The 72,089-nt window shown below is 38.2% G+C and overlaps 1 protein-coding gene and 1 pseudogene across 1 annotated transcript; one reads left to right on the forward strand and one right to left on the reverse strand.

Annotated features, from left to right (window-relative positions):
• The first annotated feature begins 276 nt into the window (after window positions 1-276).
• Window positions 277-40,629, forward strand: CD200R1 (CD200 receptor 1). The gene is made up of 8 exons (XM_040224624.1): window positions 277-579; window positions 20,437-20,517; window positions 30,219-30,275; window positions 33,499-33,813; window positions 33,933-34,184; window positions 37,691-37,796; window positions 38,344-38,389; window positions 39,564-40,629. The coding sequence occupies exons 1-8, from the start codon at window positions 513-515 to the stop codon at window positions 39,702-39,704; spliced, it is 1,065 nt and encodes a 354-aa protein (XP_040080558.1). The 5' UTR covers window positions 277-512; the 3' UTR covers window positions 39,705-40,629.
• Window positions 40,630-51,708: 11,079 nt separating this feature from the next.
• On the reverse strand, window positions 51,709-52,269 carry LOC120859138 (annotated as a pseudogene).
• Window positions 52,270-72,089: the final 19,820 nt, after the last annotated feature.

Raw genomic sequence — 72,089 nt, forward strand, 5'->3', positions numbered from 1 at the left:
TTATTTCAAGCTTGGTTACTAAGACTGTACACCTCTTCAACCTGGAGATAACTTAAAAGTTACGATGACTGGGAAATTTACAGGGATGGGCCAAATATAGATAAATATCTTGTTTTACCTTTTAAACCAAGTTTAGACAAATCAGCTTGTCTTGGGCACATTCAGTGCCTTACTGTAGAGTTTATCTGTGTATAGCAGAAGTGAGAGGAGGACCAATGAGCTGAAAGATAACTCAATCAATCCGCTTCCTCTGTCTTTGCTTCAGTTCATACAGGAAATCTATTGCTGTGTCAAGTTCCAGAGAAGTTTCTTCTGTTCCAAGTTACTAATCTGGCTGAAACACACAGAGTTGAAGGAAGGGGCTAGGAGGAAAGGAGTGCTGTGCTGCTAATGGGCTAAGAAGACCCAGTACGGAAGAGTCAATCAGACAGAGCCTCACCATGTCCACAGCTCCTTTTACACCTGTGTGGATGAAAAGTGCTGAGTGAAGGGCCGAAAATAAGGAAACAGAAATGCCCTGCACTTGGATAACTTCTGATCTTCAGCTACGACTAATTTTGACTCTCTTCTTAGTTGCAGGTGAGTTTGAATTTTCTTTGGGAGGGTGACAGGAGAATGACAGGTGAGAAACCTGGTCACAGCTTTTCCTGAGCTTTCTTTGCCTTTCTTATGGGGGCAGAGCACAGCAAATACAATCAGAGTTATGGGGGAGGGGAGACTTTCCTCCTAGATTTACTTCACTTTATTATTCTTTTTTTCCCCTTTGTCTTGCTTATTTTATTTTTTATCCTACTACACTATACGTATATCTATACTTTACCCCACTGCCTACTTTCTCATCCCTCCCCCCATTTGTAGGGTGAGGCAGAATAAATTACTTTCTAGTAGCAATCCAAGTCATCTGATGAAAGCAGAATTATTTTCGTCTCTTCTTAAACAACTTAAATAATCATCCCAATCTATTTATGTCTGTATTGTTAACAGTATAAATGAGGAAAGTTTATTGTTCTCTTGTCACTTTCGATGACCAGGCATTTTTAAAAATATAACACGTTCAGAAGTTTGGTGTTGTGTCTGTGATGTAGGTCTGTATTTAATACGTGTGGGCTGTCAGAGACTCTTTCTGGCTTAGAAGACACACTCTTCAACATCTAGGTTCCTGCAAGAGTTGTGGAGAAATTGGGGCTGTTGTGGGGGTGTCCTGGTTTCACTACAGAGGGTTGGTAGGAGTTGATGTAGGAGGGAGTTTTCAGGTTTCACTTTTAGTTGATGGAAGCAGTTGCAAGGAAACATTTGGTTTTAAAATTTATAGTTTAGTAATTCAAAGAAAAAAATTATTTTTTCTCATATAAATGATTTTAAAATACTACCCATCTTCCAGGAAAACATCTGCTTTTCCTCATGTAGCTGAGCACACGTAAAGTAACGATGCTGTATCACTGAGCTCTTCTGTGCAGTGCTTTCACATAATTTTTTCCCTTTGATCTGCACAGCAACCCAGCGAAGTAGGCACAGAAGACATTTTTCCACCTCACAAAGAAACTGAGGTATAGAGAGTTGAAATTTGTCCAAGTTTATACTACTGGTATACCTAGTACTAATATACATTTGTAAGCAACACTAAACATCTGAATAGGCAGTTTTCCTCAATACTTAGTCTTTATGCTTCTCGCTAACAAGCACCATTAAGTCAATACTTAGTTATAAACTGAATGGAGTATTTATTCATTAAAAAAAAAATCAAATGATCTGAATCTTTCAGTAGTTGAGATCTTGTTGTAGAAAGTTTTTATAGAAACCTGTACAGGACCCAGTTTGGCAGGGAATGTCAGCTAGACAATGAGTTATTTATGTTAAGCTGCAATGTGACTTTGGGGTAAAAGAAAAAAATCATGATTAAAACATAATCAATAATTTTGAATTTGATGGTTTAAAGGTTTGGATTTTAAAACTATTTCTAACCACAGCTAGGATATACTACCAATATCAAATCCCGGAATTTTTGCTTCTATAATTATAATGTTATCAGAATATTTAAGAGAAAGATATCGAAAAGCAAATTATATTTTGTGCAGTGATTTGACATGATAAATTCACCATGAAATAATTCAGAATAATGATATGCAAAGCCCTTGGGGCATGAGTTTATATTTTTATTACTAATACTGCTTTGTTATTAATACAGCTAAACAGAAATAACTCACTTTATTAGATAAGACAAACTCACAAAGAAGAATGAGAAATAATGACTTCACTGTAAAACATGCCATTAAAAAAATTATTTACTTTTTTTTTTACTTATTTGCTTGTAAATTAATGTAGCAGTTGATGGATAAGATTTATTAAGAAACTGTCTGAGAGGGAAAAATAAAAACAATGCTAATCATCCATTGCGGAGAAAAGCTCTCTAGTCCTGTATCTAGTCTCCTTCCCTCAAACTCCCCTTTTTCCACGCCACGTCTTTCTTTTTATTTTATACTATTGTCTTCTAGATTTTTTTCTTGTGTTCAAATTATATTTTGATGTCCCCATCAAAATGACTCTTTTCTTTTATAAAAGTCGCTAATATTTAGATTAAGAGTTACTGGAAGAAATCCTCCTTTTTTTTTTTTTCTTCTTTGGGCTAATTTTAACCATTTATTATTATCTTCCAGTAGGGGGCAGGCAGTCACAAGAGGAGATAAAAATCAAGGGAGGGTTGATTGGCAGCTTTGGCAGGTTTGCAAAAATGGAAAAAGAGATTAAAGGCAATGTGAAAAAGAAGGTGTTTGTCCTCATTGATTTCAGTCTTGTCTTCCTTTTCTAATTTGTAATAGCTATGAATTAACACATTATAGTAATTTTTAGGTGTGGTATCCTCTAAACATCCATGCTTAAGCAGTTAATAAATGGTCAATACTGAAATCAGATTGGTTGTATTCTTTGCAGCCAAAGATGGGAAAGCTCTGTACAGTCAGCAAAAACAAGACCTGGAGCTGACTATGGCTCTGAACATCAGCTCCTTATTGCAAAATTCAGGCTTAAATTGAAGACAGTAGGGAAAAACACTAGGTCATTCAGGTATGACCTAAATCAAATCCCTTATGATTATACAGTGGAGGGGATGAATAGATTCAAGGGATTATGTCTGGTGGACAGTGCCTGAAGAACTATGGACAGAGGTTCCTAACATTGTACAGTAGTCAGTAACTGAAACCATTCTAAAGAAAAAAGAAATGCAAAAAAAGGCAAAGTGGTTGTCTGAGGAGGCTTTACAAATAGCTGAGAAAAAAAGAGAAATGAAAAGCAAGGGAGAAAGGAAAGAAATATAATTAACTGAATGCAGAGTTCCAGAGTATATCAAGGAGAGATAAGAAGACCTTCTTATGTGAACAATGCAAAGAAATAGAGGAAAACAATAGAATGGGAAAGACTAGAGATCTCTTCAAGAAAATTGGAGACATCAAGGGATCATTTCATGCAATGATGGGCACAATGAAGGACAGAAACAGTAAGGACCTAACAGAAGTAGAAGAGATTAAAAAGAGGTGGCAAGAATACACACAAAAAAGAACTGCACAAAAAGGTCTTAATGACCCAGATAACCATGATGGTGTGGTCACTCACCTAGACCCAGACATCCTGAGTGTGCAGAAGTCAAGTGGCCTTAGGAAGCATTACTATGAACAAAGATAGTGGAGGTGATAGAATTCCAGTTGAGCTATTTCAAATCCTAAAAGATGATGCTGTTAAAGTGCTGCTCTCAATATGTCAGCAAATTTGAAAAACTCAGCAGTGGCTACAGGAAAAGGTCAGTTTTCATTTCAATCCCAAAGAAAGGCAGTGCCAAAGAATGTTCAAACTACCTTGCAGTTGAGGTCATTTTGCATGTTAATAAGGTTATGCTCAAAATACTGCAAGCTAGGCTTTGGTAGTACGTGGCCTGAGAACTTCCAGATGGACAAGTTGGGTTTAGAAAAGGCAGAGGAAACAAAGACCAAATTGCCAATATTTGTTGGACCATAGAGAAAGCAAGGGAATTCCAGAAAAACATCTGCTTCATTGACTATGCTAAAGCCTTTGACTGTGTGGATCAGAACAAACTGGAAAATTCTTAAAGAGATGGGAATTTCAGACCACCTTACCTGCCTCCTGAGAAACCTGGATACTTTGGCCACCTGACTCATTAGAAAAGACCCTGAGGCTGTGAAAAGTTGAAGGCAGAAGGGGAGGCTGATAGAGGGTGAGATGGTTGGCATCATCAATTCAATGGACATGAGTTTGGGCAAACTCTGGGATACAGTGAAGGAGGGGAAGCCTGGCATGCTGCAGTCCATGGGGTCGCAAAGAGTTGGACATGACTGAGCCACTGAACAACATCAACAAATCCTTTTGGCATCTGCAGATTTTGGTGTCTGCAGAATCTCTTATTTTGCCCCTCATACTGATAATGTGTGTCTTCTCTTTGTTTATCAATCTGGTTAGAGGTTATTGATTGCATATATAATGTGTATGTGTGTGTGTGTGAGAGAGAGAGAGAGAGAGAGAGAGAGAGAGAGAATAGGGCCTAAAAATTATTTGCCACCTACATTAGAGAGATCAAGCTAAAGTGAAACACATGGAGAACATTTTAAATCAGTCAGTCTTGAAATGGTGTTGGAGTTATTGAAGGCTTTCTGGAGGAGAAGGGTCTTGAATGATAGGTTTGGATAGATGGGGAAAGAAAGATAGGAATTGGGAGGAGCAGGTGTGCGGCATGATTAAAGGCAGGTGATTCAGGGATAGAAGGAACTGTAGCTTGATGTAACAGAGATTGTTATATGATCTCAGGAAATAAGGCTGCATTTCAGGCATCCTTAATCAGTAAACAAAGGAACTTGGAAACTGTAACTTTTGGAGGAAATAATATAATAAAATAATATTTTGGAAAGAATGTGGCAGCAGTATCTCATTGAGTAGGAGTGGCACTTGGTAAAGCTTTATTTTGAAGCAGGGGCAAGGGTTCTTACCCTTGAGTTTCCATTTTAGGAAGGTCCATGGTATCACTGAGAGTCATTGGTGGCTAAGAAAGGAAGTTTCTTTGCAGAGGAAGATAAATTCAATCTAGAGATGGCAAACACACAGGATGAAAATCTCTATTGGTACTTGGAAGTATAGCACAATCCAGGCTTCGTGAATTATTCATGGTGGAGGATCCCACAAAAAAGTACCCATTGAGATAAAAATAACAGAATAAGCTCTAGAGATTTTTGGATTTGGGTCCTAGGAATTATAATTATTTCTTCTTTATAACAGAGAATAAGATCTGAGAAGATGTGGGGAAAGAGACACTCTGTAGTATAGATGGAATGCTTCACTTTAAAAAAGAGGAAAGAAGCTCTTCTGAAATTGCAGACTAAGATGAGAAGTTATATGTAGAGATGCTAATAGGTTGAGGATAGAAATAAGGAAATGGGAACAAATCAGAGAATTCCACAGTAGGTAAATTCCCTTCCAACAGTCATGAGTATTTCAGTTAATGGTGCTAGTTAATAAAATAACCTGGTTGTCATTTGGTTTTCTGCTGTATCTGAAAAATCAGTCTGTACAGTGATTAAGATGCAGTAACCATGGATATACTTTTGCCTCTTCCCCTTGTTGTCATCAATACAGATTTGAAAATTCCTAAATAGGATTAGGGAGCAGATCTGTGGTTACAAAATGACTTGGGACTGTGTGATGCTAATTGCTTCTAAGAATCAAACCATTACTTTTTTTTTCTTAATAGTTATAAACTTTAAAAGTTGGGTTTTAAGCAGAGAAAGTTTATTAGTTAGGACTCTTGGAAGCAGCAGCTGGAAAATAGGGCAAGGCATCAGAGGGAGAAGTCCAGCAATCCCAACCATGACACCCTCATCTGACTACATGTGAATTTCTGGAGTTAGAGGGGCTCCAGAGAAGCTCTGCATTGAATCAGAACGTCTTATGGGTCTTATTCCTCCAAATTAGTCAACAGATATGGACTGCTCTGGGAAAAGTCTGACTTTGCTTGGGACAACTGAGATGATTTCTGAAGGTGTGGGAACTGAAGGCCATCTGCTGACAGTGCTCCTAAGAGCAGGAGCAAAAAAGTCTTTCCTAGAATAGGATTCTGGGCACACGTACTATCTCCACCATAGGTGCTATTTCAAATATTCTTCATTCCTTCCTGAATTTCTGAGTTTCTGTGTGGTGCTATTTCCCTTCAACCTAAATAACTTCTATTATCCTCACTAGTAGTGTAGTCCTGCTGGCGAGGAGTTCTCTTAGTCTCCTTTTATATGAATATGCTTCATTCTTGCATATTTACTCTTGCATATTTTTGCTGGATATAGAATTCTGGTTGACTTTTTTTTCTTTCACCACTTTAAAAATGTTGTTTTACCATTTCTGATGAAAAGTTGGCAGACGCTCAAAACACTATTTCTCTTACTGTAATGTGTCATTTTTTTCTGGCCACTTTCAAGATTTTTTCTTTATTGTCAGTCCTCACCACTTATAATGTGTCTATGTATGGTTATTTTTATATTTATCCTGCTTGAGGATTACTGAAATTGTTGACTCTATAAATTTATGCTTCTTGGTAAATTTAGGGAAATTTTTAATTGCTATTTTCTCCAAATATTTACCAGCTTTCTATGTTAGAAGTTCTGCTACTTCATTGAAGGCCTTTGTGGCTAATATAGGTTTTTTTTTTTTCTTCCAGTTATTTTTTTTTTCTCTCTGCTCTTCAGATTGGATAATTTCTATTGATATATTTTTAAGTTTGCTAACAATTTCTTCTCTCATTTCTAGTCTTCTGTTAAGGTCATCTTACATTTTTCTATTTTATAGTTTCCATTTATTTTGTAACTTGTTTCTTTTCTTTCTGTTGAGGTTTTTCTGTTTCTTCCTTCATCGTGAGCCTATTTTCTTTCATATCACTGCAAATAGTTTAATCTCTACTTTATGGTACTTGTCTGATAATTGCAATATCTGGGTCAATTTGAGGTTGATCTCCCTGTAATGTTTCTTTTTTTCCTTCTAAAAATGGGTCACAATTTCCTGGTTCTCTGCACAGTGGGTATATTTATTTATATTGTGACTATTACATCTTAGAGACTATATTCTGTTACATTACTTTGTTGATTTTTTTCTTTTTCAGAAAACATTTAACTTGGTGGAACTCAAACTAAAAACTCTCTTTTGGACAATATTTTAAATCTCAGTGCTTTTACCTTTAGTTGGTTGGTTTAAGTGTGCCCTGCCATGTGGGGCTTGGGATTAGCCAGAGATGTGCATACAGTTTATATAAGGAATTTGAACTCTTGCTTTCTGCCTCCCTCAATTTCAAGAGCCTAAGGTTGCCCAAAATCTATCTTTCTGTTCTTCAGAAAACTGTGGATTTTTTTTTTTTCTCTCTCAGAATTTTAGCTGTCCAGTGTCCTGCCAACTACAGCATTTCCTGGGACTAGAAGTGGTAAATATGGAAACCTTTCCTTCTTTCAAGGATTGATACCCCTCAAGAATCTTGCTTTTTCTACTTTCCAGTGGCTTCAGATAGCTTTTATATTTTGTCAGAATTTGCGGTTGTTACTGTGTTGAAGCTTACAGGGGCCATAAACCAACTGGAACTTTCTTCGTCTGTCTTTTTAATATCATTGTGATTTTTAAAATATCATTGTGTTTTTATGAACTGATATTGATTTGGTTGGCTATATTGTCTTAGATGTTGAAATTGAATGTTCAGTTCAGTTCAGTTTAGTTGCTCAGTTGTGTCTGGCTCTTTGTGACCCCATGTACTGCAGCGCGCCAGCTTCCCTGTCTATCACCAACTCTCAGAGTTTAATCAAACCCATGTCCATCGAGTTGGTGATGCCATCTAGCCATCTCATCCTCGGTCATCCCCTTCTCCTCTTGCCCCCAATCCCTCCCAGCATCAGAGTCTTTTCCAATGAGTCAGTTCTTTGCATCAGGTGGCCTTTTTGCTTTCTAAATTTCATCCATGCATTGACTATTTTGCTACCTTTCATTTTTCTCAAAAAAATCTCACTCCCCTTCCCCCCATTTTCTAGATTCTTATGAATTTCTGTATTCAATTTGAGGATCTATAATAAGATATAATTTAAATCACTAGCTATGTCATCTTTAAGAACTTACTTGCCCCCCCCATCCTGCCTTAAACCATAATTTCCTTATTTGTGGAATAAAAGGGATGCCTGACAGTATTAAGAAGTATTGAACTTTCAGACAGGAAGGATTTTAGAAACCTTCAAATTAAATCCTTTCACTTTATACATGAGCAAATAAAGCCCAGAAATGTTTAAGGACATTACTCAGCTTTTTAGTGCATGAGCTGAGCTTGGAACTCCTCCATAGCAACAAAAAATAAAGCGGAAAACAGATGTGGCAAGTATATGTGGGAAAATCCATGATTTTTTGATGTGATATACTTGAAATAACAGCAAGAATTTGAGTGGTGAGAAACAGTGGCATAAGGACTGAGATTCTTGTTTAGGAAAAATAAGTCAAGGCTCACAACACGGACTAGCTTTTTCTGTCAATTAATAAGTAAGGAGGTGTCTGCCATGTGTCAGACACAATGTTCTGTTGCAGATACATAGATCTTGCTCTCACAGAGCTTAGAATCTGTTAGGAAAGGTAGATATTAAATTAATCATCACAAATAATTTCATAAAATGAACTGAGTAAAGAGAAGTATAGGGTGACATGGCAATGTGTAATTGGTAAGCTTGATCTGTTCTGGAGGTCAGGGAAAACTGCTCTTTGGAAGTGAGGTTTAAAATGAAGAAGAGCATAAAACAGCCAGGCAAGGAAAGTTAAGGGGATGAATATTCCAGAAAGTCAAACAGCCTATATGAAGGCCGAGGGAGCTAAACTGTGACTGAAGTGATAAAACGAGAAATCAACTGTGCCGAGGCCCAATTCAAGTTCTGGAGGTGGGGGTGGATGGTGAAAGAGGAGCAGGTGAGACCTGGGGAAATACCTTTACAAAGGTGCCTGAGGATACAGGCAGGCTTGTGGAGAAGGAGACAGATAAGGAGAAGCATACGGTGGTGACAGAGTGAAGGAAGGAAGGGGTTTTAGTTGTTCAGTTGCTCAGTTGTGTCTGACTCTTTGTGACCCCATGGACTGCAGCACATCAGGCTTCCCTGTCCTCCACCATCTCCCAGAGCTTGCTCAAACTCATGTCCATTGAGTTGGTGATGCCATCCAACCATCTTGTCCTCTGTCGTCCCCTTCTCCTCCTGCCTTCTATCTTTCCCAGCATCAGGGTCTTTTCTAATGAGTTAGCTCTTCATATCATGTGGCCAAAGTATTGGAGCTTCAGCCTTAGTCCTTCCAATGAATACTCAGGATTGCTTTCCTTTATGACTGACTGGTTTGATCTCTTTGCTATCCAAGGGAGTCTCAAAAGTCTTCTCCAACACCACAGTTCAAAAGCATCAATTCTTTGGTGCTAAGCCTTCTTTATGGACCAACTCTCATGTCCATACATGACTATGGGAGAAACCATAGCTTTGACTATACAGACATTTGTTGGCAAAGTAATGTCTCTGCTTTTTAATATGCTGTTTAGATTTGTCACGGCTTTTCTTCCAAAGAGCAAACGTCTTTTGATTTCATGGCTGCAGGAGAGGAAAATGGTTAATAGCATCAAAATATGTCAAGCGGTCCAGGAGCATAAGCACCGAAGAAAGGCCTAAAGGTTGACTGTAAAGGGCCTGGTGACCTTCAAAATTGTGCCCCAAATGGAAGGACGTAGGAGCCATAAGATTGCTAACCTTGAGAAGGGTGTAGGTGGACAGGAAATGGAGGCTGTGGGCTCACACCACTAATTCTAGAAGTTTGGCAGCAGAGAAAGGAGACAGGATCACAGGTAAATGGAGAAAGCAGAATCTGATTTTTTTTTTTTCTGTCAACAGAGAGGAGCCTAAGTGTATTCAAAGGGTTTTCTCACGTAAAGTTTTAAGTTGCTTAGTGATTTGTTTTCTTTGTTCTTGCCATTTTGTTACTTTGCCATGGAATACTATGTCATCTTTCCCTATGGTTTATGAATCTGCCTGCAGTGCAGGAAATGCAGGTTCGATCCCTGGGTTGGGAAGATCTCCTGGAGGAGGAAATGGCAACCCACTCTAGTATTCTTGTCTGGAAAATCCCATGGACAGAGGAGCTTGGTAAGCTATAGTCCATGGGGTCGAAAAGAGTGGAACACGGCTGAGCACACATGAGCTGTCTATTACATAATTTGAGAATATTTGGTCTTATGATTTATTTTTGTGATATTGACACTTTTGGAAAAAAAATGTTTATGTAGTAAGTAGTGAGTGGTAGATTCCAAATAATTAAATCTAGTTGTTTTCATTCTCCAAAAAAAATCATTGTATCTGCCCTTTACTGACTCTCTCTCAGACGTTACTCAGAGGTTGTTCTGAGCCAATAATTTGAAGTTAGTTTCCAGACAGAGTCACCCACAGGGCCTAAAATATTAAAGATGCAATGATGCTATCTGAAGCCTACTTAAACGCAACTTTCAGGGCATCTGGACTTTCACAAATCCTTGCAGGTGATTCTGATGGGAGCCATGATTAAGAACACCATTTCAGGTCTTTCTTCATCACCTAAACTATCCCCGTTGTCCCAGCTCTACAGGATGCTCACCTTCAGATTTACCCATCATCCACCGTGGAATTTAACTTCCCCAAATGTTAAGGTTTCTGAGAGCCAACCCCTTGCCTTATTCATTCTACTATTCCTAAAGCTCTGCACAGCTACCTGACACTGAGTAGGTATTCTCAGAAAGTGTTTGTAAACCTGCGTGTCTGTGTCTGCTCAGTTTCCCCGTCGGATCTGACTCTTTGTTATGCCATGGACTGTAGCCCACCAGGCTCCTCTGTCCATGGTATTTCCCAAGCAAGAATACTGGAGCGGGTTGCCATTTCCTCCACCAGGGGATCTTCCTGACCCAGGAATCAAACCTGCATCTCTTGTGTCTCCTGCATTGGCAGGTGGATTCTTTACCACTGCACCACTCGGGAGGCCCAGGTATACTCAGAAAATGTTTGTCAGCCTAAACTTCTTCAAAATGTCTCTGGTATCTGTAACCACGCTTGCCCTTTATGCTTCTCTCTGAGGAACCAAGTGTCAGTCTCTTCAAAAGCAAACCTTCATTTTGCATTTGTCTCGTCTCCTCCCACAACCTCTAGGATCCTGCATGCCAGTTAGCCTCCTTCATTCTTGTAACTGCTAGTGCTCCCTCTGTCTACAAATATGCTGTACGGCTCAAATACCCACTCAGCCCTTCTAGTTTCAGACATTGCCCCATCTCTCCCTTTCAGATTTGACATGAAAGGATAAAGCTACTGTCTCATTCTCTGATACTTTCAGGATAAAAATTCTTGAAAGAGCAAGTCTACAGTTGTTGACAATTGCTTCTGCTTGGGCCCTTGCAATTGTTCTCTATTCCCTCTATACTAACACCACTCTCTTACAGCTCTTAATGGTCTCTGTGAATTTTGTTAGCAAATCATAATGTCTCTTACTCCTTACTTAAAAATTTTTCATATATGAGTTGGCCTTGATTATTTGTGTCTTGAAAACTTCTCTTTCCTTGGCTTCAAGATCCCGCATTTACCTTCTACTTTTCTTCATTGTTTCTGCTAACTTTACTTCCTTCATTAATTCCCTAATTTTAAATGTTTCAAGACTCTCATTTTGGCCTTGTCTTTAATTTCCACAACAAATACAGTGATGTGGCAGTCCATGGGCTGGATCTGGCTTAGAGACACTTTTGACTGGCTCATGTAATATTTTTAAAATTTTGAATTAGCTGCCAATATTTTTAAATTGGTAGATTTTACCCAAACCCCCTGAGATGGTATCTAGGGTTGCTGTGAGGATTGAGTTAAATTATATATATATATATATATATATATATATATATATATATATATAAAGCACTTAATACTATATCTGAATTTGACAGACATTCAAAAAATTATATCATAATTATCATTTTACAGTTTCCAAAGCTCTTTCATAGATATTACTTCATAACTTATTTAATTGGCCCCTACAGACCAACTTTTTGTTTTTTTTTCTAAGAATTAAAAACTATACCAGCATTAATATCCTAGAATATAAGGCATATTTTGGAGATATTGTGGGTTTGGTTCCAGACTACCACAATAAAGTGAATATCACAATAAACTGAGACACACAAATTTTTGGTTTCCCAGTGCATGTAAAAGTTTTGTCTAAAGAAAACAGTTATGTCTCCACTATACTGTGACTTCCCTGCTGGCTTATCAGTAAAGAATCTACCGGTAATACAGGAGACATAAGCATTGTGGGTTTGATCCCTGGGTTAGAAAGATCTCCTGAAGAAGGGAATGGCACCCTACTCCAACATTCTTGCCTGGGAAATCCCATGGACTGAGGAGCCTGGCAGGCTACAGTCCATAGAGGTCACAGAAGAGTTGGACACAACTGAGAGGCTAAATAACAACACTATACTGTAGTGTGTAAGTGTACAATAGCATTATGTATAAAAAACAATGTATGCACCTTAATTAAAAAATACTTTACTACTAAAAGATGTTAACCATCATCTCACAACACAGGGTTGCCATAAACCTGCAATTTGTAAAAAACATAGTAAAGTGAAGTGCAGTAAAATGTGGTATGCCTGTATCTTTGTATATCTGATATGTGTATATATTCACTATCTGTTCACCAAAAACACTGACCCTTGTGATCACTGATACACATTTGTACAACATCTACCATGAGTAGGGAACAAATTTGTTTTCATTACCTAGTTTTGGACTGTGTGATGGTAACTGCCTGAAAAAAAGTTAACCCAACAATATGACTTTTATTAATACTGTGTCCTACTAAAATGATGCAGACTTTGTGACTATTGTCACAAACACAAAAATTAGTCCCAGCAATATGGTTTTTATTAGCACTGTTTCCTATCCATATTTTTTCCTAAGTGGCTAGTTAGTTCCCCCAGTATCATTTACCAATGATATAATCATTCTTCCCCTTATGAATTTGAATGCCTATTCCTATCAGATATTAAATTCCCATAAATGTAGATAGAGCAACTGTTTCAGAGAGTAATCTGTGCAATATTACAGAGGTAATAAATGGAAATTTATTTATTTTAACATTAGCCAAAAGGCTAGTTGATTTTGTTACTCTAATTGTGGTGCTTTTTTCTATTTTTGTCTCTGCTAAAACTTTGGGTTTCTACTCAGTTTTGTTTACTGAACAGTTAATTAGGTGTTGTGTGCTACTAAGTTAATGTATTTTAAAATATAAATAATGTTCATAAATTAAGTATAAGAACACAAAATAGATGTATTGTGTTACTAGTTCATTCGGTCTTGTATCAATTACTTCTTGCTGCATAATAAACTACCCACAGACAAATACTTATTCTCTCACAGTGACCCAAGAATGAGTGATAGAGAAACCATGAGGGTAAGCCATAGTCTTTTATCATTTCTGCTGTATCGTATTTGTTAGAAGTGAGTTACTAAATCCAGCCCACATGCAAGAGGAGGGGATTTTATAAAGACACAATTACCAAGAAAGTAGGGACCATCTTAGAGGCTGCCTATCACCTCAGTACTAGTATAAGTTACTCAAGGTACATTTTATATACTTTTCACTTATTGCTGTTACAGTTTCATATACTTGTTTGATTATTTGGTTACTGTGTATTATTCCTATCAGATTGAAAGCTCCATGATACAGGCATTTATTAAGGCCTAGCTATTGTAACTAACTAACTAAATATTATTAATGCAGCTTCCAGCTTCCCTCCACCAGTCCGAAAGCTCTAATACATGTGATAGGTGATCACTCAGATACCATCTCAGTGAAAACTACTAGCGAAAGACTGATCATCATCTTAGGAGGCAGAAAAAAAAAGCTCATTTCCTTTACTTCCAATATTTCTCATAAAATTACTGCATTACTTTTCAGGTAGCTTTAGTAGAGAAAAAAATCACATGAGTCTGTTATTCCAACTGTTGTTTTTTTAGTCTCTAAGTCATATCTGACTCTTGTGACTCCATGGCCTGTAGACTGCCAGGCTCTTCTGTCTATGGAATTCTCCAGGCAAGAATACTGGAGTGGGTTGCCATTTCCTACTCCAGGAGAACTTCCCAACCCAGAGACGAAACCCACATCTCTTGTGCCTTCTGCACCGCAGGCAGACTCTTTACCATTGAGCCACTTGGAAAGCCCATTCCGACCATTACTGTTTGCTATTTAGACAATAACAAAATCCAGGGGAATATTGGCTATGCTTTCAATTATTCCTATAGGGTGGTAGTACTTTTAAATTATATATCAGAAATAAAATTGTACATTAGTGTAAAACTTCTCCCAAAATTACAAAGTTTATGGATTTTCTGGCTGACTATCATGGATTTCCACTAGTTCCCAATGTGAAAATTATTGCATTAGAGAAAGAAATATAATTAGACTATTTGGCTGACAATTCATCTTATTTTCAGAACCTCTAAAAAAAAGGAGACAATTCAAGGTCTCTTCTTGTTTGAATCCATTCATAACTCTAAAAACTGTTGGGAAATAATACTTGTATGTCTAACCAATATCCACAACATACAGTTTTATAAAACACAGTACAAACATACTAACTAAAATGTTAAGGTTGATATTTTAAGCTTTCTGAAGCCAGAGAGTTATGATAAAGCTTTCTGTACTGTATTGACTTTACCATACTGGTGATTAGAAAAAGCTATGTGCTCAGTATAGCTAAATAAGGTTGTTCTGACAGTGTGATTTTGATTTCCGGGTCTTTATGTGATTAAGATCTCGGTCTCAGAGTTGCATTTATTTAAAATGAAGCTTGAATCTTTAGGAGAAATGTAGTTTCCTTTTTACTGGCTTTAAAACCTCAGTTTGTAATGCTCTTCAGATACCTTTCACTAGTTATTCCTTACTTATTAAGAATGACAGTGTGCCTTTTGCAGAGGGGAGAACTAGAGTATATAAATTTAGTTATTTTAAGTAATTTGGGAAAGAAGCAGAGTGAAGTAAAACTCAAATCTCTCATATTTTCCACCATTGCTTTATTCAAAATGATCCAGTTCTAAATTTGTTATAATAATTTGCAGAGTTTTGAAGTCAGAAGCTTGAAACACCAAATGAAAAATGCAGTAATTCTATTATTTGGTCTTCCTTGTGTAAATATCAGAATATTCACACAGATTTAAGTGTATTGACATATACTGAATATATTTTAATGTATTCTATGTTCCTCTTTTAAAAAAGTATTTTGATAATAAGTTCATTAAATGTTAAATTTAACAACAAAGATGACAAGTAAAGATGTAAATACCACAATAAACCATAAAAATGACTGTTATTTAGGTCAATACTAGCATAGAAGTCTCAAGTTCTGGAGAGAAATATTAAAAGAAATATAAAAGTAAAGTTCTTCTACATTATTCTCTTTTATAGCTATATGGTCATTTTGTTAAAGCATAGCCAAATATTTTAGGCTACAGTTTTGCTTCAATTTTAAGATTCTTTCAGCTTAAATTCATTTGCTCAGGCTCCTTACTGCTTGTTTGTTTTCTCCCAAAACCTTACAAATGAATGAAAGAGCAGAAAATCTTTAAGTTTTGTTTCTCATCTGCATATATTAGAAATAATAATTTGAGCCAGTATATCAACTAATTATGGCATAATATATGTTCTACTTTGGTTAATAAACAGTTACTAAATCAGGGATTTTACTAGGAATTGTGAAATATTAGAAATGCCTATTTCTAACTTTTTTAGTCAGTACAGCCCAGCAAAGCACAGGATTTTGCATAGATAAAATCTGTTAGATCACACAAGAAAACCATGTGCTGTTTCTGAGAGCCTTTTCCACTTGCTGGAGGAAGGCTTTGGAGTATGTGTTTGCATAGTCATGCCTATACGGTGTCTACTGTGGGGGTGGTATATACTTGCTCAGGCATATGACAATGATGATTTGGGAAAGGAAACTCAAAGCGAGTGCTCAAAGTGACTAAGAGGTTTCATTAATAGTCAAATCACAAAACAATCTTACTTCTGATGATTTTGACTTAGATGGAAAAGGTTTTTTTAAACATTATTTCCAGTGCTAAGGGGTTTTCATTTGTATTTTCTTTTATGTTTATTTGTGTAGATGCATGTTCTAATATTACGTGTGTTAAAACCTGATGTTTCTGACATTGTTTTTAATTAAAATGAGGGATAATTTATATATAATTAACTGGGCACATGTAAAAGTTACAATTTGATGAGGTTTGACAGTAGTATATTTCTGTAATTACTATCACAAACAAGATAAAAAACATTTCCACTGTTCCCAAAATATTCCTTCATGTATACTAGTAGTCCTCCCTTGTCTTTACACCCATCATCTGTGGGCAACCAATGATCTGCCATTTGTCACCATAGATTAGTTAGCATTTTTATATTAGCATTGTGGTGTCTAATATGTACTCTTTTGTGTCTACCTTATTGCACTCAAAGGAATGACTTTTGAGATTCATCAATTTGTGTGTATTCCTTTTCACTGCTGAATAGTATTCCATTATACAGATAACTTAGCTATCTGCTGATTGGCATTTGGGTTATTTCTAGCTTTTGGTTATTGTGAATAAAACTTCTATGAACATTCATACACAAGTCTTTGTGTGGACATATATTTTTATTTCTCTTGGGTAAATACTTAAGATTGAAATGGTAAGGTTATATGTGGGCATGTGTTTGACTTTTAGAAAAAACTACTATAAATTTTCTAGTGCAGTTACACTTTTTTATATTCCCACTAATAATGTGTGAAAGTTTTAGTTGTTTTACATTTGTGCCAATATATGTTATCAGTCTTTTTAACTTTAGCCATAGTAATAGGTGCATAATCATCATCTCACTGTGATTTAAATCTGCATTTCCTCTACAATTACTAATATTAAACATCTTTTTTGTGTATTTATTGGTAATCTGAATTTTTTTTTTTGGTAAATTGTCTGTTCAAGTCACTTGCCTGTTTTTTTTTTAATTGATTTTTAAAATAATTGAATTATAAAAGTTCTTCACATACTATTGTTTTTTTAGCTGTGCTGTGGCTTGTAGAATATTAGTTCCCTGACCAGAAATTGAATCTGAACTTCTCTAGTCAAAGTGCTGAGTTCTAACCATTGGACCAGCAGGAAACTCCTGAAGAACCAGCTTTTAATTTTGTTAATTTTTGCATTACTTGTTTTCTGTTTTGTTGATTTCTGCTCTTCCTTTTATTATTTTCATCTTTCTATTTTGTTTTGAACTTTTTAAGGCGGATTTTAGGTAATTCCTGCTTTGTTATTAGTATTTAAAGCTATTAATTTTTCTGTAAGCATTGCCTTAGTGTAGCTGCATATCACAAAATTTGATACTATATACACTTTTATCTGTCCTACTTCTTTTATGTAACAATATGTCCTGGAGATCACTCCATATCTGGTTTATAAAGATATTCCTCATTCTTTTTAAGGGTTTCATTGTACTTCATTTTGGGGATGTTCTATAATTTAGAAAACTAGTTCCCTATGATTTGCATTATTTCTAGAAGTCTTGCTATTATAGTGTAGTAATGACCTGTCTTCTGTATATACATTAATATATTTCAACTGTTGCCTATATAGCTTTGGGATAGTTTCTGGGAAACTGATATGGCTGGGTCAAAAGGAAAATGCTTATGTAACTGCTATTGTCAAATTTTCCATTACTGAAGTGGCAACATTTTACATTCCCACCAGCAGTATATTGACATGCCTATTTCTCTACCGTTTTGCAGAGTATATTCTCCAATTTTTTGGTTTTGACGATCTTATAAATGAGAAATAGCATTTCTGAGTAGTTTTATTTTGTATTTCTTTTACCATAAATGATGTTGAGCTTCTTTCTAAATGACTAGGAGACATGTGTACTTCTTTTTCTGTGAACTGTCCATAACTATAGGGTTGTGTGACCTTAATTTTTAACCCAGCTTGAGCCAGCTGCGTGCCAGCAAACTGTGCAAACCACTCTTTTAAGCACTGAGGACGAAGAATGAAAAACCTAGATGAAAATCCCTGCCCCACCCCTGGAGTTTACAATCTAGTGAGGGAGTGGTGTGTTTGGCCCATGAATTTTGGCAAATGTCTCAAATCTTCTTCCCTAGCTTGGCTATTCCTATTCAGATCCAGAATTCATAATGCTTGTGCCCATATGCCTTTATAATAATCCTGATTCTATGGACTTGCTGTTGATGTGCTCTTTTAGACTTTTGTCTCTCGTTGTTTCTACAGAAACATGGCTGGGACTTGCTTCTCCAGCTCTCTTAATTTGGTTAATTTTGGGCTTCCCAGGTGAGGCTAGTGGTAAAGAACCCTCCTGCCAATACAGGAGACTTGAGAGATACAGGTTTGATCCCTGGATTGAGAGACCCCCTGGAGAAAGGCGAGATGATCCACATCAGTATTCTTGCCTGGAGAATTCCCATGGACAGAGGAGCCTTGCGGGCTACAGCCCATGGTGTCACAAAGATTCAGACACGACTGAAGTGACTTAACATGCCACGTATAGGTAGTGTATTTATTCTAGTGTATTTCTTAGGAACCAACCCTTGGTTTCTACCCACTGTGCCAAGAACTATTCGCACAAGAAAAATCTGACAGTTGGAGCAGCTTACAAACTGGGGTGAAAGTGTAAGTTACTCAGTTGTATCTGACTCTTTGTGACCCCCATGGACTGTAGCCCACCAGGCTTCTCTGTCCATGGGATCCTCCAGGCAAGAATACTGGAGTGGGTAGCCATTCCCTTCTCCAGGCAATCTTCCCAACCTAGGGATCGAACCCAGGTCTCCCACATTGCAGGCGGATTCTTTACCATCTGAGCCACCAGCTAAACCCAAGCTGGGTTACTGTGGCCAAATTGCTTTATCAAGGTGAGTCTAAATTTTTTTATCTGTAAAATGAGGATGATATCACCTGTCGACATGGAGAGACTGAAATAAATAACATGCAAATTAGCAAAAGTCTATTCTTAATATAAGTGTTCAAAAATTATTTTAAAACAATGTTTTATTAAAGTAAATAGTAGTTAAAAGGGAGTGGGTAGTGTATTCAAAATTTCTCCAAAAAACTCACTGTGCATTGAATTTTATCCTAAAATGTTTCTCTTTGTTGTTCAGATACTGTAGATGCACTAGAAGTGTATTATTTCCTTGTAAATACTTCGAGTTTTATGCCTTCCATAATTAGAGCCTACCACAGTTAGAGCCTGCCAGTATCCAGCCTCAGTTCGAATCATATATCCAGTTTTTCTCATATAATGGCAATACCCAACCATGTGTAGTTCTTCGAAACCTCCAAATGGCTTCATGCCTTCTAAATGCCATTCTTTGTGTGCAATTTTCTTCTTCTTTTTATTTTCCTAGAAAACTCCTCATCTAAGATCCAGCTCAAATATCATTTATTGTAGCAAGTCTTCCCTAATCCTTTACCCTTGCTGTTTTAGAGTTAAAAACATCTTCTTTTAAACTTCTGGACATTATGTATGTATTTATCATCACACTAAAACTTTATGTTATCATTGCTTATACAGTTAATTTCTTGCCTGGACCTCAGGCTCATAGAGAGAAAAGGGTATTGTTCATTATGATGTTTCTGTGCTTAGCGGGTACTTTGCCAGGAGTTGCTACTCAAAAAATGCTTACTAACAATTTTCATTTGGAGCTTGCCTTGTAAAATTTGAACTTAATAGACACTTGTCTATGTGATGTGATTTCAACAGTGTTTAGGATACCCCTTTGTTGCTATGGCTCAGCTGGTAAAGAATCCTCCTGCAATGTGGGTGGGAAATTTGAACCCCGGGCTGGGAAGATCCTCTGAGAAGGGAAAGGCTACTCATTCCAGTATTCTGGCCTGGAGAATTCCATGGACTGTATAGTCCATGGGGTTGCAAAGAGTTGGACACAACTGAGCGGCTTTCACTTGTTGTTATATATCAGCATCCAGTCAACACATCAGTACTAAACTCCTTCCTCACTGGTGCCTGAAATGTCTGTAAACATAGTAAAACACCTTGTCACAACTGGAGATAGACTAAGTGCATTTAAGTCTAGAAGAAGAAATATTTTGACTTGAATATAAGACAGGAGGGTGGTGAGTGGTCCTGTGGGCCTAAAATAGGGATATGCCAAATAGGAAGGAAGATCAAGTGAAAAGTTCATACCAGGATAAATTTTTCTGAGATGTTTGCTTTCCTGTCATAATTCATGTTTTTATTGGCAACTGCAATCCCAAAATGGCCCACAGAATGTGAAAAAAAAATGTGATTTTCTCCAGGAGTGACAAATGCTAATGTATATTTCTTTCTTTACCCCATGTGTCTTTTCAGAATGCTTAAGTGCAGAAATGGAAGGTCCTAAAACATCAAACAACTCAACGCAGCAGATGGACAATGGCAATCACAGTTCAGGTAATGCTCATCTTTTAATAATAATTCTAAGAAAAGTGCTGGATGTTTTTACAGTTTTTACACTTTGAGATCTTGAATTGTCTTAAGCTATTTATAGATTATTTTATCTAAAATTGTCAAAATGAAATACTGCTTATGTTTTAAAATGTTGGTAAATTTTTCATTCTGAAATTATTTTCTGTGCTTATTTAGTACTTATTTCAAGACTGTGATCATGAAGTAAATCAAGGGCACAGCACCAATTTTTTTCATTCTATTTTAAAATCATAGTTTTACTAGGTTTACTCTAGAGAACTTAAAAATATTGGCCTTAGCAGATGTTACTAATTTACTTTCTGTGTGCCCTTGCCCAGCTCTACTGACTCCCAAATTTTTGTTTCTCATTATAGTTAACTTTTTCTTTATATTTTAAAATATTATTTTTGTAATACATTTTACATTGAGCACTTCATGGAAAAATGATTCTAGTGATTTCAAAATGTATTCTTGGACTCAATAAATATCCTTTTTAATTATACTTACTTATTTACTATTTAGAAAAATTAGATTTCAGGTCAACTGCAGACTCAAATAAGTAAAATGACTATATAAATTATTAATCTGAGGGGTGGGAATAGTGCTTGAGTTTAGTGAGTTAAATGGTGCCTCCACCTCAAGATCTGTCCACCAGGAACCTACAAATATGGGTACATTTGGACAAAGGGCCTTTGAAAATGTATTTAAGCTAAAGTTTTCAGATGAGATCATCCTGGATTAGCATGGGCCCTATGTCCAATGACATAGAAAAGAAAAGGAGAAGACACAAGGGAAAATACAATGTAAAGATGGAGGCAAAGGTTGAAATGATACATCTACAAACTAAGGAATACATAGGATTTCTGGTAGTCACTCAAACCTGGAAGAAACAAAAAAAGGATTCTTTACTAGAGACTTTGGAAGGAATATGGTTGTGCTAACACTTTGGTATATTTCTGACTTCCAGAAATGTGAGAGAATAAATATCTATTGTTTTAAGGGATCAAGTTTGTAGATACATTTTAAGACAGTTCTAGGAAACGTAATATAATGAATAACTAAATTACTTTTCTACTGTAAATATGTCTTTAAACACAGTCCACATATGATTCAGTCTATATACAGATCTTCCATCACTTATGATGGCATTATGCCTCAATAAATTTATCCTAAGTTGAAAATATCATAAGTCAAAATACACCCACCCTACCTAACAGGAGGAAAAGAGGGCGACAGAGGATGAGATAGTTGGATGGCATCACCCACTCAATGGACATGAATTTGAGCAAACTCCGGGAGATAGTGAAGGACAAGGAAGCCTGGCATGCTGCAATCCATGGGGCTGCAAAGAACTGAACACGACTTAGCGACTGAACAACAACGATAACCTAACATCAAAGCTTAGCTGAGCCTTCTTTAAACAGTTGAGCAAAATCATCTAACACAAAGCCTATCTCATACTAACATGTTGGATAACTCATGTAATTTATTGAACACTGTACCTTTTGAAAGTGAAAAAAATAGTTGTATGGGTACAGAATAGTTGTATCAGTTATTTGCCCTTGTGATTGTGTAGGTGATTAGGAGCTGTGGCTTACTGCAGCTGCCCAGCATCACAAGAGAATACCATACTGTATTATTGCTATCCTAGAAAGCAGTCAAAATCAAAAATTCAAAATACAGTTTCTACTGAATGCATATGGCTTTTGCACCATTGTACAGTAAAAAAAAAAAAAAAAAAAAAAGAAGTCCTAAATCACACTATCCCAAGTTGGGGACTGTCTGTATACGTACATACTGAAAGAGTTAGACGTCTTATGTTAATGTAAAACTATAATCTTTCTAAACTTAAAAGAAAATTTGGTTTCATATGAAGAAATTGAAGACAGAAATCATAGAACCATTAATCAGAAGCTTTAAATGATTATTGTACTGCTTTGGTATATACAAAGCTTCAACAAAGACTGAGTAAGAAAGATGCTTTCTTTTAACATTGAAGACATGATACTTGACGTGAAATTGGCATTCTATAGGAACTAGATACCAAATGGAGATAATAAAACTGAATGACTCATATTAGCAGTTAACTAAGTTTAAAAGATGTATTCAGTGTTATAAAAATGATCATAGGACTACTTCTGAAAACAAGCATAATATTTTTCTTTTCTGAAAAATATAATTTTAGCACACTTAAGAGTACGCTACAACTTGTGGGTTTTATCTCTGGTATGAGAAATTGCAGGAATAATTGACTGATTTTCTTCCCAAGGTATTTTTCTTTAGACAGTGAATGTTGCTTAGTTGTAGGAGAATTTTGCGTCTGCTTTAAGAGGCAGAATTCTCCATGGGCCTCCAGTTCAGTTCAGTTCAGTCGCTCAGTCGTGTCCGACTCTTTGCCACCCCATGAATCGCAGCACGCCCGGCGTCCCTGTCCATCACCAACTCCCGCAGTTCACTCAAACTCAGGTCCATCGAGTCAGTGATGCCATCCAGCCATCTCATTCTCTGTCATCCCCTTCTCCTCCTGCCCCCAATCCCTCCCAGCATCAGAGTCTTTTCCAATGAGTCAACCCTTTGCATAAAGTGGCCAAAGTATTGGAGTTTCAGCTTTAGCATCATTCCTTCCAAAGAACACCCAGGACTGATCTCCTTTAGAATGGACTGGATGGATCCCCTTGCAGACCAAGGGACTCTCAAGAGTCTTCTCCAACACCACAGTTCAAAAGTATCAATTCTTTGGCACTCAGCTTTCTTCACAGTCCAACTCTCACATCCATACATGACTACTGGAAGAACCATAGCCTTGACTAGATGGACCTTTGTTGGGAAAGTATTGTCTCTGCTTTTGAATATGCTATCTAGGTTGGTCATAACTTTCCTTCAAAGGAGTAAGCGTCTTTTAATTTCATGGCTGCAATCACCATCTGCAGTGATTTTGGAGCCCCCCCAAATAAAATCTGACACTGTTTCCATTGTTTCCCCATCTATTTGCCATGAAGTGATGGGACCAGATGCCATGATCTTAATTTTCTGAATGTTGAACTTTAAGCCAACTTTTTCACTCTCCTCTTTTGCTTTCATCAAGAGGCTTTTTAGTTCCTCATCACTTTTTGCCATAAGGGTGGTGTCATTTGCATATCTGAGGTTGTTGATATTTCTCCCGGCAATCTTGATTCCAGCTTGTGCTTCATCCAGCCCAGTGTTTCTCATGATGTTCTCTGCATTTAAGTTAAATAAGCAGGGTGACAATATACAGCCTTGACGTACTCCTTTTCCTATTTGGAACCAGTCTGTTGTTCCATGTCCAGTTCTAACTGTTGCTTCCTGACCTGCATACAGGTTTCTCAAGAGGCAGGTCAGGTGGTCTGGTATTTCCATCTATTTCAGAATTTTCCAGTTTCTTGTGATTCACACAGTCAAAGGCTTTGGCATAGTCAATCAAGCAGAAATAGATGTTTTTCTGGAACTCTCTTGCTTTTTTGATGATCCAACAGATGTTGGTAATTTGATCTCTGGTTCCTCTGCCTTTTCTAAAACCAGCTTGAACATCTGGAAGTTCACGGTTCACATATTGCTGAAGCCTGGCTTGGAGAATTTTGAGCATTACTTTACTAGCATGTGAGATGAGTGCAATTGTGTGGTAGTTTGAAGATTCTTTAGCATTGCCTTTCTTTGGGATTGGAATGAAAACTGACCTTTTCCATTCCTGTGGCCACTGCTGAGTTTTCCAAATTTGCTGGCATATTGAGTGCAGCACTTTCACAGCATCATCTTTCAGGATTTGAAACAGCTCAACTGGAATTCCATCACCTCCACTAGCTTTGTTCGTAGTGATGCTAAGGCCCACTTGACTTCACATTCCAGGATGTCTGGCTCTAGGTGAGTGATCACACCATCGTGATTATCTGGGTCATGAAGATCTTTTTTGTACAGTTCTTCTGTGTATTCTTGCCACTTCTTCTTAATATCTTCTGCTTCTATTAGGTCTATACCATTTCTGTCCTTTATCAAGCCCATCTTTGCATGAAATGTTCCCTTGGTATCTCTAATTTTCTTGAAGAGATCTCTAGTCTTTCCCATTCTATTGTTTTCCTCTATTTCTTTGCATTGATTGCTGAGGAAGGCTTTCTTTTTTCTCCTTGCTATTCTTGGGAACTCTGCATTCAGATGCTTATATCTTTCCTTTTCTCCTTTGCTTTTCACTTCTTTTCTTTTCACAGCTATTTGTAAGGCCTCCCCAGACAGCCATTTTGCTTTTTTGCATTTCTTTTCCATGGGGATTGTCTTGATCCCTGTCTCCTGTTCAATGTCACCAATCTCCGTCCATAGTTCATCAGGCACTCTATCAGATCTAGTCCCTTAAATCTCTTTCTCACTTCCACTCTATAATCATAAGGGATTTGATTTAGGTCATACCTAAATGGTCTAGTGGTTTTCCCTACTTTCTTGTAATAAGGAGTTCATGATGTGAGCCACAGTCAGCTCCTGGTCTTGTTTTTGCTGACTGTATAGAGCTTCTTCATCTTTGGCTGCAAAGAATATAATCAATCTGATTTCGGTGTTGACCACCTGGTGATGTCCATGTGTAGAGTCTTCTCTTGTGTTGTTGGAAGAGGGTGTTTGCTATGACCAGTGTGTTCTCTTTGCAAAACTCTATTAGCCTTTGCCCTGCTTCATTCTGCATTCCAAGGCCAAATTTGCCTGTTACTCCAGGTGTTTCTTGACTTCCTACTTTTGCATTCCAGTCGCCTATAATGAAAAGGACATCTTTTGGGGTGTTAGTTCTAAAAGTTCTTGTAGGTTCATAGACCCATTCAACTTCAGCTTCTTCAGCATTACTGGTTGGGGCATAGACTTGGATAACTGTGATACTGAATGGTTTGCCTTGGAAATGAACAGAGATCATTCTGTCGTTTTTGAGATTGCATCCAAGTACTGCATTTTGGACTCTTGTTGACCGTGATGGCTACTCCATTTCTTCTAAGGGATTCCTGCCCACAGTAGTAGATATAATGATCATCTGAGTTAAATTCACCCATTCCAGTCCATTTTAGTTCGCTGATTCCTAGAATGTCGACATTCTCTCTTACCATCTCCTGTTTGACCTCTTCCAATTTGCCTTGATTCACGGACCTGACATTCCAGGTTCCTATGCAATATTGCTCTTTACAGCATCAGACCTTGCTTCTGTCAACATTCACATCCACAGCTGGGTATTGTTTTTGCTTTGGCTCTGTCCCTTTATTCCTTCTGGAGTTATTTCTCCACTGATCTCTCCAGTAGCATACTGGGCACCTACAGACCTGGGGAGTTCCTCTTTCAGTATCCCATCATATTGCCTTTTCATACTGTTCATGGGGTTCTCAAGGCAAGAATACTGAAGTGGTTTGCCATTCCCTTCTCCAGTGGACCACATTCTGTCAGACCTCTCCACCATGACCTGCCCACAGGACATGACTTCGTTTCATTGAGTTAGACAAGTCTGTGGTCCGTGTGATTAGATTGACTAGTTTTCTGTGATTATGGTTTCAGTGTGTCTGCCCTCTGATGCCCTCTTGCAACACCTACTGTCTTACTTGTGTTTCTCTTACCTTGGACATGGGGTATCTCTTCATGGCTTTCCTGCACTCACTGGAATACCTTTATTAAGCATAAAGTCTCTTCTACACACTAGTCCACTGAGAACACTGAAACTCAAAATGCTTGAAGACCTTATTCAATTAGGAAGACACCAGTTAATGTAAGACCAAGCTTCTCTAACAGAATCCCCTGGTACTCACACTGATTTTGTTATATCTCATAAAAACTAATGTGTCAAACTGACAATATTCCCAGATAAGATGAATAACATGAGAATTCACTGAAATGGCAACAGCTTAGTTCAGAGCATGAAAATCATTTGCTCTGTTATTAAAAGTAACAATATCTATGGGGCATATGAAGTTAAATCCAAAGGATAAGAAGAAAAGTCTTTAAATATCCCCTAGAAGACATCAATCATGGCTAGGTTCTTTGAACTTTCCACTGATAACAAACAACCTATATCTTTAAAATAAGGAGCATGGGACTTCCTTGGCAGTCTAGTGGTTAAGACTCCTCACTTCCACTGCAAGGGGTGTGGGTTTGATCCATGGTGGGGGAATAAGATTCTGATTGCCATGCACTGAGGCAAAAAAAAAAAAAAAAAAATTAGGGAGAATGATTGGTGACAGCCAAACATGTGAAGAACTGTTGCTGAAGAAGAATTCTGTAACCAGAACCAGGGAATATTATGGTTGTGACACTTTCTTCCAGAAAGAGCAGGTCTCAGGGCTGCAAAGGCCAAAATGCTCACAAGAGAAGGCCTTCATAGGTTTCAGTAAACTTTGTCTATTATGGTAGCCATCTTGTGACCACCATACAGCTCCCTTTTAGCTGGGAACGGGCAGGGTTCATTGTCGTTTTCTTATTTATCAGAATCCTATTGGATGTCCTCAGTATTGCCACTCTTCACTCAAAGTAAGGAAAGAAAAAATGGAAGGAAGAAAGGAAGGAGTTGCAACATGTTGAAAACAGAATGACTCAGCTGGTAGAGGATCTGTCTGCAATGCAGGAGACCCAGGTTCAATCCCTGGGTGGGGAAGGGCCCCTGGAGAAGGAACTGGCAACCCACTCCAGTATTCTTGCCTGGGAAATCCTAGGACAGAGGACCCTATCAGGCTATAGTCCATGGTGTCACAAAGAGTCATACATGACTTAGCAACTAAACCACCAACACAGAAATAGAATAGGAAATTTATTTAATTTGAAAGAGAACTTGGGGTTGTCCCTGGAGATTTAGTTCATCTTTAAAAGGCAGTTCAGTTCAGTTCAGTCACTCAGTCATGTCTGACTCTTTGCGACCCCATGAATCGCAGCATGCCAGGCCTTCCTGTCCATCACCAACTCCCAGAGTTCACTCAGACTCACATCCATCGAGTCCGTGATGCCATCCAGCCATCTCATCCTCTATCTTCCCCTTCTCCTCCTGCCCCCAATCCCTCCCAGCATCAGAGTCTTTTCCAATGAGTCAACTCTTTACATGAGGTGGCCAAAGTACTGGAGTTTCAGCTTTAGCATCATTCCTTCCAAAGAAATCCCAGGGTTGATCTCCTTCAGAGTGGACTGGTTGGATCTCCTTGCAGTCCAAGGGACTCTCAAGAGTCTTCTCCAACACCACAGTTGAAAAGCATCAATTCTTTGGCACTCAGCCTTCTTCACAGTCCAACTCTCACACCCATACATGACTACTGGAAAAACCATAGCCTTGACTAGATGGACCTTAGTCGGCAAAGTAATGTCTCTGCTTTTGAATATGCTATCTAGGTTGGTCATAACTTTTCTTCCAAGGAGTAAGCGTCTTTTAATTTCATGGCTGCAGTCACCATCTACAGTGATTTTGGAGCCCCCCAAAATAAAGTCTGACACTGTTTCCACTGTTTCCCCATCTATTTCCTATGAAGTGATGAGACCAGATGCCATGATCTTCGTTTTCTGAATGTTGAGCTTTAAGCCAACTTTTTCAGTCTCCTCTTTTGCTTTCATCAAGAGGCTTTTTAGTTCCTCTTCACTTTCTGCCATAAGGGTGGTGTCATCTGCATATCTGAGGTTATTGATATTTCTCCTGGCAGTCTTGATTCCAGCTTGTGTTTCTTGCAGTCCAGTGTTTCTTATGATGTATTCTGCATATAAGTTAAATAAGCAGAGTGACAATATACAGCCTTGAGGTACTCCTTTTCCTATTTGGAACCAGTCTGTTGTTCCAAATCCAGTTCTAACTGTTGCTTCCTGACCTGCATACAGGGTTCTCAAAAGGCAGGTCAGGTGGTCTGGTATTCCCATCTCTCTCAGAATTTTCAACATCCACTGAATATTCTATGTTATTAACATAGAATATTCAGTGGATGTTTATTGTTTGTATTTATAAATGTTGTCACTTTAAGAAATTACAACAAGCAAAATACTGTACTTTAAGTCAAGAGTTAGCAAACTATAGCCCATGGGCAAAATCAGCTGGCTGTATATATTTATAGATAAAATTGTATTGGACAAAGCCATGGACATTTGTTCCCTTATTATATGTGTGTGCTTTCTTGCTGCAACAGCAGTGTTGAATACTTGCAACAGACACTATATGGAATGCAAAGCTCCAGATGTTTCCTTTTTAGTCCTTTGGCAAAGCTATACTGTGTGCGATGATAGAGCTTCAGAATCTAGAACACCTAAGACATAACTTGATTTCAGTAATCCCTCTGAGGTTAACTTTGGTTTCTTATCTGTTTCTGGAATAGATACTTAATCCCAGTATGAACTAAATTTAATAGTTAGACTCTCATTCTTTGCCTTCTTTCCAACCCAGTCTAATGATACTTAGCTACCTAGAAAAGCCAAATTATTTTAGAAGCCTATTCACTGCTGGCTTCCAAGTCCTTTAATTTAGTTTCTCTGTTTATTATGTGGTAGAACTGAGTGGAAAATTAGAATGGGGAGCATAAAGAATATTTTTAAAAGCAGGAGAGCACATGGAATGGTGGTCTTATAAACTCAGAGGAAGATATTTTTCAGGTTTTTAAGTCATAAAAAGCATTCTGAAAGTCATTGTTCTTTAAAAAAATAGTACTACAAACATATTTTTCAGAAAGCAAATTTGAAGTATATTGGGACTATCTTCAGAAACTCTATAGAACTCAAGAGAAGGAATGCATGTAGATCTTAAGAACAAGGAATTGGGAACTCGAGTTAAGTCTGCCACCTCTCTCTGCTTCTGCTTCATTCTTCCCAAGGTTTATTAGTCAGGGTTCCTCAGAGAAACAGAACAGGATGTATGTGTGTGTTGGAAATCCTGGAGAGAGGGAGAACGAGAGAAAGAGGAAGAGATTGATTTACTTTATGGGACTGGTCCAAAATCTGCAGGATCTTTGGAGACCCAGGGAAGAGATGCAAATCAAGTCTGAATGCAATGTGCCGGCAGAGTTGCCTTTCCCATGATGTCAGTCTTTTCTGTTAAAGCCTCCAACTGATCGGATGAGGCCCACTCACATTATGGAGGGTAATTTACTTATTCAGATTCTACCGATTAAAAAATATCTTTGTAGAAACATCTAGATTAGTGTTTGACCAAATATTTGGGTACCATGGACTAGCTAGGCTGACACATAAAATTAACCATCATAGTAGGAAAATGGGGAAGAAAGAGGGATGAACTATTCTTCTCAGTGTTGGTTCTTGAGAAAGTACTCGATTTGTCCAGCTGTTTGAGATGCCCAGCACTGGTCTAAACAATTTTAACAACAGTAGTGGCATCTGTAAAAAAAGACCACATCATCAGCCCAGCTCATGTGAGGTGTGCGTGATGGACCAACGCATTATGGCTAGGGAAGGATAGAGCAGTGTTACCTTGTACAAAATAGTTTTAAGTATAAAATGAGATATTGTGTAAATGGGGAATCATTGATTAATAGCTTACAATGTAATTTCCAAATGTTAACATGTTTTTCCATATAATGATGCAACAGCTTCTAATTTCTGTATTTCAAGGATTTTTGTGTAATTTTAGCTATGGTTCATTGATTTTCTATTATGTTGTATACAAGCTCTTGTGGAGAAAATGGTTTTTACTCTAAGTTTCTAAAACTGATTTCATCTATTTCTCTCTGAATATTTTCTAGTTTCAACAACTTCATCTACGGAAAGAAAGCAGAACACTGGAACACTTTATGCAGAAGGTAGTATGCCTGTATTTTTTTGTTTTCATTTTTTTACTTTGAGGCCAGTACTGAAGCATAGATTGTTGAGCTTCCTTAGAAACATAGTCAGTGGTCTGGACTCTGTTCTAATCTTGTACCCAGTTAAAGAATATGGTGATCCGAATGCTGTAGGATAAGTGACTTGAATGACTCCACCCCCTCCTCCCCCAAAGCAGTTCAATTCCACTGAAAGATTATGGAGTTTTCTCTGTCATGCACTGTGCTGGGCTTTGTGGGGAACATAAAGATGAGCAAGATGAAGAAGACTATCAGAGAGCCCTCCAGGGAGCTCTATTCTGTGGGGGAACCCAGACAGAAGCCCAGATATCACACAAGCAGAAGAGGTAAGCACTCACATCAAGTGTACCAGGAGTGTAGAAAGGGATTGGTTAAACACCAAGGCTTAGACAAGGCTTCACAGAGGATGTAGCATGTGAATCAGGTCTTAAAGAAAGAGTTATTTTAATAGAAAAATAGCATTATGTTGGGCACCTTAGAGAGTGAAAACAGTGTGAGAGATGACATGCAGGTGGAATTGTGCTTTTTTTTCTTTTCCTGCAGTGAGGGGACAATGTAGTGGGTGATGAGATTGCAAAGTGAGTCAGTATGACAGAGGGCTTTTGAAGCCAATAGGAAGACATTCAAACTTATTCTTCAGGCAGTGAAAGATGTCTGGAGGGTTTTAGAGTTGAAGGAATCGCATTATGTTGTGGAATGAGGCATTTTAAGGTACGAACTGAAGGGAGAAGAGTTTTGAGACAGAAACAGAAGTTAGGTGCCTGGTGAAGGGGGCTCAATCTAGGGTAGTGAAAGCCACTCAGTCATGTCCAACTCTGCGACCCATGGACTATGCAGTCCATGGAATTCTCCAGGCCAGAATACTGGAGTGCATAGCCTTTCCCTTCTCGCAGCCCAGGGATCTTCCCAACCCAGGGATCGAACCCAGGTCTCCCGCATAACAAACAGATTCTTTACCAGCTGAGCCACAAGGAAGGCCCAAGAATACTGGAGTGGGTACCCTATCCCTCCTCCAGGGGATCTTCTCTACCCAGAAAGTGAACCGGGGTCTTCTGCACTGCAGGCAGATTTTTTACCAACTGAGCTATCAGGGAAGCACTAGGGTAAGGTTGTGAGAAAAGAAGGGAAATGCCTCAAAGCCAATAAGAATTTGTGTGCAAAACACTGAATGAGACTGGGAGAGATTTATAGGCAAAGGATGCAGAGGAGATGGGATGTTTCTGCTGGTTTGGGAGCAAAGGAGAGACTCTATTGTTTTCTCAGGAAGTAGGAAGTGCAATCACCCTAGCTGACCTTATATGGAGAATATATTTGTTAAGTGCCAAACCCACTGAGTGTTGTGGAGGTACTGGCCATTGGTAAATTATCATTTACCAATGATAATTTATCATTTTAATCCTGATAATTTATGAAAAAGTATGAAAAAGGAACTGTATGGAAAAGGAGAGAAGAGGATGAAGAAAGGGGGGAAAATACCAATAACATTAGAACTATCGATGTATGTGAAGAGTGATTGACTTGAAGGTCACAGAATGGAGGAAAATGAAAGAACCCAGAATATCTGCTGTGCTTGGAATCCTCACTGATGGAGTTATTTCTTGATACTGTGCCCCTGTTCAAATGTGGGCTTATTTGAATACGAAATACTTCCCTTTAAAAAACAGTCAGATCTTGAGGATATATATTAGCAAAAACATTAAACCTTATACTGTTAACCAAGGTAAAGTTCGAACATATGAGAACACAAAAGAGCGCTCACAGCTTGCTATCTCACTGGTCTCTTGTTTTTCTGGGTTTATTTTAAGCATCATTCCTTTATGCACATATATGCTTCCCACATCCAACCTCTAGCAGATTTCTAACAAGCCGTATTCTTGCTTGTCTCCAAGCCTTTGCCAAGCTGGAGGTTCTCACTATGAGCTGATGTCGCTTGGAGTGATGGAAACAGCATGGGTTTAACTGCCCTCTTGGCTGGCTGGCTGGCTGGCTAAATCGCTTCAGTCGTGTCCGACTCTGTGCGACCCCATAGACGGCAGCCCACCAGGCTCCCCCGTCCCTGGGATTCTCCAGGCAAGAACAGTGGAGTGGGTTGCCATTTCCTTCTCCAGTGCATGAAAGGGAAAAGTCATAGTGAAGTCGCTCAGTCGTGTCTGACTCTTGGCAACCTCATGGACTGCAGCCTACCAGGCTCCTCCCTGCATGGGATTTTCCAGGCGAGAGTACTGGAGTAGGGTGCCAATGCCTTATCCAATCTCTTTCTAAATGTGGTAGTTTTCAAGCAATAGAATAGAAAGGAAGGGGAACTCATTTGAAAGACTATATATTATACTATCACACATTTGCAATAAAATACTTTTATAGAAAATTTACAGAGGAAAATAATCCTTGTTTTTCATTTGATTTGTATTTATATACTACTTTTTTTTCCTCTAGAAAAATACTTCTAAGCATCTCTTACAGCTTGGCATCGTCATTTTTCATTTATGTGAGATGGTCCAACTAATTGGAGATTACAGATTATTTTAAAATCTGTTGATTTAACTGATTTTGTGATTCTCTGAATAAAAATTAAATAAAAAATTCCAACTTCTTCAGCCTGAATGTCATAGCTATTTTTAATGGAAGTACCGTATCTTTCCAGATTTATGTTTGTCTGAAGTGCTACCCTTAAGACTAGGTGTTTAGTTCTGATGTTACTGATTTTTTTACTTTCATCAAAACTTGGGAGGAGAAAACCACATTATTAATAATTCCATTTTTCCCCCTTAGAGCATGAGTTGTATGGTAAATCTGACAGTCTCTTTGTCCAAAAGATTAGATTTAGAACACTGTCTTTGTCTTTTACTTCAGATTCTCTTTTCTCATCAGTTTGTTTCATAGATATCAAATCTTCTGATTTAATTTCATAACACTTAAAAATCATCATACATATAATACATGTTATTTTCCTAATGATACAGGAAGAAGTTGGTTAATCATTGGATGGATTTAATATTATACTTTATATATATTTCATCAATGTTATTTCTTATGTAAGTCTAATATTTCTGGAAAAAGACCACCTGCAAAGTAAATTTCAAGTACAATTTCATGTAACATGTTGTGAATAAATTTTGACACATCGAGCATCATAAAGCTTTTCCCTTATTATTCTCTGTTTGTGTGTTTATGTATGTGTTTCCAGTTAAAACTTCACCATCAGTACTAGTAGATACAAAAGCTGTGCTCACTTGCCCTCCTGTGCAGTGGCCAAGTGTGTTGGTAACATGGGAAATAGTCCTCAGAGACAAGCCGCCCTGCTTCAGAGCCTACCGACGTGATACAAATCAGACCACAGAAGGAAACTGTACTGACAAGAGAATAACCTGGGCCTCTGGACCTGACGAGAATCCTACCCTTCAGATTGATCCAGTGGCCATCACTCATGATGGGAATTACACGTGTCAAATAGCAACAAGTGATGGGAATTTCCAGCATGAGTATCACCTCCAAGTGTTAGGTAAGGAACATCATATATTGAGGTATTTCAGATAACCAGATTTTGGGCCAAAACAAATCTCTGTCTAAATTCAGTGTCCCATGTGTTAAGACTGAAGCATTTCCCTTACAATTCTGCAGTGCCCCCGAAGGTGACCCTGACCCAAACTGAGAAGGGAACTGCAGTGTGCAAGGCTGCTGCAGGGAAGCCGGCTGCACAGATCTCCTGGACCCCAGAGGGGGATTGCGTCACAGAGCAAGAGCCTTACTGGGGCGACGGCACAGGGACTGTCCAGAGCACTTGCCGCTGGGAGGGCCGCCACGTGCTGAACGTGTCCTGCTCTGTCTCCCACTTGACTGGCAACAAGAGTCTGTCCATAGAGCTGAGTCAAGGTTAGTAATTTTTCTAGTCTTATTTTTGATTTTTCCATTCTTTCAGAGGAATTACCTTAAGAAAGAAAAAGGAATATGCAAAGAAATTTCATTCAAGGATGTCTTTTCCACCCTCCACTTTGTCTCCTCCTCAAAGTAAAGGATTATCTAGAAGAATAATACAAAAATTTGTTGTAAAAAGCCATATTATAGAATGAATTTTATTCTACTTTTTTTTTTTTTTAGTTGTGTAGAGTAGCTTCCAGGATTTCAGTTGCCCTACGAGGAACTGAACCTGGGCAAGGCAGTGAAAGCCAGAATCCTAACCACTAGGCTACCAGGGAACTCCCAATCTATTCTTCCTTTAATGTTCTCTTCTGTACTAACAAATTGACTTGTATAGTGTACTTTTACACAAATACTTAAATGGTTTTAATAGAAGGATAAAGGATAATTTTAAACAACTAATTATAATTTTATTAGAAGAATAAAGTTGCTCATAAATTGCCTTCATAAATTTTCAGTCTGGTAGAGTTTTCTCATGGTTTTTCCAATGAAAATTTTTTAATGTCTTATAATAACATCTATGATTCAGTTCATTACAGTTTAGCTTCTCTGCTCTCTGCACCCATTCTACACTAATTTCTTGTTATAAAAATATTGTCCTAATCAGCCTAACTCATATAGTTTAAAATCTATGTTGTCTGTTGTGTCTATACAAGTATATCATGTAAAATGTTAGCCCTCTCTGATTCTCCATCGCCCCCTGCTCCATTCTTATAAACAACTCTCCAGAGACAAGTACTTTCAGATCTTAAAGTGTTTCTTCTAGTATTTGACTCAGTTTTTATTAACAACATGGTTACGGTGCTATTTCTTAATATAGCCAATTTAAACCTACTGTGCATGTGTGCGTGCCAAGTCGTTTCAGTTGTGTTGACTCTGTGTGACCCTATGGACTATTAGCCCCTCAGCTCCTCTGTCCACGGGATTCTCCAGGCAGGAATACTGGAGTGGGTTGCCATGCCATGCTCTCCTCCAGGGGAACCTTCCCAACCCAGGGATCGAACCCGTGTCTCTTATGTCTCCTACATTGGCAGGCAGGCTCTTTACATCTGAGCTACCAGGGAAGATCTTTTCTCTGAGGCTACTCAGACTCTGTAGAAAATACCTCTCCAATCTCTTCCCTTGGAGGAATAATCCTATCTGAGAGTGTTCTGAGAGAAGGGAGGAGAGGGGTGTGTGTAAGTGTGTGTGTGAGTGTGTGACTATTCAGAACTCAAACTTTCCTTTAAAGACACTTCATCACCACCCTACATTATGTCTGAATCTTTGACTCTGGAATTTCTCCAGTTCATCTTCTTTGGGCCAAACTTCCTGTTTTCTGCTGGTCGGGGAGGTGTGGTGACCTGGTTGAATGGGGTGGGAGGAGAGTTGGCAGCCTATCTGTTCTTCATACAGAACTTCAAGGAAGCTTCCTTCCAACTTTTAGCTCCACACTTCACTCCTGACATTCCCCTTTCTCCATATTTTTTCCGTCCTACTCTAGAGTCTTCTTGGATTCACTAAAGTTTATACTTATTTCACTTGGAATTATTGGCCATTCTTCAGTTGATCTTTCATGTTAAAACAAGTTGAAATCTTTCATCTGCTCTTATCTTCATCCATAATCTCTTTGTCTTTGCAAGTCTATACTTAAAAAAAAAAATTCTGCACTCAGGGCTGGTGCACTGGGATGACCCTGAGGGATGGGATGGGGAGGGAGGTGGGAGGGGGGTTCAGGATGGGGGACACAGGTATACCCATGGCTGATTCATGTCAATGTATGGCAAAAACCACTACAATATTGTAAAGTAATTAGCCTGCAATTAAAATAAATTAATTAATTTAAAAAATTCTCTACTGACATTTTAGTGTTAAGAAAGGAGAAGAGGAAAGTGTTGGGTTTAAAGCATGATTTTCTAAAGTCCATTCTTAAAGTTTATATATATGTGTATATATATATATATATAGTTTGGTAGTGTTTAACGAGAAGTGTGATGCTCCCGGTTATGTATAAAGTCTGACTACTCGGTATTACAATATGACATCATATTTATAGATTCTCAGAATTGGAGGAAGTCTCTAGTCCAGTCCCACCCAATGCAGGTATGTCTCCCACATAGGGTGGACCTTTACCTCTGCTAGTACACTTCCAACAAAAGACAGCTCATTAGTTTGAAAGAGAGGGCTTCAAAACACTATTGTAGTTTTTAACTGTAAAACAAAAATGTTCTTTAAATAAAAATCCAGTGTTTAAAAACAAAGTATTGAAAGAAGGTGGATTGCAGCTTCCACTTAGCTCTCTCTGCTGTCCCAGCCACATTCACGAAACTTCAGGAGCACAGTCTTAAAACCTCCCAGAGTCGGCCAGGTCCTTTGCTGACTTCTCTTGTCAGATTGAGCTTATATTGCTGCCAGCAGTTAGTGAATAGTTTAAAGTTGCTGACATGCATTCAGTTCAGTTTCAATGCCTTGGAATAGAGGTGACTTCAGAATTAGGGTTATTTTTCCAAATACTTTTCTTACAATTCCCTGTTCATTTCTGAATATTGGAGATGACCAATACTCTGTTACTGTAACAGAGAGATCTAAATTTCACATCTCTCTTACAGGAATTCACTACATGAATCCTTAAGGAAACAAAATCCTGATACAAGATAATGTCTGCTGAAAACTCAAGAGTCTGAAGTGATAAAGCAATTTTATTATAACAATTATTTGAACTATTAATGGGGCAAAAGTTTTAAAAATTAAATCACAGAAATAAATTTCATGTACTCTAAGATATTCTTGTAGATGTAAATATATATACATATAATTTAAAGTAGACTTTTATTTTTAAAATAGAATGATAGCAATATTGAATAGGAAGTACAGAGAGTTCCAATAAAACCCTTGTCCCTACACACACATGGTCTTCCTGTCTATCTATTGATCATCCCCCACACTGCCGTGGTACATTTGTTATAATCAATGACCCTACCTTAACATACTATTATCACCCAAAGTCCATAGTTTACATTAAGATTCACTCTAGGTACATGTTCTATGAATTTTGAGAAATGCATAAATGACACACATTCACAATTATTGTATGGTATAGAGTAGTTTCACTGCCATAAAATCCTCTATGCTCCACCTATTCATGCCTCCATCCACCCTAACCTTTAACAATCCCTGATCGTCTTACTGCATAGGTTTACCTTTTCCAGAATGTCATATGGTTGGAATCATGCAGCATTTAGCCTTTTCAGACTGGCTCCTTTCATTTAGTAATATGCTTTTAATAGTCCTACATGATTTCATGGCTTGATAGCTCATTGGTTTTTACTGCTGAATAATGTTAAATTATTTTATTATGCCAGGGAATTATGGCAGGGAAGCCTAGCATGGTGCTGTCCATGGGGTCACAAAGAGTCAGACATGGCTGAGTGACTGAACTGAACTGACTGTTAAATTATATATTCTTTTGTCTATATTTACAGGTGCTGAAATACCAGCACACTTAAAAATTTTATATATCATTGCCCCTATTTTTATTATCTTGATCATCGTGGGATCCATTTGGCTTTTGAAAATCAGTGGCTGCAGGTACTGACTGATGCCTTCTCTTCTCCAGCTTTATTGGGTTAAAAAGAAGTCAGAAATATGGAATTGACTAAGTAAAATTAAGATTTTAACATCAATTCTCCCATAATCAAGAAGTATACCCTGAAAATAAAATACATGGTCTACTCTGAATGACATGGGGGATTTTTCTAGGTTATTTAGATATGCAAGCATAGTGAATTAGGCTGTCTGGGGCAGGATCTTGGGAGAGACAGTGCATGCTATTTTGTATTTGGGAAAAGAATTACAATAATTAATTTCATATACCAAAGATGAGGTGTTGCATATATTCCATTACACAAGGTTCTTTGCATAATTTTACTTATCTTTCCAAAATTCAGAATTATCTTATTTGGATGTGTTAACTGCAAGCAGCATTCTTTACTCATATCTGATAGTTCATTTCTGACTTATTATAGTTTCTATCAAAATGAACCATAATTGTCAACAGCATACTCTTTTGTTTTCTCATTTTCAATCTGAATAATCGTGGTTTGACATTTATTCTAGCTTATTTTTATTTTTGCAGAAAATGTAAATTGAAAAAAACAGAGCATACTCCAGTTGTTGAGGAGGTAAGATTAAAAAGAATATTTGCAAACTTTTAAGCCATGTACTCTGAAAAATCTAGTCAGTTAGTTCAGTTTAGCCGCTCAGTTGTGTCCAACTCTCTGTGACCCCATGAACTGCAGCACGCCAGGCCTCACTGTCCATCACCAACTACCGGAGTCCACCCAAACCTATGTCCATTGAGTCAGTGATGCCATCCAACCATCTCACCCTCTGTCGTCCCCTTCTCCTCCTGCTCTCCTCTTTCCCAGCATCTAGTCACATAATTTGTAATTTGCATCAATATTAGTATTTTAATTAAAAAGAAAAAATTCTTATTCTACAGTACTGTCAGATGTACTTATTTTGTTAATTATCCACCAAGCACTATTTAAACACACCCCAAATCCATATTTTTAAGAACTGCATCCTACAAAAGACATCATGTTAGCCTCGTTTGGACTGTAATCTTTGGAGAAATTGAGTTAGTATTTCCTCCTCCATTAAACCATCTCTAATTCTTGATTTCCTTTTTTCAATACCATCATCATTTCCGTCTTACCTAAAGTGAAAGTGAAAGTCGCTCAGTCGTGTCCAGCTCTTTGAGACCCCATAGACTATACAGTCCATGGACTTCTCCAGGCCAGAATACTGGAGTGGGTAGCCTTTCCCTTCTCCAAGGGATCTTTCCAACCCAGGGATCAAACTCAGGTCTCCCGCTTTGCAGGCGATTCTTTACCTGCTGAGCCACAAGGGAGGCCCAAGAATACTGGAGTGGGTAGCCTATCCCCTCTCCAGTGGATCTTCCTGACCCAGGAATCGAACCAGGGTCTCCTGCATTGCAGGTGGATTCTTTACCAACTGAGCTATCAGGGAAGCCCTTTTAACCTAAGTTTAATACCTATCCAGCTCTAGGATCTATTATAACAAGTAGTTTACTAAATCTTTGACATTCTCTTCTGAAATACTCACATCACTTCGTTCTTCTACATTCCTACTTTCAGGCAACTGTTATCATCCGACACTGAGAGTTAATAGCCAAAAATTTTTTGATAGTGTATTAGAAAAGTCTTGCTTTTATGTTCATGCAGACTCAGAGACCACTATTGGTAGACACTAAAGTTGTGAGCACTTGTTAGAAAAGCACAGGTAGTTAGGATTTTTTTTTTCAATTGAATTTAATGTTGGGTTATATTTTAGGATGAAATGGAGCCCTATGCCAGCTACACAGAGAAGAACAATCCACTTTATGATATTACAAACAGGGCGAAGATGTCTCAGGTGTTACAAAGTGAAGCCGATGGGATGAATCTCCATACTGTTTATGTCCCTAGAGTGTAGCACCAGGACAAATGAATCAAGGTGCAGTTACAGATACTGTTCTGATTTTCTTAGACTTCTGGAATGGAAAGCCTATTTTGAAACTAGCTTTTCAAAGATTCTTAGAAGACAGAGACATTATAGAGGATTTGCATTTATATCTTTATACAATTGAGCTTTTAGAATTTTAGCTGTTACTGGCTAGTTCTTTAAACTGATATTATTACAAAGAAAGCACATGCTCGTGATAAAATATTAAAATTGTTCAGTACAGTAGATGATGAAAATTGAGTTACCTCAAATAACTTCACAGAAGGAATAATTACCAACAGTTTTATGTAATATTTGAGGAAATTTCTATGTGCACATGTCATACCTATATGTGCATTGTATATGTATACACTTGTATGTCCACTTACATATTCATACACGTATATCCTTGTTAAGACAGAAATAGAAACGTAGCATAATTTGTTCTGTACTTATAGAAAGTTAGTACTATAATATATCTTAAAGATTTTTTGTTTCAACACAAGCAGAGCTACCTCATTCTTCTTAATGGTTACATATAATTCCATTGTGTGTAATGGAATTTAATTTAATTAACCCTGTGGTGGACATTTAGATTGTTTTGTTTTGCTATTATAAACAATACTACATAGAATGTTTCTTGTGGATTTATCTCTTTGAATGTGTTTGAACATATTTGTAAGATAATTTCCTTGAGTGAAATTGCGAGGCCAAAGGTTTTGTGCATCTTTATTACTGACTGATATGTCAATATTATTGACTGCTATGTCAAATTGTATCAATTTATATTCCCTCCAATCCTGTTTGAATGTACCTTTTCTATTATTTTAATATCTGTAAATTGTCAACCTTCTGTTAGCAAATATAGGATTATAATAAGAATTTCACTATTTAATAAAACTGAATTTATATTTTCCTTCTGTGTGTGCATGTGTGCATATGTGAATGTGAGAGAGAGGAAGAACACACATGAGGACATTAACTTCTTCTGAACTTATTAAATCTCTAGAGAGGTATTGCTATCTAATGCCTAATAATGTGATAAATTGGAAAAGTGTATTTTTATGGTATACATTTTATTGTGATATATTTATCAAATAACAAATGTTGATTGACTATATAATCAGCTAAATATGCATTTTTGAGGACTGGGGATATTTACTAAGTATGATCTTATATGCTAAAGGAATAACCACGGGATGACATGACTCTTTTCTCTATTTTTCTACGGAATAAAATATTGGGAATATATTAATAATTTTTAATATATGAAAATATATTTTATTATAAAAATAAATCTGTTTACTTCATAGCAGGAAAAATGATACTGAAAATTAAATTTTTTAACATGGTAGAAATTAAAAACAAAATACATTCATGCTTTAATTGTGCCATTAGAAACATTTGACAGCTATTTTGTTTTATTAATATGTCTGTCTCCCTGAAGACATTTTGGTTACTCTAAACTTTATCCTTAAAAGGACTGTTAATCTATTTTGGGTATAAAACTACTATATGGCACTTGACACATGAAATTTTAACCAAAGCATTTTTGACGAGGTCAAGAAAACAGTCCATTAACTTTCTGCACATAAATAGTACCAAGAAGTGCACACAGTAGACATTATAACACTGGTTTTTAATTTTTTTTACTTTATTTTACTTTACAATACTGTATTGGTTTTGTTATACATCAACATGAATCCGCCATGGGTGTACACATGTTCCCAATCCTGAACCCCCCTCCCACCTCCCTCCCCATAGCATCTCTCTGGGTCATCCCAGTGCACCAGCCCCAAGCATCCTGTATCCTGCATCAAACCTAGACTGACGATTCATTTCTTATATGATATTATACATGTTTCAATGCCATTGTCCCAAATCATCCCACCCTCTCCCTCTCCCACAGAGTCCAAAAGACTGTTCTATACATCTGTGTCTCTTTTGCTGTCTTGCATACAGGGCTATTGTTACCATCTTTCTAAATTCCATATATATGCACTAGTATACTGTATTGGTGTTTTTCTTTCTGGCTTACTTCACTCTGTATAATCGGCTCCAGTTTCATCCACCTCATTAGAACTGATTCAAATGTATTCTTTTTAATGGCTGAGTAATACTCCATTGTGTATATGTACCACAGATTTCTTATCCATTCATCTGCTGATGGACATCTAGGTTGCTATAACCCTGTCTTGACATTTTCTTAATTCTTCATCCATCCCTTTATTGGGATGAGGTTCACTATTAGGTTCAGTATCTGTTTAAATATTTTACATTTTAACTTGAGAATGTCAAAACAATCATGTCAAATAACATCATAGTAAAGATGTTAAGATCATTTATAATGTCAAATTACACTTTTTAGGAAATAAATGTATTGAAATCTTCTACTACAAGGGTGTTAAAGATAGTTGAAAATCAGAATTATGTGGGGAAATACAAAATAATACAGATTCCCCAAACCCTCTCTAGATCTGCTGAATCAGAAAATCTAGTGATTGGACTTAGTGTGTCAGATTTTCCAAGAAGCAGAAGGTAATATGGAGTTCAGTTCAGTTCAGTTCAGTCGCTCAGTCATGTCCGACTCTTTGCGACCCCATGAATCGCAGCATGCCAGGCCTCCCTGTCCATCACCATCTCCTGGAGTTCACTCAGACTCACGTCCATTGAGTCCGTGATGCCATCCAGCCATCTCATCCTGGGTCGTCCCCTTCTCCTCCTGCCCCCAATCCCGCCCAGCATCAGAGTCTTTTCCAATGAGTCAACTCTTCGCATGAGGTGGCCAAAGTCCTGGAGCTTCAGCTTTAGCATCATTCCTTCCAAAGAAATCCCAGGGCTGATCTCTTTCAGAATGGACTCGTTGGATCTCCTTGCAGTCCAAGGGACCCTCAAGAGTCTTCTCCAACACCACAGTTCAAAAGCATCAATTCTTTGGCGCTCAGCCTTCTTCACAGTCCAACTCTCACATCCATCCATGACCACAGGAAAAACCATAGCCTTGACTAGATGGACCTTAGTCGGCAAAGTAATGTCTCTGCATTTGAATATGCTATCTAGGTTGGTCATCACTTTTCTTCCAAGGTGTAAGTGTCTTTTAATTTCATGGCGGCAGTCATCATCTGCAGTGATTTTGGCACCCCCCAAAATAAAGTGTGACACTGTTTCCACTGTTTTCCCATCTATTTCCCATGAAGTGATGGGACTGGATGCCATGATCTTAATTTTCTGAATGTTGAGCTTTAAGCCAACTTTTTCGCTCTCCTCTTTTACTTTCATCAAGTGGCTTTTTAGTTCCTCTTCACTTTCTGCCATAAGGGTGGTGTCATCTGCATATCTGAGGTTATTGATATTTCTCCTGGCAATCTTGATTCCAGCTTGTGTTTCTTCCAGTCCAGCGTTTCTCATGATGTACTCTGCATATAAGTTAAATAAGCAGGGTGACAATATACAGCCTTGACGTACTCCTTTTCCTATTTGGAACCAGTCTATTGTTCCATGTCCAGTTCTAACTGTTGCTTCCTGACCTGCATACAGATTTCTCAAGAGGCAGGTCAGGTGGTCTGGTATTCCCATCTCTTTCAGAATTTTCCACAGTTTCTTGTGATCCACACAGTCAAAGGCTTTGGCATAGTCAATAAAGCAGAAATAGATGTTTTTCTGGAACTCTCTTGCTTTTTTCCATGATCCAGCAGATGTTGGCAATTCAATCTCTGGTTCCTCTCCCTTTTCTAAAACCAGCTTGAACATCAGGGAGTTCATGGTTCACGTATTGCTGAAGCCTGGCTTGGAGAATTTTGAGCATTACTTTACTAGCATGTGAGATGAGTGCAATTGTGCAGTAGTTTGAGCATTCTTTGGCATTGCCTTTCTTTGGGATTGGAATGAAAACTGACCTTTTCCATTCCTGTGGCCACTGCTGAGTTTTCCAAATTTGCTGGCATATTGAGTGCAGCACTTTCACAGCATCATCTTTCAGGATTTGAAACATCTCAACTGGAATTCCATCACCTCCACTAGCTTTGTTCGTAGTGATGCTTTCTAAGGCCCACTTGACTTCATGAGATGTCTGGCTTTAGATTAGCGATCACATCATCATGATTATCTGGGTCGTGAAGATCTTTTTTGTACAGTTCTTCTGTGTATTCTTGCCACTTCTTCTTAATATCTTCTGCTTCTGTTAGGTCCATACCATTTCTGTTCTTTATCAAGCTGATCTTTGCATGAAATGTTCCCTTGGTATCTCTAATTTTCTTGAAGAGATCTCTAGTCTTTCCCATTCTGTTGTTTTCTTCTATTTCTTTGCATTGATCACCGAAGAAGGCTTTCTTATCTCTTCTTGCTATTCTTGGGAACTCTTCATTCAGATGCTTATATCTTTCCTTTTCTCCTTTGCTTTTCACTTCTCTTCTTTTCACAGGTATTTGTAAGGCCTCCCCAGACAGCCATTTTGCTTTTTTGCATTTCTTTTCCTTGGGGATGGTCTTGATCCCTGTCTCTTGTACAATGTCACAAACCTCATTCCATAGTTCATCAGGCACTCTATCTATCAGATCTAGGCCCTTAAATCTCTTTCTCACTTCCACTGTATAATCATAAGGGATTTGATTTAGGTCATACCTGAATGGTCTAGCGGTTTTCCCTATTTTCTTCAATTTGAGTCTGAATTTGGTAATAAGGAGTTCATGATGTGAGCCACAGTCAGCTCCTGGTCTCGTTTTTGCTTACTGTATAGAGCTTCTCCATCTTTGGCTGCAAAGAATATAATCAATCTGATTTCGGTGTTGACCATCTGGTGATGTCCATGTGTAGAGTCTTCTCTAGCTTCAAAGGCAGAATCAAAATTCACCCATTCCAGTCCATTTTAGTTCGCTGATTCCTAGAATGTCGACATTCACCCTTGCCATCTCTCGTTTGACCACTTCCAATTTGCCTTGATTCACAGACCTGACATTCCAGGTTCCTATGCAATATTGCTATTTACAGCATCGGATCTTACTTCTATCACCAGTCACATCTACAACTGGGTATTGCTTTTGCTTTGGCTCCATCCCTTCATTCTTTCTGGAGTTATTTCTCCACTGATCTCCAGTAGCATATTGGGCACCTAATGACCTGGGGAGTTCCTCTTTTGGTATCCTATCATTTTGCCTTTTCATACTGTTCATGGGTTTCTCAAGGCAAGAATACTGAAGTGGCTTGCCGTTCCCTTCTCCAGTGGACCACATTCTGTCAAACCTCTCCACCATGACCTCCCCATCTTGGGTTGCCCCGCAGGCGTGACTTGGTTTCATTGAGTTAGACAAGGCTGTGGTCCTAGTGTGATTAGATTGACTAGTTTTCTGTGAGTATGGTTTCAGTGTGTCTGCTCTCTGATGCCCTCTTGCAACACCTACCATCTTACTTGGGTTTCTCTTACCTTGGGCGTGGGGTATCTCTTCACGGCTGCTCCAGCAAAGCACAGCAGCTGCTCCTTACCTTGGACGAGGGGTATCTCCTTACCGCCGCCATTCCTGACCTTCAACGTGGGATGGCTCCTCTAGGCCCTCCTGTGCCTGTGCAGCCACCGCTCCTCGGGTTGCTCCTCCTGGCAGCTGGCCCTGGCCTCGGGCGTGGGTGGCTCCCCTCAGCTGCTGCCCCTGACCTCGGACGCAGTGTGGCTCTTCAGGGTCACTGCCCCTGGCCTCCGGCGCAAGGTGGCTTCTCCCAGCCGCCCCTGACCTCGGACGCCGTGTGTCTCCTCCCTGCCACCCTGACCTCGGACGTGGGGTAGCTTCTCCTGACCGCCACTCACCTCGTACCCAGGGTAGCTCCTCCCAGCCGCCGCTGGCCTCGGATGCGGGGTGTCTCCTCCCGGCCGCTACTGACCTCGGAGGCAGGGTAGCTCCTCTTGGCGGTTCCTGTGCAGTCGCAACCTTGCACTCTAGGCTGCTGCCCCTGACCTCGGACGTGGGGTAGCTCCTTTCGGGCGCTTTAGTGCAGGTCGCCGCCATAATTAGTCAAGGTCAATTAGAGGAGAAAGGTTACACCTTTGAAAGGCTAAAGGGGTTGGAAACAGGATAGAGGAAGGTAAGTCTTTAGACTATCATGATGATCTGAAAGAAACTTGTGAAGGGAAAGAAGGGAGGAGCAGGCTAGAAGACAGGGAGCCTCAAATAGCAATTTAGACCTGTTAAAATCATGGCCAAACCAAAGAGAAGCGCGACGAGAAGAGCAAGGATTGCTTTTAAAAGGAGTCTTCAATGTGCAGAGATGGTCAGACTCTGCTGCCCCTTTACGGTTAGTCACTGACTGGGAAGAGTATGACTTCAGCTGAAAGTTGAAATGATGCTTGAGGGTCTTAGCAGTAATTGCACTCCTTGGAGCTGAATAGTAAGTTCTTTTTGATAGGAATCCTAATAGCTCCCTTGTTGATTGCCCAGTCCATCCTTTCATTGGTTAGTATCTACCTGGTGAGTCACTGTCATTTTCAACTTTTCTGTGAAGTTTTATTTTAGGCATACCTATTACAAAGAATTATAGCTTTTTTGGAAAAAAGACATAACTTTTTATTACCTCATTTAAGAATTTAATAAGAGAATTTAAATTATTCACCTTTGTTGTGATTAGTTATATATTTGGTGACATTTCTACAATCTTACTTTATGTGTCTCATTTACTATGTTTCCTCCACCAACTCTGTTTAATTTTTTTCTTTTACTCTGCTTTGCTGAATGGGTTATTTACAATAGCCAAGACAAAGGAAAAAATCCAAGTGTCCACTGATGGATGCATGGATAAAGAAAATGTGTCAAACACCTATAATGGAATATAATTCAGGCATAAAAGAGTGAAATCTTGCCATTTATGACAACATGGGTGGACTTTGATGGCACTATGCTGAGTGGAATAAGTCAGACAAACAAAGATACATATATGATTCACTTATGTAAAATCTTAAAAAAAAACAAAAACAAAAACCAAATTAACAGGTTACCAGAGGTAGGGGGTAGGGTATGGGTGAAATGGGTAAAGGTTGTCCAAAGGTACAAACTTCCAGTTTTAAAATAAAATAAATAAGTCATCAGGCTATAATGTATACAGCAAGGAGACTATAGTTAACGATACAGTACTGAACATTTGAAAGTTGCTAATAGAGTAAATCTTAAAGGTCTCATCACAAGATAAAAAATTTGTGTTAATAACTATGTATGGTGATGTGTGTTAACTAGACTTACTGTGATGATCATTTTATAATATATTCAAGTAAAAAATATTGTGCTGTACAGCTGAAAGTAATATAACATTATATGAGTTAATTATACCTCAATGATAATGAAAAGTTCAGTTTAGTTCAGCTCAGTCATTTAGTCGTGTCCAACTCTTTGTGACCCCATAGACTGCTGCATGCCAGGCCTCCCTGTCCATCACCAACTCCCAGAGATAACTCAAACTCATGTCCATTGAGTCGGTGATGCCATCCAACCATCTCATCTGCTGTTGTCCCCTTCTCCTCCTGCCTTCGATCTTTCCCAGCTCTAGGGTCTTTTCAAATGAGTCAGCTCTTTGCATCAGGTGGCCAAAGTATCGGAGTTTCAGCTTCAGGATCAGTCCTTCCAAAGAATACCCAGGACTGATCTCCTTTAGAATGGACTGGTTGGATCTCCTTGCAGTCCAAGGGACTCTCAAGAGTCTTCTCCAACACCACAGTTAAAAAGCATCAATTCTTCGGCACTCAGCTTTCTTTATAGTCCAACTCTCACACCCATACGTGAATACTGGAAAAACCATAGCCTTGACTAGATGGACCTTTGTTGACAAAGTAATGTCTCTGCTTTTTAATATGCTGTCTAGGTTGGTGATAACTTTTATTCCAAGGAGCAAGCATCTTTTAATTTCATGGCTGCAGTCACTATCTTCAGTGATTTTGGAGCCCCCCAAAATAAAGTCTGCCACTGTTCCCACTGTTTCCCCATCTAATTGCCATGAAGTGATGGGACTGGTCAAGAAGGAGATGGCAAGAGTGAACGTCGACATTCTAGGATTCAGCAAACTAAAATGGACTGGAATGGGTGAATTTAACTCAAATGACCATACTATGGGCAGGAATTCCTTAGAAGAAATGGAGTATCCATCACAGTCAACAAAAGAGTCCAAAATGCTGTACTTGGATGCAATCTCAAAAATGACAGAATGATCTCTATTAGTTTTCATGGCAAACGATTCAATATCATGGTAATCCAAGTCTATGTCCCGACCAGTAACACTGAAGAAGCTGAATGGTTCTATGAAGACATACAAGACCTTTTAGAACTAACACCCAAAAAAGATGTCCTTTTCATTATAGGGGACTGGAATGCAAAAGTAGGAAGTTAAGAAACACCTGGAATAACAGGCAAATTTGGCCTTGGAGTACAGAATGAAGCAGGGCAAAGGTTAATAGAGTTTTGCCAAGAGAACACACTGGTCATAGCCAACACCCTCTTCCAACAACATAAGAGAAGACTACACATGGACATCACCAGATGGTCAACACCGAAATCAGACTGATTATATTCTTTGCAGCCAAAGATGGAGAAGCTCTATACAGTCAGCAAAAACAAGACCAGGAATGACTGTGGCTCGGATCATGAATTCCTTATTGCCAAATTCAGACTTAAATTGAACAAAGTGAGGAAAACCACTAGACCATTTAGGTATGACCTAAATCAAATCCGTTATGTTATACAGTGGAAGTGAGAAATATATTTAAGGGACTAGATCTGATAGACAGAGTGCCTGATGAACTATGGACAGAGGGTTGTGACATTGTACAAGAGACAGGGAGCAAGACCATCCCCAACAAAAAGAAAAGCAAAAAGCCAAATGGCTGTCTGAGGAAGCTTTACAAATAGCTGTATAAAGAAGAGAAGCAAAAAAACAAAGGAGAAAAGGGAAGATATACCCATTTGAATGCAGAGTTCCAAAGAATAGCAAGGAGAGATTAAAAAAAGCCTTCCTCAGCAATCAATGCAAAGAAACAGAGGTAGAATGGGAAAGACTAGAGATCTCTTCAAGGAAATTAGAGATGTGTTTGATAAAGGACAGAAATGGTATGGGCCTAAGAATACACAGAAGAACTGTACAAAAAAGATCTTCAGGACCCAGATAATCACGATGGTGTGCTCACTCACCTAGAGCCAGACATCCTGGAATGTGAAGTCAAGTGGGCCTTAGGAAGCACCACAAGGAACAGGTGGAAGTGATTGAATTCCAGTTGAGCTATTTCAAATCCTAAAAGACAATGCTGTGAAAGTGCTGCAGTAAATATTCAAGCAAATTTGGAAAAAGCAGCAGTGGCCAGAGGACTGGAAAAGTTCAGTTTTCATTCCAATCCCAAAGAAAGGCAATGCCAAAGACAGCTCTAACTACAGCACAATTGCACTCATCTCACATGTTAGCAAAGTAATACTCAAAATTCTCCAAGCCAGGCTTTAATAATATATGAACAGTGAACTTCCAGATGTTCAAGCTGGTTTTAGAAAAGGCAGAGCAATCAGAGATCAAATTGTCAACATCTATAGGATCATCAAAAAAGCAAGAGAGTTCCAGAAAACATCTATTTCTGCTCTATTGATTATGCCAAAGTCTTTGACTGTGTGGATCACAATAAACTGTGGAAAATTTTGAAAGAGATGAGAATACCAGACCACCCGACCTGCCTTTTGAGAAATCTGTATTTGGGTCAGGAAGCAACAGTTAGAACTGGACATGGAACAACAGACTGGTTCCAAATAGGAAAAGGAGTACGTCAAAGCTGTATATTTTCACCCTGCTTATTTAACTTATATGCAGAGTACATCATGAGAAACGCTGGGCTGGAGGGAGCACAAGCTGGAATCAAGATTGCCAGGAGAAATATCAAGAACCTCAGAAATGCAGATGACACCACCCTTGTGGAAGAAAGTGAAGAAGAACTAAAGAGCCTCTTGAGGAAAGTGAAAGAGGAGAGTGAATAAGTTGGCCTAAAGCTCAACATTCAGAAAGCTAAGATCATAGCGTCCGGTCCCATCACTTCATGGGAAATAGATGGGGAAACAGTGGCTGATTTTATTTTGGGGGGCTCCAAAATCACTGCAGATGGTGATTGCAGCCATGAAATTAAAAGACGCTTACTCCTTGGAAGGAAAGTTATGACCAACCTAGACAGCATATTAAAAAGCAAAGATATTACTTTGTCAACAAAGGTCCATCTAGTCAAGGCTATGGTTTTTCCAGTAGTCCTGTATGGATGTAAGAGTTGGACTATAAAGAAAGCTGGGTGCCGAAGAATTGATGCTTTTGAACTGTGGTGTTGGAGAAGACTCTTGAGAGTCCCTTGGACTGCAAGGAGACCCAATCAGTCCATCCTAAAGGAGATAGTCTTGGGTGTTCATTGGAAGGACTGGTGTTGAAGGTGAAACTCCAATATTTTGGCCACCTGATGCGAAGAGCTGACTCATTTGAAAAGACCCTGATGGTGGGAAAGATTAAGGGCAGGAGGAGAAGGGGATGACAGAGGATGTGATGGCTGGATGACATCACCAACTCAATGGACATGCATTTGGGTAGACTCCAGCACTTGGTGGTGGACAGGGAGGCCTGGCGTGCTGCCTTTCATGTGTTTCAAAGAATTGGACACGACTGAGTGAATGAACTGAACTGAACTGCTTCATTCTGTACTCCAACGCCAAATTTGTCTGTTATTTCAGGTGTTTCTTCCTACTTTTGCATTCCAGTCCACTATAATGAAAAGGATACCTTTTTTGGGTGTTAGTTCTGGAAGGTCTTGTAGGTTTTCAGCATTACTTGAGGCATAGACTTGGATTACCATGATATTGAATGGTTGCCTTGAAAACGAACAGATCATTCTGTCATTTTGAGATTGCACCCAAGTACTGCATTTTGGACTCTTTTGTTGACTATGATGGCTACTCCGTTTCTTCTAAGGGATTCTTGCCCACAGTAGTAGATATAATGTTCATCTGAGTTAAATTCACCTATTTCAGTCCATTTTAGTTTGCTCATTCCTAAAATGTTGACGTTCACTCTTGCCATCTCCTGTTTGACCACTTCCAATTTGCCTTGATTCAGGGACCTAACATTCCAGGTTCCTATGCAGTATTGCTCTTTACAGCATTGGACCTTGCTTCCATAAAAATGAAAAAGCAACTTATAAAATGGAAGAAAATATTTGCAAACCATATCTATAAGATGTCAATATACAAAATAAATAAAGGATTCATCCAACTCAACAGCAAAAAACAAAACAAAGCCAACTACTCCAATTTAAAAGTGGACATAGGATATGAGTAGACATTTTTCCAAAGACATACAAATGACTGGATAGAATTTTTTTCAAGGAGACTTTATTCTCTACAAATCTTTGAGAGAACAGGTGTTCTTGTCTTATACAGCTTCCTATAGATGATAGAAACTTGCCCTTTAACTTTGCTTTTTGACTTGCTTCTCTGTACCCATCTAATCATCTAAGTGATCCATTTTATTTTCTCAACTCTCTCTCATTTGCTCTCCGTTTTCTACCTAGTCTCTCAGGGACACATACACACTTCCATTACTCCAGCATCCTGTCTCTCACCTCTTAAAACTGCCCCTTCTCTTCTCCTTTGCTCCCATTACAGGTTTTCTTTCCTTTCCAAGATATTGCCTTAATCAATTTGTTCAGCTCTATTCAATGCTTTATACTCAGTTTCACATTGGGAGTAACCTTTAATAATCTGAAGATAGAATTGAATTGTTAAGGAATTAACAATTAATTGAATTATAAATGAAACTCTTTATAAACCCTTGCTAGAAATACATGTATCAGAAACACAGAAGTTCGGCATAATATATGAGTTACTTTTTTTAAAGTAGTTTTTTGGAGAGGGCAGGGCAGAGGAAAGTAGCTGGAACTTTAAGGAAATGTTAGAGACCGTGGGAAATGTATTCACTCTTTCAAGACAACTAACGAATGTATCATCGTCTCCCAGTTGGGTCACTGGAGGGACAGCCTCTTCAGGTCATGAAATCTGCATGACAAATGTAGATTGCAAATGTGGGTTAATAACTGTATAGCAAGAAGGATGCCAGGTAGCAGAAAAGCACATGCAGACAACGTTAATTCTGGAGTTCTGGCAGTGATGGTGTTCATCACAGCCAGGTAGGAATCACCGAGGAATGCAGCAAAACTGGCCCTGCTGGCATTTACACATGGAACAGCTCACGGGCAACCAGGTGTCATGGGGCATAGACCCACACACTTCCCTTAGTGCATGTCAAGCTCACGGTTCTCTTCACAGAGGGAGGATAGGTACCAAAGGACCCCAGATTGCAGGTTTCCCCATTCAGGTAGCAGGTTCTGTTTAGCCCTTTGCTGTTTTGGATTCCCATGGATGATATAAACTGGGAAGGCCAATGACGAACCATTATCTCTGAAGGGCTAGTCTCCCTGTAATGGATGGGTAAGTTTACGGTGGCTCAATCCAACAACTAATCCCAGTTCAAATGCTTTGGAAAAGGCCACGATCAAAATCACACTGGAAGAGATGTGCTCCATCTTCCTTTGCTCCATGGCCCACAGATCAGTGCTAATAAATATTTTGACTATAACCTTCAGGGAGATTCTCCTTCCTCAGCCATATCTGACTTTCAATTTTTTTTTAATTAAAACTTTTAGTGAGATAATTATAGATTCACATGCAAGTGAAAGAAATAACACAGAGATCTCTGTGCACCATTCCTAGTTTGCCCTAATGATAACATTATGCTAAATAATAGGATAATATCACAACCAGAGGACTTCCCAGGTGGCGCAGTGGTAAAGAATCTCCTGCCAATGCAGGAGACACGAGAGATGCAGATTCGAGCCCTGGGTCTGGAAGATCCCTTGGAGTAGGAAATGGTGACCCACTCCAGTATTCTTGCCTGGAAAATTCCAAGGATAGAGGAGCCTGGTGGACTATAGTCCATGAAGTTGCAAAGAATTGGACACGACTGAGCACACACTCACAACCAGAATAGTGACAGTAATAAATTTAATTCACCAATCAAAAAATCCAAACTTTTATTTTCAGATGTGTTGAGGAATGATCTATCTGCTGACAAGAATATGATCCCAGTGCTTTTTTCTACAAGAAATTTTCATTAATCGTTCCTTTGGGTAATCAAACTGAAACCTATGTTAACCATTTGTTCAAATAAAACAAACCCAAAGGAAAGGATTACTGTCTGTTTAAGTAGATGTAAGGAGAATTTATCGGAGAAGGCGATGGCACCCCACTCCAGTGTTCTTGCCTGGAGAATCCCAGGGATGGGGGAGCCTGGTGGGCTGCCGTCTATGGGGTCACACAGAGTCGGACACTACTGAAGCAATTTAGCAGCAGCAGCAACGGCAAGGAGAATTTATAAGCAGAAACTTATTCCCTCAGTCTTCACTGACCCCTTTCACATAGAAAACCTATGTTAACATTGCAGTTAATCTGTAGATTGCTTCTCCCACCCCACCACCCTCTATTTTGTGGCAGAAGGCACCATATTCTAAAATGCTTTAGCCAGAAGCAAACAGAATAAAGAAGGAAAAAGAAATAAAGCAGAAATTATGAAGTAGAAGAGGGTAATATCATCTGCAGGGTGTGAAAGTGTGAGGGTGAGTGTGCAGGCAGGTGGGGCAGAGGCAACGAGGACCTGGCCTGTTTCACAAAAGATCTGAGCTTGTGGAGTGGGCAGAAGTGCCCCTGCCAGGGATGGCATAGCAGTAAGGCCATGTTCAGAAAAAAGCAGCGGGGCAGCTGTGGCTGGAGCCAGGTTGGGAGTGCCTGAGAAATGCCAGGTGCAGCGTGATCATGGTACCTGCTCCCCTCCCCATCTGTGGAGGGGCAGGGCTTGGGCATAGAATTTCCTGGGTGGATCAGAGTAAAATTGCACCAGCTGGGCTTTAATTCTGGATTGCAGACTGATCCCTAGCCCCAGCCCAAGTTTGGCAGGGGGTCATATGAGTGGAGAACTATTAGTATTATGATCTTTATGAGTGTTTTAAACACTCTGTGTTTTTTGTATTAAAGTGTCTACTTCTAGAATGAGAGAACATGTTTGGCTTCTGCCACAAACCACACAACGAATTACCAAACACACACACACACACGACACAATGCAAGGAAGGAAAACTGTCCATGAAAAGATCATCATGTCTATCCTGGTTGTACAGCTCTGTCATTGATCAAAGTAGGATAAGTTACTTCTCTACTTCCCCGTTTATAAAAATGAACATCCTGATGCATGTCTCATAAGAATCACTTAAACATTATCTGGGATATAACTCAATTGATTACAATTAGATCTGAATAGTGGGTCAAATACATATGTTTCTCTGGAGAGAAATAAATGTATATAAGCACAAATCACGAAGTTCAGTCATTATCACCTAACTCTCCAAATAGGAAATGCTTCCTCTTAAATTTCTCATGAGCTGCAAATACAGCGGCGTTAAGAGAGCAGGGCATTTCTCATTAGTGCTTATGTGGGAGATCAGGAGAAGAAAAAGTCAACAGCTAGGTATATGGAAGGAAAAGAGAGGGGTAAGGATAGGAAGAAGAAGGGAACTCCCTTCAGAAAATATCTTCAGCTTTTGAGATACTTTTCACAATTTTTCTCCCTTTCACAGCTGGTGAGTCTGTTGGGAGTGGTGGTGGGGAAGGGCGAAAGGTACTGGAGTGAAGTAGAGGAAACCGTGTTGAGAAAGATACTTCAGATTGTTTTCCACCAGAATTTTTATGTCTTTTAAAAACCTCAATTTCATTCTTCTCTTTCTAGTTTCCTTGGGTAACAGTTTTAGAACAGTCCTTGCATGGGGGTCTAACGCCCTGAATTTCTAATGAGCTACCAAGTGATGTTGATATTGCTGGTATGTAGACCAACACTGAGTAGAAAGATTTTAAAGAAGTCTTGTTTTTTGAAAAAAGACACTTGTGATAATTCTAAGACTGCATCTTTATGCCATTTGCAAACAAACAAAAAAACCAAAAAAAACAAAAACGAAAACAAAAAACCAACCCTAAAATAAAGCAAAAACCAAAAAGGAGTCTAAGAATGAACTCACACATAAACGTTAAATCTCCTTATAAGTGGGTACAAGCTATATAAGCCATGTTAGGGGATTTTTTAAAGAATTCCAGAGGCAGTGTGATGTAGAAAAGGTATGCTTGTTCCCTGTGCTCCCCCTTCCTGACTGTGGAAGCTTTGAGTGTGAGTCTCTGCTCTGTCCTTCAGAGGTAGATTTCTCATCCGTACAACAGGAGTAGCCATTTCTCCCTGTAGAGTTCGTGAATATATTCGTGCCTCTCACATAGTATAGAGGTGGCTCTCACGCAGAGGATGCTCAGTAAAGATTAGGTTTCTTGTCTCTTTCCTATCTTATCTTCTGAAGAATCTGTTTATAAATAACTACCAGCTTTGCACTCAAGATAATTTTAATTTCTTATCTTTTTATTCATTCTTGGTGCATTATGACAATGCATTTTAATGATTAGGCTGTGTTACTGTACATAATTAAAATTAATAACACTTCTCTTATTTTAAAAAGTGTTTTACAAGTGTTTTTGAACTAACCTAGAGTGATCTTCTTTCCAGGTATTTTGGATGATCAGGGAAGTTTTGATATAAGAATATTGGGCTTCAGGTCAAAATATCTGACTTTGAGATGTAAACGTGGTCACTTACCAAGACTACCAAGATGCCTGAAATTGTGTTTTGTCTTTTATCCATCTCTGCATAATTCATGGTACCTATCACAATACTGCAAATGTACTAATGATGATATTTATTGAGCACTTATTACATGCAAGATGCTTTTCTAAGTACTCTACATGTATTAGTTCTTTTAGTCATAATAATCCTAAAAGGAATATTACTTCTATTTAAGGGAAATGAAATTGAGACACAGAGGAGCTAAGTGATATATTTCACTATATCTAAGCTGCAATATTTTTTCACATTGTAGCATCTCCACAATGGGATGTGTATCAATCAGAGTCCCAGCAGTAAACAACCAGCACACTTTGAGTAACCTGCGGAGAGTTTTACAAGAGCGTGCATGCTTTAAAAAGATGTGGTTTCCATAACCAGTAAGAGATAAGGAAGGACCTGGTGTCTTGCAACTGCTGGAAGGCATTACACTCCTTGACCTGAAGTTACAAGATGAAGGAATCTGAAGGAAGCAGTGTTTTTGAGAGAGCTGCCTATAGGACGATGGCTATGGGAGTGGTATACATGCGAACCCTAACACCCCCACAGGAAAAATGTAGTACTCCGACCTCACTCTCCTTCCACCTCTGATCTACATTTGATGTCAATGCCTCCAAGAAGTCAGCCTCTTAGGACCTAGAGAATGGCAGAAAAGATTGGAGAATTGATCTGGAGGAGCAAATGGAGCATATTCCAGCACAAGATGCATCCTACAGTAGAGACCATGTCATGAGTAATTGGCAGAGCATTTGTCTCCTACTGTTGCATAATCAATATGTTATAAATTAGTATCATTCTTTTATTTGATAAAGCATAGAAATTTGTTCAAGGTTACACATTAGAAGACAGTTGTGGCAGAATTTGCACCCAGATAATCTAACTCAAGAGCCCATGGCCTTAACCAGCATGCACTATAAGTAGATTCTTATTACATAGTCACAGATAAAACTTTATTATTTATTTTATTTTATTTTTTTCTGTTCTCATTTACAGCATCTCTAGAAGTAACATTACTTCAGGGGAAGAATAAAACTTCAATGTGCAAAGGTTGCAGGGAAGCCAGCTTGCACAGATTTTCTAAACCCCAGAAGATTGCATCAGTTCAGTTCAGTTCAGTTCAGTTCAGTCGCTCAGTCGTGTCCGACTCTTTGCAACCCCATGAATCACAGCACGCCAGGCCTCCCTGTCCATCACCAACTCTCGGAGTTCACTCAGACTCGCATCCATCGAGTCAGTGATGCCATCCAGCCATCTCATCCTCAGTCGTCCCCTTTTCCTCCTGCCCCCAATCCCTCCCAGCATCAAAGTCTTTTCCAATGAGTCAACTCTTCGCATGAGGTGGCCAAAGTACTGGAGTTTCAGCTTTAGCATCATTCCCTCCAAAGAAATCCCAGGGTTGATCTCCACTGAGCATGAATCTAGAATTAACAGGGCAGTGACTGTCCAGAGCACATACCACTGGGTAGGCAACGATGTACATTATGTGACCTGCTTTGTTTTACATTTGAACAGGAGCAAGTCTAACCATAGGTGAGCAGGCTTGCAGTAACTGATCTAATTATCTTAACTTCTTCCCAAACAAGTGTCATCACCTATTGACATACTTGGTTATCACCTCAGGAAAGTCTAAGTGACTTACATTGAATTTTTTCATTCTGTCTTATTTCCTCTTTCAAGTTTTCCTTTGCCTTCTGTCTTATTATTGGACTGAGGTTGATTTTCTCAGATAAAATTCACACTCTATTTTTTTAATCTCTTTATTGGTTCTTAGTCTATTCTGACAGTGCATTTTAAGTATTAGGTTGTGTCACCACTTAATTTTCTTTTTGATTATGTCTAATCAGGTTTTTAACCTACCCACCAAGATTTGATTCCAATAATTGTATTTTTTCTTTTTTAAAAAGTTTAATTCTCTTATTTTATTTCCTTTTTCCTCTTTTCTTTTTTAACTATGTTAAGCACATGTTATTTTCCATAGTGGAAAACCATAGTGGTTTTCACACTATCTTATTATTTCTAGTCATTGTGTTGCCAATTCTGGTGGTTGCTGTAATAGAAAAACAGAATTAGAGAAGAGATAGTGACCATTAAATGGTAACGGAGTGAGAAGAATTTAGAGAGTACTTTGTACAGGGGATAAAATTTGAATGAGGTCTGAAGGATAGATTGAAGTTTAAAAAGTTAATTAGGCTGACAAAGTAAAAGAAGGCATTTTATTTTATTTATCAATAACAGCAATAGTTGATTTACAATGTTCTAGTTAGTATCTGCTGCTCATCAAAGTGATCCAGTTATACATATACATATATCCACTTTTTAAATTTTGTTACCATAAAGGCTGTTACCGAGTACTGAGTAGAGTTCCCTGTGCTATACAGTAGGTTCTTATTAGTCATCTATTTTATATATAGTAGTGTGTATATGTCAATTCCAGTCTCCCAATTTATCCCTCCCCTTGCCCTTTCCCCCTTGCATTCAGTTGCTCAGTCATGTCTGACTCTTTGTGACCCTATGGATTGTAGCCTGTTAGGCTCCTGTGTTTATGGGATTTCCCAGGCAAGAATACTGGAGTGGGTTGCCACTTCCTATTCCAGGGATCGAACCTACATTGGCAGGAGGATTCTTTACCACGAGCCACCAGGGAAGACCCACCCCTTCACCCATGGTAACTGTAAGTTTGTTTTCTACATCTGTTACTATATTTCTGTCTTGTAAATAGGTTCATTTGTACCATTTTTTAGATTCCACATATAAGTGATATCACATGATATTTGTCTTTCTCCGTCTGACTTTACTCAGTATGACAATATCTGGGTCCATTCATGGCACTGCAAATGGCATTATTTTGATCTTTTTTTTATGGCTCAGTGATATTCCATTGGATATATGTACCACATCTTCTTTATCCATTCTTCCATTGATGGGCTTCAATGTCCTGGCTATGGTAAGTAGTGCTCCAATGGACATTTTTGAACTTTGGTTTTCTCTGAATATATGCCCAGGAATGGGATTGCAGGATCATATCACAGCTTTATTTTTACTTTTTAAAGGAACCTCCATACTCTTCTCCATAGTGGCTGTACCAATTTACATTCTCACCAACAGTGTAGGAGGGTTCTCTTTTCTCCACACCCTTTCCAGCATTTACTGTTGGTAGATTTTGTGATGATGGCCATTCTGACTGGTGTGAGGTACTACCTCATTATAGTTTTGATTTACTTTTTTCTGATAATTAGTGATGCTGTGCATACTTTTGTATGCCTCTTGGCCATCTGTCTTCTTTGGAGAAATGTCTATTTAGATCTTCCGCCCACTTTTTAATTGGACTGTTTGGGTGTTTTGATATTGAGCTGCATGAGCTGTTTGTATATTTTGGATATTAATCCCATGTCAGTCACTTCATTGGCAAATATTTTCTCCCACTCTGAGGGTTGTCTTTTCATTCTGTTCATGGTTTCCTTTGCTGTGCAGAAGCTTTTAAGCTTAATTAGGTCCCACTTGTTTATTTTTGTTTTTATTTTCGTTATTCTAGGAGGTGGATCAGAAAAGATCTTGCTTGTGATTTATGTCACAGGGTGTTTTGCTTTTGCAAAGAGTGTTTCGCCTATGCAAAGAAGGAAGTGGAGATTATTTGCTTGGAATTAATGTGTTTTACAGATGAGTTGGAAACACAGATTCAAAGGAAATTAGAATGGGATTCAGATTTTGAAGTCATCTTCCTATAAGCAATGAATCAAATTTTCTAGACAAAGATGTTGAATTAGATAGAGAAGCAAGCACAAGATAGAATCTGGGAAACACCACATTTTTAGGAATGGTCCAAAGAACAGAATCTAATAAAAGAGGCAGAGTGGAGTCCATGGGGAAGGAAAATCAATGGAAACCAATGAAAGAGTTTGAGGGAGGAAGAGGCAAAAATTTCAAATTCCTTCAACATGTCAGGTAGAATAAAAGTTTTAAATGTGTTTGAGTTAATCAGTGGATCATTGATGACTGTCATAAAAGCAATGGGGAGGGCTATAAAAACTGCTCTCTGGGCAGTTTTTGATTATATATATATTTTTAAAAAACCTTACTGTGAATCATATTAGGAAATATCCCCAAATACCTTACTGAGGTTCTTTTTGTATAATATCATAATATTAAGTAGCACATTGGTCAAGGAGTTTTTTTTTTTTTTTTTTTAATCATAATGCTGACATTTGATGTCTTATTTGCAGAACCCTTTCCAAAGAACTTTCATGGAACATTCAGGCAAAATTTCACCAAAAAATTCTTATATTTCTTAGAGAAAAGCATAATGCCTGACTTTTTTCAGATTCCTTTGCTACTTTGAGCAAAAAATAATTATTAACATCAATAATACACTATAGATTAACCTGACTTGTCAATAAGGAATGTACTTTTAAGATATTATTGTACTTGTAATTAAAGTTCTTGCGCCTCCAGGTTATTCCACCCCTCGGACTCAACCTTAAGGTTCTTTTTCCTTCTGGGCATTTTGACTACTGTGGGATCCATTGCCTTCTGGAAGTTTACTGGATGCAAGTTATCTATTAGTTAATCAAAATGGACTTTACATTCAAATTATATTTATTTAAATGGGAAATTCATAGGCAGCAAAATTTATGATTGTTCTATGCTACCTCGATAGTCCTAGTATTCAATACTATGGCACTGGTAAAAACACCTACTAAAACAAAATAGTAGCAACAGCAGCAGCCAACAGCAAACAGCAATAATTGTCATTATTTGAATGTTTACTACTCTGCCAGGCACTGTACCATATGCCTTACGCATCACTTAAACTATTATTTTTCTTATTAACAAAGACAGAAATATATATTGGAAGTAACTGATCATTTATGTGAAAAGCTTTTATGTCTTTTATGCATGTGGTTTTGGATATGTCAAGGTATAGCAGTGAATATAACACATAATGTAAAAAAGGAATAATTTTATTCCTTTTAATAAAAAAATATAACACAACACATAATAAAAAAAAGTTTTTCTTTAAAAGTGTAAATAGCTTTTTATCACAATTGCTTTGCCAACTAGAATTGTTAAAAGAGGAATAATAAGTACTAAATCAAATTACAAGGACTCTCCTGGTGGTCCAGGAGTTAAGAATCCACCTGCCAATGCATGGCACATGAGTTTGATCCCTGGTCTGGGAAGATTCAACATGCTACAGGGCAACTAAGCCCCTGCAACACAGCTACTGAGCCCCAGCTCTAGAACTTGGGAGCTGCAACTACTGAAGCTTGAGCACCTTGGAGTCCATGCTCTGCAATAAGCAAAGTCACCGCAGTGAGAAGCCCAAGCACCACAACTAGAGTACCCACCACTTGCTGCAACTAGAAAAAGCCCACATGCACAGCAATGAAGACCCAGAGCAGCCAAAAAACAAAAATAAACAAATAAATCAGATTGTTTTTTCTTTTTCCTACATTTGCTGGCTCCCTAATGTTTTTGACACACACATAGATAAAAGAAGAATGAATAGTCTTTGAGCTTTCAAGCTTGTTTTAGCTTAGCTCTAATTGAAATGTGGTCCTAGGAACCCTTGCAGGAGGTCCTCAAGGTAGGTTCTATTTTCATAATAATACTAATATGTTTGCTTTTTGCACTTACATTCTCTTGCATTCATTTTCTAGATGCTACATGCATATGTTGATATTGTTGCTTTGATGGCTTATGGAGTGAGTACTTATGTATTATTAGTGTGTGTGTTTCTAAATTTTCCTATGGCAAATTCTTTGGGATCCTCAACAATTTTTAAGGGTAGAAAGACATACTGAAACTAAAAAGCCTGAGAATTACTGTTTTAGCTAAAAGAAAATATGAATTAGGACCACTTATTATTGAATTAGTCTTAAATTGGGGGAATAAAACTTTAGAAAATTATATAAAATTATAAGATATTATCAAATGTAAAAAAGTAATGAAAATTCATGAGCTGTATCATTTGGCTTACCTGAACTGACTATAACTTACTGAGTTGACTATAAATTCCTAGCTGTGGGTCTCTCTCTTTTTTTAGAGTTATAACAAGGTTCTTGTGGTTAAGACTCAGACTCTTAAGCTGCAGAGTTTCCTGTCTTTGTTTTTGTCTTGTTTTGTAAATAAATATATATATATATTGCCCATCTTCTTTAAAATTAATACAAGCATAACTTTGTTTTTTGTTGACTACAATAGCCTTAATAACCTGCCTTTTGGACAAACACCATGCGGTTAAGCCAGTTAGTCAGTCAGTCTGTGGTGTTTTGTTACTGATACCATAACAGATTAGTACTCTATGGGACTTGGTCTAAAATGCCTTAAATATGGGTTATTTTTGATGTAAATGCTTTCAATTTTTAGCCTAAATAAATATTTGTTGATGTATTCTACTTATCCCACTTATTATTCTTACCTTCCCAAATCAAATTGTTTACGATATCTTTTTCTCTTTTTTTTTCAAGTATCCTGTTTTTCAAGATACCTTTCTAAGTCAATTCTGCCAAATATGCTATAAGTCAGCATTAACATATACTGTGGAAATATTTATCAGAGATTCCTAGGACATACAATTTTCTCTTTAGTTATTTTTAAAATAATATATTTTATTTTATTTTGGTGAAATGTCCTTCTTACAGGACATTCAGGCAATACAGAAAATGTAATTGCTTCAAATTCCACCACTCAAAACAACCACTCTTAACATGAGCTGAACAGTTTTCTATGAATATGTGTAAAAAGAAGGAAAGACAAATTATTTTATGAAAATTATTTCATATGAGCATCTTACCTTAAATAAAAATTATTACATTTATTGTTACTTTATTTTAAGCTGGCAAAAGGAGCAGATGTAATTACTGAATGTGAGATAGAAACGTCCCTACCATATACAAACGTGAATGTGAACTATGATCTTTGAGTGATAATGCTGCATCGTTATTTGTTCATCAATTGCAACAGACGTACTTCTCTGGTAGGGATGATGGGGGAGGCTACGTACATGTGGAAGTAGGGGGCAAACAGAAACCGTTTGTACTTAATGCTTAATTTTCTGTGACTCTCAAACTTCTCTAAAAAATTAAGCTTACAAATAAAAAGTAAGCTCCTTTTCAGAAGCAATATTTTCTAGTGTACCATAATGATACATAAGGCAGTCAAAAAAACAAAACAAGCACAGCATGGCAAGTAGAGAAAGTAAATTTGCTTAAGTGTCTCTTCCAGTTAGTTTGGACTATTGCCCCCTATATATTGAAAAAAAAAATCTTTACCAGATGGGACACTAATTTCACTAATTGTTCACTAAGACTGTGAACAATATTAAGCACATGATGTAACTATCCATTTTAAAACCTGCATTTTCACTGTCACTGTGTCTGGTGACTCCCTGCCATGGCAGATAAACACAAGCGTCACACTTTGTCACACTACCATTTCTTTCACTTTATGTTTTGTTGGTTTTATGTTATTTTTACATAAGTAAGTGTTAGTTGCTCAGTCGTGCCCAACTCTTTGTGACCCCATGGACTGCAGCCCACCAGGCTCCACTGTACATGAGATTTTCCAGGCAAGGATACTGGAGTGGGTTGCCATTTCCTTTTCCAATATATATTTCCTTCTTCAATATATATTTTTACATATTGAAGGTTAAAACACTTGTGTTCTTTATAAATAATTCTCTCATGTTTAAATTATATATTTAAATGGATTTATTGTTCTTCACAAATCATGATTTAAATTTTTTATTTATTTTTTTGTTGTTGTTGGGACATATATGGCAGAACGAGAAGAAGAACTAAAAAGCCTCTTGATAAAAGTGAAAGAAGAGAGTGAAAAAGTTGGCTTAAAGCTCAACATTCAGAAAATTAAGATCATGGCATCCAGTCCCATCACTTCATAGCAAATAGATGGGGAAACAATAGAAACAGTGAGAGACTTTATTTTCTTGGGCTCCAAAATCACTGCAGATGGTGACTGCAGCCATGAAATTAAAAGATGGTTGCTCCTTGGAAGAAAAATTATGACCAACCTAGACAGCATATTAAAAAGCAGAGACATTACTTTGCCAACAGAGTTTGTCTAGTCAAAGCTATGTTTTTTCCAGTACTCATGTACGGATGTGAGATTTCAACTATAAAGAAAACTGAGCACTGAAGAGTTGATGCTTTTGAACTGTGGTGCTGGAGAAGACTCTTGAGAGTCCCTTGGACTGCAAGGAGATCTAATCAGTCAATCCTAAAGGAAATCAGTCCTGAATATTCATTGGAAGGACTGATGCTGAGGCTGAAACTCCAATACTTTGGCCACCTGATGCAAAGAACTGACTCATTTGAAAAGACCCTGATGCTGCGAAAGATTGAAGGCAGAAGAAAGGGATGACAGAGGATGAGATGGTTGGATGGCATCACCAATTCGATGGACATGAGTTTGAGTAAGCTCTGGGAGTTGGTGATGGACAGGGAGGCCTGGCGTGCTGCAGTCCATGGGGTTGCAAAGAGTTGGACACGACTGAAAGACTGAACTGAACTGAAATGAACTATCTATTGCTTTTGTTGTATGTTTTACAACTGAAGAAGTATGAAAGGAAAGATTTTAAAAAGTGAGTGTTTGTATCTGTTTTAAACTCTCTCCTGTCTTCTTTGGTTTTGATCTACAGGTAAGATGAAATAAAACCTATTGTAACTCATTCTAATCCAGAGTATGTCTGTCGCTCTGTTATGCCACTCATTGAATATGTAGTTGGATCTATTATCTTACAGTGTAACCATGGAGTTATTAGCACCACTAGTTTTCATTCTAAGAAAAAAAAGATGAAAAAAAAAAAAAAACCCAAAACCCTTGCAGGAGCAAAATAAAATAAGACAGAGTAACAAAGTCTTACTCACAGTCATAACCATTTAGAGACTACTGATAAAATAAAATATTGCTAAAATGTTAGAACAGATACAAAACTGTAGCATTTTCAAAATAATCAGCCACGTTGCCTGTGGTTCAGATGTGAAATAAGCAAAGAACAGTTTCTTCTGAGCCCTGATATTTATGATGACCACAATTGACCACACCGTGAAAACCTAATGCTTGGTTTGTGTGTGTATATGGCATATTTGCATTCATGTGTTTAATGCTATTGACAAAATGTTTGTATTAGTGGTGGAAATGTTTGTGATAAGAATCAACCTGAACAGGAAATTCATGTGAGTAATTATTTCAGTGCTAAATATGCACTTTAGAAAGGCAGTAGAGGAGAAAAAGATGTGAAAGACTGCCCAGAGAATTGGGGGAAGAAGTGCAGTGAGGCAAGCTGGCTATGGAGTGTGATGAAATAACTGGAGCCCAAGATATGTCCAAGCAGAAGCAGCTTAAGCCATGCTGATAAAAGGCTGTAAGGTCTCCACAAGTGACCTTGAAAGTGAACAGATTTTTGCACATAGCTTACCACCAACATAAATAAAAAGGTCTGACTTCTGAGACTAAAGTCAGTATGTGAGATATAACATGTTGTTTAGTTGCTAAGTCATGTCCAGCTCTTTTGTGACCTCATGGACAATAGCCTGCCAGGCTCCTCTCTCTATGGATTTCCCAGGCAAGAACACTGGAATGGGTTGACATTTCCTTCTCCAAAGGATCTTTCCAACCCAGGGATCGAACCCATGTCTCCGGCATTGCAAGCAGATTCTTTACTGCTGAGCTACCAGGGAAGCCATGATATATTAATAACATACACAGGATGTAATTATTATAAGAAGGTGTTAGTCACTAAGTCATGTCTGACTCTGTGATCCCATGGACTGTAACTCTCCAGGCTCCTTTGTCCATGGGATTTCCCAAGCAAGAATATTGGAGTGGGTTGCCATTTCCTTCTCCAGGGGATCTTCCCAATCCAGGGATCAAACCTGTGTCTCCTGTGTTTCCAGCATTGTAGGTGGATTCTTTACCGTTGAGCCACTAGGGAATTGAAAGGAGAAATAGGCAATTTTGTAATTACAGCTGGAGACTTCAATAAGCCACTTTCATTAATGAATACAACTAGATAGATAGCCAATAAGGAGATAGAAGACTTGAACAATATTATAAACAAACTAGATCTAACAGAAATACAGAACACTCTACCCCCTCAAAAAAGAAAACACAGTTTTCTTTGAGTGTGACTGAGACATCCTCCAGGACAGACTATGTGCTAGGCCACAAAACAAGTCTCAATAAATTTAAAAAGATTGAAATCATACAAAATATCTTCTCTGACAACCATTGAATGAAACTAGAGAAATCACAAATATGTGGAAATTAAACATTTTAAAAAAATAAATAATAGAACAGAAAAGAAATCATAAGGGAATTTATAAATACATTGAGATAAATAACATAATATACCAAAATTTATGGAAAACAAAAACAGTGCTCAGAGGCAAATTTATAGTTGCATACCTCTATTTTTAAAAGAATAATATTTCAAATCAAAAACCTAACTGTATACCTTAAGGAAGAAGACAGGAATAGCAAACTAAACAAAAAGCTGAATATATAAAAAATCTGTACTACTCAAAACCAAACAATTCAATCTTGAATAGGAATTTTTCCAAGGTAGATATACAAGTAAGCACAAGCCCATGATAAGATGCTCGGTGTCACTAGTCACTGCTACTGCTGCTGCTAAGTTGCTTCAGTCGTGTCTGACTCTGTGCAACCCCATAGACAGCAGCCCACCAGGCTCCCCCGTCCCTGGGATTCTCCAGGCAAGAACACTGGAGTGGGTTGCCATTTCCTTCTCCAGTGCATGAAAGTGAAAAGTGAAAGTGAAGTCGCTCAGTTGTGTCCGACTCTTAGCGACCCCATGGACGGCAGCCCACCAGGCTCCTCCGCCCATGGGATTTTCCAGGCAAGAGGACTGGAGTGGGGGCCACTGCCTTCTCTACACTAGTCACTAATGAAATACAAATCAAAACCAAATGAGATATCACTTAACACCCACTAGGATCCTACTACTACAACTGCTGAAATGAAAAAATAGGTGTAGACAAGGTTATAGAGGAACTGGAACTCATATAATACTAGTAGAAATATACAATTGTGAAGTTACTGTTAACAGCAAATTGGTGAGTCTTCAATAAGTTACACATAGAGAGGGAGACAGAGACAGTAGAAAAGGAGGATGCTGAGCTCACCTTCCCCACGAACAAATCAGAAATACAATTATATGTGGAAGAATTATTACTGAAAACAACATGGAAACTGTCACAAAGGCTCTTCTATAACCAGCACTGTAAAGAAAGATCCACAACCAGTTCTGTAAAGAAAGATCCACATGAAGTTAGTTAGGGAGAGAGGAGAAGCCATCAGGTTAGAACCCAAACCTTAGCAGGAAAACAAGAGAAGGGGGATATCATGGGCTCAGGGATCCTCCCTGGAAGGAGCAAGGACTTTAAGGTGCCCCAGCACAAGGGTCCAACACCGGTAAGATGAGTCTTTTTAGCTGTTTTGAAAACCAGTGGGACTTACTAGAGAGATGAAAGAAACCAAGATAACACTCTTTTTTTTTAAAATTTAATTGGAGGATAATTACTTTTCAGTATTGTGATGGTTCCCACCATCATTCATGCATGATGGTCCATAGATCAACATGAATCAGCCTTAGGTATACTTATGTCCCCTTCATCCCCAAACCCCTCCAACTCCCCTCCCTCCCATACCACCCCTGCAAGTTGTTACAGAGCATTGGCTTTGGGTGCTCTGCCTCATACATCAAACTCTCCCTGGTTATCTATTTTACATATGGTAATTTATATGTTTCAATGCTATTGTCTCAAATCATCCTACCCTCTCCTTCTCTCACTGGGTCCAAAAGTCTGTTCTTTACGTCTGTGTCTCCTTTGCTGCCCTGCATGTAGGATCATCAGTACCATCTTTCTAAACTCCATACATATGCATTAATATATGGTATTTGTCTTTCTCTTTCTGACTTATTTCACTCTGTATAATAGGCTCTAGGTTCATCTACCTCATAACTGACTCAAATGTGTTCCTTTTTATAGCTGAGTAATATTTCATTGTGTGTATGTATTATAACACTCCTGAAGAGCATTGTACATGCTTGCTTACTCCTAGGAACAACATACAAGAAACAGATTGAAAACTGCCTGGGGCTCTGGCCAGTTTGCCAGAGAAGCCCTTGTGTATACCCAGCCACATTGGGTGCCAGCTTTATCCCCTCTTGCTCTAGCACTGCTCTCCATTGTGAAGGCTGTCCTTACCAAGAACAGTGTGTACACTTAGAGGAAACAACCAGTTCAGACCCAACCCTGCTTCACACCAGGGTGGAGGCAACATTTACCAGCACACAAGTTCTTGCCCACATTTACGGGGAGCTAAACTAGTTCCATGGTAGACACTAATATTTTCAGCAGGGGTAAAATGAGCTCAGTAGCGTGACTCTAAACCCTCTGACCTGACTCAGTCTCTAACCAAGGAATGCACAATGGAGAAAACGTGATCCAGCACAGACATGAAGTCACTAGCCCCCAGGTCCCTTCCACTATCCCAACCAAGGCAGAGAGTGCCATCACACACACGGGGAGAAACCCAACTCTTCAGAGCTTCTGCTCCAAACCCTTGGGCCTTGCCCCTAGTTTGCACCCTATCTGCCCACTCAGATAGGGTGGTGACTTCCATTAGGCACAGGAGAAGCTCACATTTGGCTCTGTCTCTACTTCTCCACCTCCAGCCTTACATCCCACCAAAGTGATGGTTGCCAGGACACCTTGGGGATATAAGTGACCCATGCTCACTTCAGTTCCCCCTATCTCACAAAAACCACCAGACACACACAGGTGGCATTGGGTGGTAATACTCCCACCCAAGAACATCTCTTTAAGATAGGGTAGGTAACTGTTTCACCTAATTTCATAGAGACAGAGAAAGTTAAAATAAGAAGACAGAGGACTATGTTTCAAAGTAAAGGACATGGGAAAAAGCCCTGAAAAAACCTAGTGAAACAGAGATAAATAATTTACCAGATAAAAGCATTGAAGCACTAGTAATAAAAATGATAACTGAATTTGGGAAAAGAATAGATGAATACAGTGAGAATTTTAACAAAGATCTAGAAAATATAAAAAAGAATCAGTCACAGGTGAAGAATGCAATAACTGAAATAAAAATTACACTAAAAAGAATTAAGAGCAGAATGGATGATAGAGAAGAATGTATAAGCAATGTGGAAGACAGAAAAATGAAAATCACCCGATCAGAGCACCAAATAGAAAAGCAAATTAAAAAATAAATTTCAAGAGAGCTCTGGGACAAAATCAATCATACTAACATTTGCATTATAGGGTTCCCAGAAGGAGGAGAGCAAAGTGTTGCAAATATATTTGGTGAAATTACAGCTGAAAGCTTCCTGAAATTGAAGAAATTCCCAAACAAAATGAACCCAAAGGGATCCACATCAATTATGACCACTTTGACCAGTGTGTGCTGATAACTCACTGTAGTTTTGATTTGCATTTCTCAAATAATTAGTTATGTTGAGCATCTTTTTATATGCTTTTTGGCTGTCTGTGTGTCTTTGGAGAAATGTCTATTTAGGCCTTTTACCCATTTTTTAAAACTGGGTTATTTGTTGTTTTGTTACTGAGTTGTATGAGCTGTTTGCATATTTTAGAAGCTTAGTCCTTATGTGTTGCATCATTTGCAAATATTTTCTCCCAATCTGTAGGTTGTCTTTTCACTTTGTTTATGGTTTCCTTTGCTGGGCAAAAGGTTATAAGTTTGATTAGATCCCATTTGTTTATTTTTGTTTTTATTTCTATTGTGTTGAAAACTGACCTAAGAAAACATTGGTATGATTTAAAACATATCATATTAAAATGGCAAAGTTAAAGATAAAGACAGAATTTTAAAGGCAGCAAGGGACATAAAAAGAGTCACAAATAAAGGAACCCCTATAAGGCTATCAGCTTATTTTTCTGTAGAAACTTTGCAAGCCAAAGGGAGGGACATGATATATTTATAGTGCTGAAAGTGGAAAACCTACAACCTTGGACAACTCTACCCAACAGAGTTATCATTCAGAATTAAAGGGAAAATAAAGAGCTTCTCAGAAGCAAAACCTAAAAGAGTTCATCTAAATGGATCTTACAAGAAATGCTCAAGAGTCTTCCTTAAGCAGAAGAGAAAAGGCTACAACAAGAACTAAGAACTTATAGAAAAGGAAAATTCTCACTAGTAAAGGCAAATATATAAAGAAGGTTAGGTATCAACCATTTAAATAAGCAAGGTTATCAGACAAAAATTGGAAAATTAAATAGAATTATAATAAATAGGTGATAGACAAAAAGATGTAAAATATGATATCAAAAACTCAAAATAATGAAATTTTGTCATTTGAAGCAATGAAGCAACAGGGACGGACTTGAAGGGTATTATGCTAAGTGAAATAGAGAAAGTAAAACACTGTATGATGTCACTTACATGTGGAATCTAAAAAAGTATAAGAAACTGGTGAATATAACAAAAGAGAAACTGACTCACAGATTTATAGAGCAAACTACTGGTTACCAGTGCAGTGAGCAAAAGAGGAGGGAGAAATAGGAGTAGGGAATTTAGAGATACAACTATCATGCAAAATGAGCTATGAGAATATATTGTACAACACAGGGAATATAGCCAGTGTTTTGTGATAACTATCAATGGAGTATAGCCTTTGGAAGTTGTGAATCACTATATTGTACACTTGTTACTTATATAATATTGTACATCAACTATACTTCAATGAAAAAAACAGACTGAAAGTTGCTGCTGCTGCTGCTAAGTCGCTTCAGTCGTGTCCAACTCTGTGCGACCCCATAGATGGCAGCTCATCAGGCTCCACCGTCCCTGGGATTCTCCAGGCAAGAACAATGGAGTGGGTTGCCATTTCCTTCTCCAATGCATGAAAGTGAAAAGTGAAAGTGAAGTCGCTCAGTTGTGTCCGACCCTCAGCGACCCCATGGACTACAGCCCACCAGGTTCCTCTGTCCATGGGATTTTCCAGGCAAGAGTCCTGGAGTGGGGTGCCATTGCTTTCTCCAGTTAGGGAGTGAAAAAAGCTGTTTCCTGCATTTGAAATGACTAGAAAACTAAGGTAGTAACACTCATCTCAACAAAGTAAAGTTTAAAACAAATTCTATGACTTTTTTGTCAATGGCATTATATAATGATAAAAGGTTCAATACAAGAAGAAGATGTAACATTTGTTAACATACATGCATCTAATATAAGAACATCTGAATATGTAAAGCAAATATTAACAGATGTAAAGGGAGAAATGGACAATAATACAATAACAGTAGGTGATTTTAAACCACAGTTACATCAATAGGTGTCTTCTACACAGAAAATCAATAAGGAAACAATGATCTTTAATGACACATTAGATTAGTTGGACTTAACATATATCTATAGGACATTTCATCCAAACTAACAGAATACACTTTCTTTGCATGAGCACATGGAACTTTCTCCATGACAGATCATAAACTAGGCCACAGAACAAGTTTCAGTATGTTTAAGAGGACAGAAATTATATCAAGCATTTTTTCCAACCATAGCAGTATGAAAGTAAAAATCAATTGCCGTGAGGAAATGGGGGAAAACACAAACATATGGAAGCTAAGCCACATGCTACTAAAAAACCAATAAAGAAATAAAAGAGGAAATCAGAAAAAAATCTTGAGACAAATGAAAATAAAAACAACTTTCCACAATCCATGGGATATAGCAAAAGCATTTCTAAGAGGCATGTTCATAGTGATATAGGCTTATCTTAAGAAACAGAAAAAAATCTCATGTAAATAACCTACCTTACCTAATTCCTTTAAAGGAATTAGAACAAGATGAGTAAACAAAGACCAAAGTCAGCAGATGGAAGGAATAATAACAAAAATCAGAGAGGAAATAAACAAAATAGAGAACTTAAGAAAAGAAAAAGGAAAAAAAGAAAACAATAGAAATGGTCAGTGAAACCAATTTTATTTTTTTACTTTACAATACTGTATTGGCTTTGCCATACATTGACATGAATCCACCACAGGTGTACATGAGTTCCCAACCCTGAACCCCCCTCCCACCTTCCTCCCCATACCATCTCTCTGGGTCATCCCAGTGCACCAGCCCCAAGCATCCTGTAACCTATATTGAACCTAGACTAGCGATTTGTTTCTTACATGATAGTATACATGTTTCAATGCCATTCTCCCAAATCATCCCACCCTTATCCTCTCCCACAGAGTCCAAAAGTCTGTTCTTTACATCTGTGTCTCTTTTGCTGTCTCGCATACAGGGTTATCATTACCATCTTTCTAAATTCCATATATATGTGTTAGTATACTGTATTGGTGTTTTTCTTTCTGGCTTACTTCACTCTGTATAATCGGCTCCAGTTTCATCCATCTCATTAGATCTGATTCAAATGTATTCTTTTTAATGGCTGAGTAATACTCCATTGTGTATATGTACCACAGCTTTCTTATCCATTCGTCTGCTGATGGACATCTAGGTTGCTTGCATGTCCTGGCTATTATAAACAGTGCTGCGATGAACATTGGGGTACACGTGTCTATTTCAATTCTGGTTAGTGAAACCAATTTTAAAAAGATAAACAAA

This window comes from Oryx dammah, unplaced genomic scaffold (genome assembly GCF_014754425.2).
Source record: "Oryx dammah isolate SB20612 unplaced genomic scaffold, SCBI_Odam_1.1 HiC_scaffold_2, whole genome shotgun sequence".
NCBI lineage: Eukaryota > Metazoa > Chordata > Mammalia > Artiodactyla > Bovidae > Oryx > Oryx dammah.

Coding starts and splice junctions, on each gene's coding strand:
- CD200R1 (XM_040224624.1), top strand. CDS start 513: ATGCCCTGCACTTGGATAACTTCTGATCTTCAGCTACGACTAATTTTG. Junction 30,276..33,498: donor TGGAACACTTTATGCAGAAG/GTAGTATGCCTG, acceptor ATGTGTTTCCAG/TTAAAACTTCACCATCAGTA. Junction 37,797..38,343: donor TTGAAAATCAGTGGCTGCAG/GTACTGACTGAT, acceptor TTATTTTTGCAG/AAAATGTAAATTGAAAAAAA.